This window comes from Quercus suber, unplaced genomic scaffold, assembly GCF_002906115.3.
Source record: "Quercus suber isolate HL8 unplaced genomic scaffold, Cork oak 2.0 scaffold_94, whole genome shotgun sequence".
NCBI classification, from domain to species: Eukaryota; Viridiplantae; Streptophyta; class Magnoliopsida; order Fagales; family Fagaceae; genus Quercus; species Quercus suber.
In genome coordinates, this window is record NW_027069559.1 from 1,472,886 (window position 1) to 1,541,744 (window position 68,859).

A 68,859-nucleotide genomic window follows, 5' to 3' on the forward strand; every position below is an offset into this window, starting at 1 on the left:
AATAGAAAAATGAAATAAGAAAAAGCCCAAATACATCTACCTACTACGATATTTTATTAATTTATTACAAGCGAATCAGACAAACTTTGACTCTGAGAACTTGGGAAAGGGTGAGGTTAGTGATACATAAAATATGGCTTTTTTGGAGGAAGGGAACTTTCATTAAAAACTAGCAAACAGAAACAGAGGAAGAAGATACTTAAAATATGTTACTTTCAACTAATTTTAGTATCTAGATAAAGTTTTTTGCCATGGTAAAGGACACAGCCAAAACAATTATTATCTTAATCAGACAAATTTGAGGTCATTATAAAGAGTATAAAATCAATTTCAAATCGTCAAACTAAATACAGGGCTTAGAGTATAAAGAGTATAAAATAATTGGATTAACACCTGAGATATTACTCCCACAAGGCTTAGAGTAATTCTTGAGGATTTACTCCACAATCCTTGAGTTTATTTAATTAGAGACACCCTGAGCAAGGTAAAACAAGTTAGTTTGGTGATAATTCTGAACAAGAGAAGTAACAACATTGAAAATAGAAATTTTATTCGTATATGACCAACTGTAAAACCTTTTGGTGATAGCGATCAATTCATAAATGACCCAGACAACCATGAGATTCACACTCTTCTCTTCAATTTCAGTTAACTTTATTCCTCTTTGGGCAGGTTCCTCGTGTTCCCTTCTGCTCTATCTCAATACATTTATCTTTAATTACCCAAAAGAACAAAATAGAAAATTTATTTTATGCATATAATTTACAGCACAGCAGGCCAGTTGGGCTTAACCAACAACTAACGGTGAACATCCTCTGCATCAGAAATGCTCACATATATCCACTTTTTCCAATGAAAGATACTGTCTTGACTGTAACAACTCCTCAAGCCTATCCTTACCCCATATACAACAAGAATCCGTCTAAAAACAACAAAGTCAATTACATTGTGGAGTACCCATATTTTTTTGTTGACAAGAGTCCACTTTACTAGGCCCAATGCAACAGAGAAAACAGCAGTAATCACGCTGTACTCTCGCCTCATATGATAATGTAAATTATTCGCCGAGGAATTATTATTCTCTGGTCTTCCGCATCGATGGCTGCCTATTGGCAGTCAAAAAAAGCATGGCTGCCTATTGGCAGTCAAAGAAAGCAGACGAGGAAATCAATTTCTTCATTTATATAAATTTCCATTAAACTCTCTCAATACCAAAACTTTTGTTTATGATTTCTGTAGCATTTCAGGCTATGTAGTCGTCTCATTCAAAACTAAGACTTCAGCTATAGGATTTTGTTTTTTTCTCCTTCCCGTTTCCTTTTTTAATTTGCTCAAGTTGTATATAGTTGACCCTCTCCCTTATAAAGCATTTACAATTTGGCCAAGATTTCACATCAATTTTAAGGAAAAGATGAGTGCTAATTCTTCAGCAACTCCCATCACCAACAGGTACGTATTACTATAACAAATTAAACTTTTATAAACTTTGTGTTCTCTAATTCAGTCTTTCTATCATTTATATTATATTAAAAACTAGCTAAGAGTTTAGACTAATAAATTTTAGTTTCCTTATCTCTTTCTCCTTGCAGATTAGAAAGTAAGGCAGCGTTAATAACCGGTGGTGCGAGTGGCATAGGTGAGGCCACTGCAAGGCTTTTTGTTCGACATGGTGCAAAGGTCCTTATAGCAGATGTCCAAGACGAGCTTGGCCACTCAGTCTGCAAAGACATTAGCTCTGAATCCATCTCTTATATCCATTGTGATGTAACAAATGAATCTGATGTCGAAAAGGCCGTGGACATGGCTATATCCAAGTATGGAAAGCTTGATATCATGTTCAACAACGCTGGCATTACAGGCAACATTGAATCAGGAATTTTAGAATCAGAAAATGAAAATTTCAGAAGGGTTTTAGACGTGAATGTTTTCGGTGCTTTCTTGGGTGCCAAGCATGCTGCTAGGGTTATGATTCCAGCTAAAAAAGGAAGCATTCTCTTCACCTCAAGCATTGCTTCAGTAATGGCTGATGATGTTCCACATTCATACATGGCATCAAAGCATGCTGTGGTGGGAATGGCTAAGAACTTGAGCGTGGAGTTGGGACAGTATGGAATAAGGGTTAATTGTGTGTCTCCTTTTGCAACTGCAACTCCTATGCTAAGAAAAGTTATGGGGATGATGGAGAAGAAAAAGGTGGAGGATGTGGTTTCATCGTGTGCAAACTTGAAGGGAGCGGTATTGGAGCCTGAAGATATTGCTGAGGCAGCGCTGTATTTGGGGAGTGATGAGTCTAAGTATGTGAGTGGGATGAACTTGGTTGTTGATGGGGGTTATAGTCTTACTAATCCAGTATTCTCAAATGCACTAAAAAGCCTTTTTTCTTAATACGTATCAATGTATATGTTGCAAGTTGTATCTATCACCTCCATTTCTCTATTTTGTATGTTTGTTTTAGTGTTATCTTAAGAGTGATGTTAATAAAAGTCAAGTACCTTGATTTAGTGGCATTTTTATTGACTATTCTCCTTTATAAAAAGAATTAGGATTCGAAATTCCCTTCATCTTTGTTGTATCTATCAAAAATAAAAGATTAGTATTAAAGATAGGTAAAAGTTAATAGAGGCCTTGATGGCTGTGGTTTATGAAACATTTTAAGAAACTTTTTACAGGAAAAGAAAAAAGTAACTAATTTTTTTTACAACTTTTTATATTTCTCGTAAAAGTTATATCAAAATATTCCTAAAATGGTCCATTAACAAGTGATTAATTTGGTTCAAGATTCAAGTTAAGAGAATGAAAAGTGGTAGACAAAGATTAAAAAAAAGAAAAAAAAAGAAAAAAAAAGAAAAAAGAGAGAAAAAAAAAACCCCTAACAAAAGTAATATAAAATGATTTTGGATATCATAAATTTTTGAAAAAAAAAAAGAAAACATGTGAATGACTTGATCCATAATTGACCCATAATTTTGGAATTAAAGATTTGTTTGTTTGTTTGTTTTTTCTTTTTTCTTTTTTGTACCTTTTGACGAATGTTTTGTTTTTTGTTTTTTAAATATAAGTGAGAAAGGGGCATTCAATTGAAAAGAACTGGTGATATGACTAATATCACTAGAGAGGTTGAATGTCAAAGTAAAACTAATAGGATAAATTATAGTTAACTACCTTGAGATTTGGGTTAATGTGCCAAATACATCTAAGAAAATTAAAAAACAACCAAATTGGTCCTTAAACACAAATGGTGTGTAATGCTCTTAGGGCCCTCTACCTAAAACAAATTTATAAATAGGTCAAAATGCAAATTTCACCCTCTAACACAAATGGTGTGTAATGCTCTTTGTGTCCCCTACCTAAAACAAATTTATACTTTATTTTTTCATTACCAAGACTGCAACTTTACATCATTTCTTGCTTTTCTCAATGCCAATAAGTGCTCTATAAGCCAAAAGAAACTACAGTATAAATAAGCCAAAATGCAAAACTCACTCTTTAAGTTTTACCACTTTTCATTTCAGTACTGTAAGTTTGCATTCTGTGATTTTAGTCCTCCAAGTTTCAATCCTCTTCAATTTAGTCTTCCGTTAACATTCCATCCATCTGCTGTTAATCATATTTAATTTTTATTTAATTATTTTAAAACCAATGTGTTAGGACATATGTGTTTTCACTTGTTAAGAACATATGTCACTAATTTATGTAAATTGGCTAATCCTTTGACAAAACACACTCTACTTGTAATTAGATAGTTCTAGGTGTTTTTAATACTTCAAGAAATAAGGTTTCAAGGTCAAGTGTTGAAGTCATCAAGTCTGTCCAAGAAAAAGTAAGCTGAAGTGCAATTTCATTAAAGTTTGACACCTGCTCGATAGCTACCTCGACACCTGCTATCTGTCGAAATTTAAAATTTAAAATTTTCTAATATGATTTTCTTGGGATCCGTGAATATGCTTTTGGGCATTCTTTTCTCCAAACTCTAAACATATAAAAGGATTGTTTTAAGAGCCGTCAAGTGTGACACAAGTTGCAAAAGCATTGAGCAATCTCTGTTCAAGCAAATTGTGATCAAAGACGAAGTTCTTGACCTAGTTCATCTTCTTTGAAGAAGTTGCTGTATATTTGCACCATAGGGTTTTGTGACCAAGCATCTTCCTGATCTGCATTGTGTAGGATGAACTGAAGAACTTTGCAGCCAACCTTTCTTCCTCAAGTTGGTGTTTTGAAGTCGCGTACTAGGATCTGCGCATTGGTTAGTCACATATTTGGGAGCCGTGCATCAAAGGTGGGAACTGTTGCTACAAATCAAGTCCAATTGGTTATTGGAGTAAGGGTTCAACTGTAGGTTGGTAAGGTACTTGGGATTCCTTTACTTGTAACCACTTGATTTGATAACATTGTGTAGGATGAGCTAAAGAACTTTGCAGCCAACCTTTCTTCCTCAAGTTGGTGTTTTGAAGTCGTGTACTAAGATCTGCGCATTGGTTAGTCACGTATTTGGGAGCCGTGCATCAAAGGTGGGAACTGTTGCTACAGATCAAGTCCAATTGGGTATTGGGGTAAAGGTTCAATTGTAGGTTGGTAAGGTACTTGGGATTCCTTTACTTGTAACCGCTTGATTTGACAATAGTGGAGTTTCGGGAGTGGTGACCTGAAAATCACCCAGTGGGGTTTTTGCCGTGAGGTTTTTCCCCATTCGGAAACAAATCACCGTGTCATTTAATTTCTACTGCATATTTAGTTATTTGGTGATTTGTTTGTGCTTCCATATATTTGCATGCTAAATTGATTAATTAATAACTTGGCTAATTAATTAATTGGTTTAATCACAAGGGGTCATTCAGATTGTGGCTTATCAAGTGATATCAGAGCAGGCACACTCTGATTAGGTTTAATCTTTGCTGTGTTGATCCATTGACCCCTGTTGTCATGGCTATAACCGTTTTGAAGAGATTCTTGTTTTCAAATACATCTTGTTTTTCTAATCACTATTTGTTTGAGTGTTTCAGATAATACAAGTCTAAAAGTTATTTGAATTCTTTTATAATGACTATTGGAAAGGATCTCAGTTTGGCTAAGAAGAAACTAGACTGTCTCAAAATAAAAATGTGTAAAGGAGTTCATCTGAGAAGAGTAAAAGTTAAAGGCTTAGCTCATCAAAGGCAGTTGAGTGAAAGAACCATTCCCTCTGATTTGTCATCCAAGCATGAAGTGTGTTTCATGATGAAGTCTGCTTTCAAAGTAATGGATACATGTCTATGGTATCTTGACAGCGGTTGCTCAAGACACATGACCGGAGATCGATCTCTCTTCAAGATCTTTGAGCCTAAAAAGGGTGGTAATGTGACTTTCAGTAATGGAAGCAAGTCACAAATTAAAGGGAAAGGAATCATATCTCTACCAAGACTGCCAGACATTGCAAATGTTCTTTTTGTAGAAGGTCTAAGGGTGAACCTATTGAGCATAAGTCAGATATGTGATCAAGACTTCATGGTGCTATTCTCAAAGGGAAAGTGTCTTGTCATGGATAAGTCTGGAAAGAAGCTCATTAGTGGGGTTCGCACTCTGGACAACTGCTATGAATTGGTTCCTAATGCCGATATAGTGTGCAATAGCATTCGTTTGCCTAATGAAGATCTATGGCATCAACGAATGGGACATGCTAGTTACAAGCATCTATCCATTGTATCTAAGCATGAATCAGTCTTGGGGATACTAAAACTTAGCAGAATGAGCAATGTGGTGTGTGGACCATGTCAACTTGGGAAACAGACGAAAGCTAAGCATCCAAGCACTCAGACTTCAGCTACCTCCAGACCATTGGAGCTTTTGCATTTAGATCTTATGGGTCCAACCAGAACCGAGTCTCTTGGTGGTAAGAGATACATCATGGTTGTGGTAGACGACTTTACTAGATACAATTGGGTCATCTTACTCCGATCCAAGTTTAAGGCTCCTGAGCATATTAAGGCTTTGTACACAAGACTACAGAATGAAAAGAGCTTAAAGATTGATCGAATTCGAAATGACCATGGTAAAGAATTCGAGAACTCATACATGGAGTCTTTCTGCATAAGGTCAGGTATATCTCAAGAGTTCTCTGCTCCTATTAGGCCTCAGCAGAATGGTGTGGTAGAAAGAAAGAATAGGGTTATTCAAGAGATGGCCAGAGCCATGTTGCATAACAAAGATGTGGCTTGAAACTTATGGGGAGAAGCTGTAAACACTACTTGTCATATGGTTAATAGGGTGTACTTCAGACCCGGTACCAAAAAGACTCCCTATGAGTTATGGAAAGGAAGAAAGCTAAATGTGAAGTATTTCAGGATATTTGGAAGCACTTGCTTCATCCTTAAGGATAGAGAGAATGTGGGAAAGTTTGACTCTCAAAGCGATGAAGGCATATTTTTGGGATACTCGTCCACAAGCAAGGCATATCGGGTATATAACAAGAGAAGTCTGAAGGTAATGGAAATAGTAAATGTGGTCATTGATGAGTCTTCAGATTCCAGTTCTGAGAAAGGCATTGAGGAACTCTCCAAAGAAATTATTCCTCCTGAGCCTAAGGAAGTTCAAGATATTGCTGAACCAGAACCTGTGTCCCCAAGTACTCCTAGTATTGTGGAAGACTCTGTAGATGCTCCTACTTCACCAGATTCTGAGTCTTATGAAGAAAAAGGACCCTCCTCTAGAATCAAATTAAATCATCCTCTTGAAGTTATTGTGGGAAACATGAATGAACTTACATTAAGGAAACGTACAGTCAATAAATGTGTTGCTAACTTTGTGTCCTATTCTTGTTATTTGTCATAGGTTGAACCCAAGAAATTTGAGGAAGCACTACAAGATGAAAGTTGGGTCGAAGCAATGCATGATGAACTACTTCAGTTTCAGAGGAATGATGTTTGGACTCTAGTACCTAGACCAGAAGGTGAGCACATCATCGGTACAAAGTGGATATTCTACAACAAGATTGATGAAGAAGGCAATGTGATTCGTAACAAGGCTCGACTTGTGGCTCAAGGATATTCGCAAATGGAAGGAGTAGACTATGATAAAACATTTGCACCAATTGCCCGAATGGAGTCAATCAGAATTTTGCTCGCCCTGGCATGTCAGCTGAATTTCAAACTCTATCAGATGGATGTAAAGACTGCCTTCTTGAATGGGTTACTCAAAGAGGATGTCTATGTGGCTCAACCAAAAAGGTTCATTGATCCACATTTTCCGGATCATGTGCTGTACCTTAAAAAGGCACTTTATGGGTTGAAGTAAGCTCCTAGAGCCTGGTATGATAGACTCACACAATATCTGGTGTCACATGGGTTCACAAGAGGAAAGGCTGATCAAACTCTCTTCGTCAAAAAGGAAGATGGTGAGTTGATAGTTGTTCAAGTCTATGTTGATGATATCATCTTTGGGTTGACTAAGGATGAACTTGCTCATGGCTTCTCAAAACACATTCAAGTCGAGTTCGAGATGAGCACGATTGGAGAGCTGACTCACTTCCTAGGATTACAGATTCACCAACAAGATTCAGATATATTTCTTTCTCAATCTAAATATGCTAAGAATCTTGTGAAAAAGTTTGGTTTGGAATCTGCTAGTTTTGTTAGAACCCCTATGAGCCCAAATGTTAAACTCACTGTAGACTTGTTAGGTAAGAGTGTTGACCCCTCTCTTTATAGAAGCATGATAGGTAGTCTTCTTTACCTTACTGTTAGTAGACTTGACATTAGTTACAGTGTTGGAGTGTGTGCTAGATATCAGGCTAATCCTAAGGAATCCCACATGATTGCTTTAAAAAGAATTATAAAGTATGTCAAAACCACTGCTGAGTTTGGTATGTGGTATAGCAAAGACACTAATGGTGTCTTAGCTGGGTACTCTGATGCTGATTGGGCTGGTAATGCTGATGATAGAAAGAGTACTTCGGGGGGTTGTTTTTATGTGGGTAACAATTTTGTCTCTTGGATGAGCAAAAAGCAGAACTCCATCTCATTATCCACTACAGAAGCTGAATACATTGCTGTTGGTAGCTGCTGCACCCAACTCCTCTGGATGCAAAAACTCTTTCATGATTATGATATTTGTCAAGAGCATCTCACCATTTACTGTGACAATATCAGTGCCATAAATATCTCTAAAAACCCTGTTTAGCATTCTCGAACCAAACACATAGAGATTCGACATCACTTCATTAGGGAGCTTGTCGAAAATGGTACGCTCACTCTTGAGTTTATCCATACTAATGATCAAAAGGCTAACTTGTTCACCAAACCTCTTGACAGCAAACGTTTTGAATTCCTTCGTCAAAACATTGGTGTCATCTCCATGGATTGATCTCCTTCTCTTGTTCTTCTTCCTCATGCATTTGCATCTAGTTTTATGCTTTGTTTTGTTTAATATGTTTTTATGTGTTTACTTGCAATTTTGTTTACTTTTGTTTTTAATATAAAAAATAAAAAAAATTGAAAAATCAGAAAAATACAAAAATAGTGTGTGTTTTGTGTACTTTGGAACTTGTGTACCTTGGATGGCCATTGAAACAAAGTTTCTAAATTTTGTATCTTTTGTAGCTTAGATGAGCATCTCTATGCACAACTAAGCAAGTGAGCTTTGTGGCTCTTGTTTGTGATGAGTAAGATTAAGTTATCTCTTAAAACTTAACACTCATATCACTCTTTATGACATTAGTTACAGTGTTGGAGTGTGTGCTAGTTTTGTTAGAACCCCTATGAGCCCAAATGTTAAACTCACTGTAGACTTGTTAGGTAAGAGTGTTGACCCCTCTCTTTATAGAAGCATGATAGGTAGTCTTCTTTACCTTACTGTTAGTAGACTTGACATTAGTTACAGTGTTGGAGTGTGTGCTAGTTTTGTTAGAACCCCTATGAGCCCAAATGTTAAACTCACTGTAGACTTGTTAGGTAAGAGTGTTGACCCCTCTCTTTATAGAAGCATGATAGGTAGTCTTCTTTACCTTACTGTTAGTAGACTTGACATTAGTTACAGTGTTGGAGTGTGTGCTAGATATCAGGCTAATCCTAAGGAATCCCACATGATTGCTTTAAAAAGAATTATAAAGTATGTCAAAACCACTGCTGAGTTTGGTATGTGGTATAGCAAAGACACTAATGGTGTCTTAGCTGGGTACTCTGATGCTGATTGGGCTGGTAATGCTGATGATAGAAAGAGTACTTCGGGGGGTTGTTTTTATGTGGGTAACAATTTTGTCTCTTGGATGAGCAAAAAGCAGAACTCCATCTCATTATCCACTACAGAAGCTGAATACATTGCTGTTGGTAGCTGCTGCACCCAACTCCTCTGGATGCAAAAACTCTTTCATGATTATGATATTTGTCAAGAGCATCTCACCATTTACTGTGACAATATCAGTGCCATAAATATCTCTAAAAACCCTGTTTAGCATTCTCGAACCAAACACATAGAGATTCGACATCACTTCATTAGGGAGCTTGTCGAAAATGGTACGCTCACTCTTGAGTTTATCCATACTAATGATCAAAAGGCTAACTTGTTCACCAAACCTCTTGACAGCAAACGTTTTGAATTCCTTCGTCAAAACATTGGTGTCATCTCCATGGATTGATCTCCTTCTCTTGTTCTTCTTCCTCATGCATTTGCATCTAGTTTTATGCTTTGTTTTGTTTAATATGTTTTTATGTGTTTACTTGCAATTTTGTTTACTTTTGTTTTTAATATAAAAAATAAAAAAAATTGAAAAATCAGAAAAATACAAAAATAGTGTGTGTTTTGTGTACTTTGGAACTTGTGTACCTTGGATGGCCATTGAAACAAAGTTTCTAAATTTTGTATCTTTTGTAGCTTAGATGAGCATCTCTATGCACAACTAAGCAAGTGAGCTTTGTGGCTCTTGTTTGTGATGAGTAAGATTAAGTTATCTCTTAAAACTTAACACTCATATCACTCTTTTTGATGGGTAGGACTAGAAAATTCTAAGAGAAAGGCATAAATAATCATCTCACCACTGTTGCCCGCCAATCATAATAAGACACCTGTATGCTTCAGCATAGCAAAAGTGCAATGTCAAAGACATTCGTATGCTTCGGCATAGCAAAAGTGCGATGTCAAATGCTTAACATCTTGGGTATTTCTTTTCTCTCTTTTATATGCCCATGTATGGTATGCTAAAATAAAAGAAAATATGCAAAGAAAATAAAAAGAAAAAAGATAAAAAATGCTTTAGATATGGTTGCAAGCGTGTATTCTAGGAGATGTGGGAGTTATAGGATGTACCTCGAAGGTGATAGTCCCCATCAAACAGTTATGATTGTGTGTGAGTTAAAGTTATTTTCAGATCGTCATAACATGTATACACATATGCAATCTTGCGATGTTTTTCACATACAACACGCAATATTCTTTGCTACGTTTGATACATGTGCAAGTACAATGTGATTTGGCCATGACAAAGGTTTTACATGTGCTAATGTACTAAACTGTCTTAACTTGTTTTTGAAAAATAAAATTGGTTAGACTTGTTTAGTGTGTGTGTTTTTGAGGATCCATGAGCTTAAATTTTTGTTGAGAGATGATTTTGAGAGCTTCATATGTTGAGTGGATCTTTGGTTGAGGTGTATGATGGATTGCATTCATGTCTGTGTTTTTCTTTTCTCGAAAAACTGCTTTTCAACCTGTCTCGACACCTCCTCAATACCTGGTTATCTGTCGAGCATCTTAGGCCTTTTTCTTATCACAATCTCGACACTTCTTCGACACCTGATGGATCGATCGAGAAAGTTCCTGTCTCCTCGATACCTTCTCGATACCTGGTCGATCGATCGAGATTCTGTGCTTCGAAACTGTTCCTTATTCCTCGATACCTCTCGACACCTGAAGTTATTGAAGGCCAAATACTCGACACCTCCTCGACAGCTTCCTCGATACCTTTCGACACCTCAACTGTCGAGATTTACTGAGATGTCTATAAAAGGATTTTTCGCGATTTTTTCACTCATTCCTCGATCTTTCTCGATCTGTCCGAAGGCTATTAATCTCCAACCACTTTTCTCTCACTCATATCTTCAAATCCTCTTCATTTTCAGCCTTCCCTTGGTTTCAATCACTTGGTAAGTTCATTTTTCCCTTCCTTTTTCATGCATTGTATGTTTTGAAACCTAGTTTTTCTGATTTTTGAAAATTTTTGGAGTTTTTCAAAATTGATGAGTTTTTCTTGAAATTTTGGGTTGGGTTTTCATTTAAATGCTTTCAAAATGACATACATTGCATTCCATGTGCATTAGAATGATGTTTACATGCATTTAGATGTGTGCTTTATGTTGTGTGCTGGTAGGATTGGATTGGGCTGAGCCCATGATGCCTTTTACTTTGCATGTCACATGCTTATGCATTCCCATGCATACGTTATTTTTGTTCATTATATTTACTCTATTTGAACTATGTTGGGACTTTTCTGATTGTTTCCCTCTCTATCTTTTTCTCATTCTTTTACGTTAGTAGTGTCTATGGCACCCAAACGTAAATCCACTCCTGCTTGGAACCCTCTGTGTTCTGGAGCTTCCTCTTCTTTTGACTTGGCTCCTCTTAACCTTCGGTTCCGTGATGGAGATGCCCACAAGGCATTTACGGAGAACTTTTCTCGACGAGGTGTTCATTCGGAACGCCAAGTCATTCTGGTGGGCTTTGCCGATATTGACATTCCCTCTGTCATTCACAGTAGGGGATGGGAGTCACTGTGTGACGTCCCGGTCACTTGTTCTCTCGTGTTGATTCAGGATTTTTACTCCAACATGCATGGGATAGATCATTCAGTACCTCTCTTTTTCACTCGCGTTCGAGGTACGCGCATCCCTGTCATACTGCAGCTAGTTGCGAATGTGCTTAGGGTTCCTAGGATAGAGTTTCCTGACTATCCTTCTTGTGAGCGTTTGAGGACTGTGTCCAAAGATGAGCTCATATCTTCCTTTTGTCAGCGCCCTGCTGATTGGGGTGAGCATCAGTACACATCATGTAGACCTTTTGCTAAAGGTCCTAGATTCCTAAACATGGTGATGACGTTTGTACTCCATCCTCTCTCTCATTACAACTCTATCACAGAGTCTCGTGCTCGATTTTTGTTATCTCTTCTTGAGCATCTTACTATAGATTTTCCTTCTCACTTTATTCTTTCTATCATAGATGTTCATCTTAATTCGGCATCCCGTGATAAGCTCATATTTCCTTCTGCTATCACGAGGATCTTACGCCATTTTTCTATTCACTTTCTTGTGCTCGACCACTTTACACACATTTGTGCCATAGATGCCGCTACCGTAAAACGTAGTGAGGCGCAGTTTAGGTCGCGACAGTCGGATTCCACTCCTCCTCCCATTCGGCTTCATCCAGATCAGCTCCATCTACATCTGCTCATTCTTCCTCTATGGGCGATGTATCTCTAGGAGACATTATGGCGCAACTGCAGTGCATGGACACTCACCTTGATACACTCTCTTCTGAGTTGTATTAGGTGAATGTTTGTGTTGGTCGTATTGCATGACGGTAGGCGACCATGGGTGGTTTTGCTCCAGAGGCTACTCCTTCACCACCTACTCCAGCAGCTTCAGATTCTGAGGATGATGATGAGGATGATGATGATGATGATGGAGATGCTAGCTCTACTGATGGGATGTCTACATGACACTCTACCCTTTGTCACTCGTGACAAAAAGGGGGAGTAGTTTTGGGTTATGAGAGTAGTCATCTTAGGGGAAGAGTTAGTATAGGACATTTTGATAGGGGGAGTGTTGATATTCTTGAGGGATGTAGTGAGGTTTTTATGTATCTTTTCTTTTTTATTCTTTATAGATACATTGATCTTGTATATGAGGTCCTTTGACCATTTTTACATACATTGTACATATACTTCTTTATATATGTGGATGTATGTTTCTTTCACCTCTCTCTTCATGTGTTGTTTATTCTCTATCTTTATACACATGTTCATTATATTTGTATGCAATCTATTATTTCTATTTCACACAAGATGCCTTGATGAGTTTTGTTTAAAGTGTTTCAAAAATACAGGTTATCAAAGTCTACTTGCCATAAACTCTCTTCTTGCAAAGTTTTTCAAGAGTTTGTATTAGGATAAATTTTATTGTATTCAACAAGTGAATATGAGTTTAATGATTTATGACTTCTCTCATATGTTCATTTTCTTGTTGTGGTTTTGTCACGGATTGCCAAAAGGGGAGATTGTTAGGACATATGTGTTTTCACTTGTTAAGAACAAATGTCACTTATTTATGTAAATTAGCTAATCCTTTGACAAAACGCACTCTACTTGTAATTGGGTAGTTCTAGGTGTTTTTAATATTTCAAGAAACAAGGTTTCAAGATCATGTGTTGAAGTCATCAAGTCTGTCCAAGAAAAAGCAAGCTAAAGTGCAATTTCATTAAAGCTCGACACCTGCTCGATAGCTACCTCGACACCTGTTATCTGTCGATATTTAAAATTTCAGATTTTCAGATCTGATTTTCTTGGGATCCGTGAATATGCTTTTGGGCCTTCTTTTCTCCAAACCCTAAACATATAAAAGGATTGTTTTAAGAGCCATCAAGTGTGACATAAGTTGAAAACTCATTGAGCAATCTCTATTCAAGCAAATTATGATTAAAGACGAAGTTCTTGACCTAGTTCATCTTCTCTGAAGAAGTTGCTGTGTATTTGCACCATAGGGTTTTGTGACCAAGCATCTTCCTGATCTTCATCGTGTAGGATGAACTGAAGAACTTTGCAGCCAACCTTTCTTCCCCAAGTTGGTGTTTTGAAGTCGCGTACTGGGATCCGCGCATTGGTTAGTCATGTACTTGGGAGCCGTGCATCAAAGGTGGGAACTGTCGCTACAGATCAAGTCCAATTGAGTATTGGGGTAAGGGTTCAACTGTAGGTTGGTAAGGTACTTGAGATTCCTTTACTTGTAACCGCTTGATTTGATACTAGTGGAGTTTCGGGAGTGGTGACCTGAAAATCACCCGGTGGGGTTTTTGCCGCGAGGTTTTTCCCCATTCGTAAACAAATCACCGTGTTATTTAATTTCCGCTGCATATTTAGTTATTTGATGATTTGTTTGTCTTCCACATATTTGCATGCTAAATTGATTAATTAATAACTTGGCTAATTAATTAATTGGTTTAATCAGAAGGGGTCATTCAGATTGTGGCCTATCACAATGAAAGCTACTACGATAAATGTCGACACCAAATCTTTTAAAACCAATGAAAGCTTAATTTTAAGTTTTAAGAGAGCAATGAACCTATACAAACCAACCAGTATTGCTAAATATGTGGAAAACCAAGCAGTGTTCTCTATCATCCTCTTCCTTATTTGAAACCTAGGATACAAGCTCGTTGGCCAACACTGTGATCAAACCACAGCAGCTTGCCGACATTACCAACGAAAGTGAAGGCATGAAAGCCCTTGGAAATGTACCACTCCACGTATTTGTTGAGGTGCTTGGTCTTGGAATCGAGCCAACCCAACAACACCAATGTCACTACTTGCTCTTTGTCGTTAAAGTATGTTCTAACAATTGAAAAAAGTTGGGTTCTATTTTTTGTTCTTCAAGTGTGGGGATGGAGTGATGGATGATGTGGGTGGGGGTAAATTTTTGGGTTTTTTTAATGTTAAATTAATTTTTTTAATTTAAGAAATATATAATTAAAAAAAAATTATTTGGTTAATGGCAGACATGGATGGATGTTAACGGAAGATTGAATTGAGGAGAATTGAAATTTAGAGGACTGAAATGACAGAATTGAAACTTATAGGACTGAAATAAAAAGTTGTGAAATTGAGAGGGTGAATTTTGTATTTTAGCCAATTTTGTGCTCTACCTAAATCAAATGTCTGCCACATAACTACCACCTTTTTGTGAAGAGCGTCATACATAATGGCCTTTCATAAGAAAGTATATTTGATCAGTGCTCTAATCAACCAATATTTAGATAGCCAAAAGAAACTAGAACATATTAGAATTACCAACAAAAACTAAATCAGCTCCTTTTCAAGTAATTAATACGGCTTCAATCACTAGAAATTTTAGCTAAATTGTAATATCAAGAACTAATTTGTATCTATCATAGAAAAAAACTAGTAATTTGTACCTCTCCTTCAAAACTTTCATAGAAACCCTCTTTCTCTTTGCTTAGTGTTAGGGACATATTTATGTAATTGGCTAATCTTTTAACAAAACGCACTTTACTTGTAATTGGGTAGATCTATGATGGGTTTAGTACTTCAAGAAACAAGTGTTTAAGTTAAGTATTGAAGCCATGTAAGTCTGACCAAGAAACAAGTGAATGAAGTGTTGTTCTTTAAAACTCAACAGCAATCTCGACAGAAAGACTTCTATTGAGATTTAATGTTTAAACTCGACAGAAGCTGTATCTGTTAAGAATTACGAAATCAGATTTTCCAGATCTGATTACATGCATATTCCTATGTATTTGTGTAGGGTTTCTTTTCTCACAACCCTAGACATATTTAAGGATTATTTTAAGGGCTGTCACAAAGCGATGCAAGAACAATACATGCATTGTGTGACAAGAAGTAGAAATTCCTCTAGTTCATCATTCTCCCTGAAGAAGCTACTACGTCTTTACACCAAGAGTTTTGTAACCAAGGAGCTTCCTGATCTTCATTGTTGATGAACTGAAGAACTTTGTAGCCAACAATCTTCTTCAAGTTGGTGGAGTTAGTCATGTACTAGGATTCGTGCATTGAACTAAGCAGTTATAATTGTGTGTGAGTGTATTTGATTCTCTCAAGTCTCAAATCTTCATAATATGAGACACTTATGCATTCTTGCTATGCTTTCACACACAATATGCATACTCTTTGCTACTTTTGATACATGTGTAGGTACAATGTGATTTGACCATCACAAGGAATACATGTGTTAATATATGCTCACTAAATTGTCCTAACTTGTTTTTGAAATTTAAAATTGGTTAGACTTGTTTAGTTTGTGTGTTTTGGATCTATGTATGCTTTGCATATATGTTGAGAGATGTTTTGAGAGCTTAACATGTTGATTGGATCTTTGGTTGAGTTGCTTATTTGTTGCATTCATATCTATGTGTTTTTCCTCCCTTAAAAAACTCATTTTCTTCAAGCTTAATAGCTTCTCGACGGATCTCTGATAGATTCATTTCTATCGAGCTTTCTTTCTTCAGCCTAGATAGAAACCTTGACATATTCTCGATCCATCAAGAGTTTTGGGTTTCTTCTTGATACATTCTCGACATCTTCTTCGATCCATCGAGCCAAATTTTTGAGCACTTTTTTTCTTAATAGCTTTTCGAAAGATTCTCGATCCATTGAGGTGAGTTTTTTTGTCTATAGATTTTTAACAGCACCTCGACAGATTCATTTCTATCGAGATTTAGTGCTCGACAGATCCTCGACAGCATCTTCTATCCATTGAGCTACGTTTTATATTTAAGGTTAAGGTGTGATTTAGATCTTACTTTCTCACTTCTTTTTAACAGAAAACACTTCTCCCTCGCCCCAAACACTCTCGTCTCACTCAAATCACTCTACCCACTCCTTTTTTGGCATAGATCAAGCTTAAATCTCTTGGTATGTGTTCTAAATCCCTTCATTTTCATGCATTCATGCATTTTAGACCTAGGTTTTGGGTTTTTTAAAAATTTTAGGGTTTTTGAGATTTTTGTGAAATTTTTGGGTTGGGTTATGTTGATTTGGTAATGTATGCTCATGCATTGCATTCTCATTGCATTATAACAATGTTTCATGCATTTTAGATGTGTGATTGATTATTATTGTTTGAGTGATGGTAGGTTTGGATTGGGTTTTTAGCCATGATGCTTTTAAATTTTGCACGTTACATGTTCATGCATTTTTCATGCATACATTATATCTTTTCTTTCCTTTTCTGGTTTGTGATGTGTTTGTGAGAGACAGCGCCTCCAGCCTTTTTTTTTTGGATGTTAGGCCAAACCCACGTGAATGTGTGGAATCATGTTATTGTCTCTCAAAATGGAGGTTCGACTGATTATATTTTTCCCTTTAGATTAAGGGTTTTACAATGGAGTCGCCACTTATTTAATTATTAAAATAAATAAGAAAACCAAAATTGAAAAATTCCTTATTTTATTGATTTGCAATTGAATTTACATTGATCATAAGAAATTACATGTTTTTGGTCCTAGATACAATCTAAGATAAAGTTCATGGTTTTGTTTCCTAGTTACAATCTAGTGATTGAAAATTACATGGATAAGTACTTGATCTACTAACCCTTGATCTAAGTTTGGAGGCTATGTTACAAGGTGGGAAGGTGTTAGGCACCCACCTCGCCTGGTGAAATTGGTCTTTTAGACTATGGTGGTCAACATTCATATCATATCATCCAATATGTCAATCAATTTGCATGTTAAATTTAATATGTGTGTATGTGATAAACCATAATTCAATTTATTAAGTTTTGCATTTGGATTGAAAAATAAATTCTAGTGAATGTGTCTGGATGGTGATATCCTAGATTCAAGGATTTGAAAGAATTATGAAACAAACATGTTTTTCATATTTTTGATGTGGATTTAAGATCAAAACTAGTGTTATGCATGAACATGTGATGAACAACTAAGAACATGTTAAGAACACATAAGAACATTTTAAGAACATTCAAACATATTCAAGAGAATTTAAATAATTACTATCATGCTTTAATCTTAAATTCTCATCATGGCAACATAAAAAACCAATTAGGGAAAGGGATTATACCTTCACGCAAGGTCCATATGGTGTACCTCTCTTAGTTCTTCTTTTCCTCCATATGGTGGAGGAAGAGACTCTTGGTGGAGGTCTTAAGGGTGGAGGAAAAGAAGAACTAGGAGAGGGAGAGTGAGTCTCATTCAATACCTTGAGTCTCAAGAAGAACAAGATATGACAAGACTACTCTACTTTACTAGAACTCAAGAGAGGAGAAGAGAGGGGGGGTTTTTGTGTGTTTTGGAATGGAGAAGAGGGGGGGTTTAATAGTAATGATTGGAAGACCATTTAATAAAGGTTGACAAAGAAACATGAACCTAGACCTCATTTTAGCCTTTGTGAAAATATGGTGGATTAAATGTAGAGATTGGTGGGAGTGAGGTGTAAGCAAAATTCGGTTTTCCTGTAACTACTATAACAGTCTATAAAGCCAACTTCAAAAAATCATATTTTACTCAATTCTGATTGGAATTGTCTTGTTCTTGTGCTCAAATTGAATCCCCAGATGTCTAGTTTCTGGGAAAATTAATCTCATTTACAGATTCAAAATATTCTAAGAGATATCAATAAAATAGTGAGCAGAGGTCATTTGTTAGAAAACAATTTCGGCACAATTAGCATTAATAGGTCCCAAATTTGTTTCAAATTAATATTAATAGGCTCCAATCACTCCTATTTCAGACCTAATTAGTTCCAAATTTACTCTAATTAAAAGATAATTGAACAAATTACTTATTGAATAATTAATGTTTAACTATCTAATTAATTAGGTATATGCAACCCTACAATAAAATGTAGTCCTAACTAATCAAATTATGATACATTATTGATCTCAAATTGATTATACTTATAACCAATTGAAATCAATTATTCATAATCACATATAGTTAGACTCAATTTGTGATAGTGCATCTCAGCCATTAAAACTTGATTTGATAATAACTTTTAATCTGGCGGTCTGATTAGGGCTTATGACTAGTCGATTTGATCGTTACAACATCAAGATCATTTTGGTGAAATGAGATCAAGAATCTTATGACCAAAATCAAAATGCATATTTTTAAGGCAAAATTATCCTTTTACCCTCCAGGTGAGGTTAAATGCGGGTTGCAAAATGAGGTGTCAATAGTGTTTTACTCTCTCTCTCTCTCTCTCTCTCTCTCTCTCTCTCTCTCTCTCTTTCTCGGATAGACCACGTTATGGCACCTAAATAGCGCAAATCCAATTAGGCTCGGAACCCTTTTCGTGGTTCCGGGTCATCTTTTTCTGATCCTCATATTCCATCTCATATCTAGTTCCGTGATGAGAAGTCCAAGATGGACTTTTCTGAGAACTTTCAAGACTGTGGTGTTCATCTGGAACGTCAAGTCATCCTGCTGGATTTCTCCAACACTGCTCTACTTAAAGTCATTCAGACTTGGGGATGGGAGTCCCTCTGTGGGAAACCCAAGAGGTGTTCGGTCGTGTTTATTTAGGAGTTTTACTCCAACATGCACGACATTGTTACCTCTGTGCCTCGTTTTGTTACCACATTCTAAGGTACATGTATTGTAGTTACTCCGGATCTTATATCTGAGGTACTACACATTCTTAGGGTAGCGCATCCTAACTACCCTGGTTGTGATCGTCTACGGACTGCAGCCAGAGATGAGCTTATCTCTCACTTTTGTGAGACTCCTTCTATATGGGTGGTAAGCTAAACACCCCATGCTTGGGCTTTGCCAAAGGCCTAAGATTTCTTAACATAGTGATGACATTCACTCTCACTCCTTTGTCTCATTATAACTCCATCATTGAGCCTTATGCTTGTTTTCTTCTTTCCTTGATGGAGGATCTTTCCATTGACTTTCCCTCTCACCTCATCACATCTATCATAGATGTGTATCAGGATACTGCTACTCATGATAAGCTCATATTTCCTTCGACTATCACACGGATCCTTTGGCACTTCTCCGTTCATATTCCTCTCTCTCTTCTTTTCACCATCATGGGCACCATCAACGCGGGTTTTGTTCGGTGGAGCAAGGCCCAACTTCGATCGAAGTGGCCACGAGTGGAGATGGATGATCCCGTAGCTTCTGCTATTCCGCGTTCTTCTTTGGCTCCTTCCACCTCGGCTCCTTCTTCCTTAGTAGCTGGTATGACTCTTGATGCTATCATGGCACAGCTTCAGAGGATGGATGCTCATCTCGACTATCTTGCAGATAAGATGTGTCAGATGAACACTCGAGTTGGTCGCATTGCCCATAGACAGGCTCACATGGCTGGATTTGCACCTTCTCCCTTTCCTTCTCCAGAGGCCTCGGATAATGAGGATGATGATGCTGGTGCTGATGAGGATGATGTTAGCTCTTCCAATAATGACGACCTTTCAGTGACTTGTCCTTTGTCATTCGTGACAAAAAGGGGGAGTAGTTTTAGTTTTGAGAGTAGTCTTGTACTAAGGGGGAGAGTTAGTATAGGACATTTTTGATAGGGGGAGCGTATGTAGATTTTGAGGGATATAGTGTATTTTATTTTCTTTCTTTTTAGTTACAACCTCTTGTACACTGGTCTTGTGACTATTTATTGACATATATTGTACTTTATTTTCATATATATGATGATGTATGTTTTTTTCTTTATCTACCTCTACATGTGTTTTTTCTTTTCTTTCTTTATACACATGTTTCTTTATGTATGCAATCCTTATTTCTGTTTCACACATGATGCCTTGATGAGTTTTTGTTTAAGTGTTTCAGAAAGACAAGTTGTGAAAGTCTTCCATGCCATGAACTCTCTTCTTGCAAATATTTTCAAGAGTTTATGTTAGGGTTAGATTTATTTTGTAATTCAACAAGTGGTTATGAGTTTATTGATTTAAGACTTCTCTCATGATTCATTTGTTGTGGTTTTGTCATGGATTACCAAAGGGGGAGATTGTTAGGGACATATTTATGTAATTGGCTAATCCTTTGACAAAATGCACTTTACTTGTAATTGGGTAGATCTAGGATGAGTTTAGTACTTCAAGAAATAGGTGTTCAAGTTAAGTATTGAAGCTATGCAAGTCTGACCAAGAAACAAATGAAGGAAGTGTTGTTCTTTAAAACTCGACAACAATTTCGACAAAAAGACTTCTATCAAGATTTAATGTTGAAACTCGACACAAGCTGTATCTATTGAGAATTACAAAATCATGATGGCCTCTCATAAGAAAGTATGAATGATCAGTGCTCTAATCAACCAATATTTGGATAGCCAAAAGAAACTAGAACATGTTAGAATTACCAACAAAAACTAAATTAGCTCCTTTTTAAGTAATTAATACGGCTTCAATCACTAGAAATTTTAGCTAAATTGTAATATCAAGAACTAATTTGTATCTATCATAGAAAAAAACTAGTAATTTGTACCTCTCCTTCAAAACTTTCACAGAAACCCTCTCTCTCTTTGCTTAGTGTTAGGGATTATGTAATTGGCTAATCTTTTAACAAAACGCACTTTACTTGTAATTGGGTAAATTTATGATGTGTTTAGTACTTCAAGAAACAAGTGTTTAAGTTAAGTATTGAAGCCATGTAAGTCTGACCAAGAAACAAGTGAATGAAGTGTTGTTTTTTAAAACTCAACAGCAATCTCGACAGAAAGACTTCTATTGAGATTTAATGTTGAAGCTCGACAGAAGCTATATCTGTTAAGAATTACGAAATCAGATTTTCCAGATCTGATTACATGCATATTCCTATGTATTTGTGTAGAGTTTCTTTTCTCACAACCCTAAACATATATAAAGATCATTTTAAGGGCCGTCACAAAGTGATTCAAGAACAATACATGCATTGTGTGACCGAAAGTAGAGATTCCTCTAGTTCATCATTTTCTCTAAATAAGCTACTGCGTCTTTACGCCAATGGTTTTTTGACCAAGGAGCTTCCTGATTTTCATTGTTGATGAATTGAAAACTTTGTAGCTAACAATCTTCTTCAAATTGGTGGAGTTAGTCATGTACTGGGATCCGTGCATTATTGGTTAGTCATGTACTGAGATTCGTGCATTGAACGGAGAGATTGCCGTTACAATATAAGTCCAATTGGGTATTGGGGTATGGGTTTAACTGTAAGTTGATATTTTGGGATAGGCCAAAGAGTTTGGTAAGATTCCTTATACTTGTAACCACTTGTGATTGATAATAGTGGATTCTTGGGAATAGTGACCTTAAATTCACCCGATGAGGTTTTGCTTGTGGTTTTCCCCATTTGTAAACAAATCACCTGTGTCTAATTTATTTTTTGCTGCATTTAGTTATTTGGTGATTTGTTTGTGCCACCACGTCATTGCATGCAATTTGACTAATTAATTAATTTACAAGGGGTCAATTCATTTTAACCCAACACTTAGTCCAATTTTTTTTTTTTTTTTTTTTTTTAATGAGTAAATTTTGAGTCTCTTTGCTAAGACTGAAATTGAGTTAACATTTCTTTTTGTTTGTAGAGCACTTATTGGCACTAGGGAAAGCAAGAAATGTTATAAAACTGCAGTTTTGGAAATGAAAAACTACGGTATAAATTTATTTTAGGTAGAGGGCAATTGAAAAACTACCGTTTGTGTTTAAAGACCAATTATTTGGTTATTTTTCTATTGTCTTGAATCAGCTGAATGTGTTTGGCATTAGTCTAAATCTTAGAGTAGTGACTGGAATTTACCCAAACTAATAAAAGGCGCATTCGGTGCTTGTGCTCTCATAGCCTTTGATAAGCAAAAGGAAAGGAATTGATGGCAGCTACGCAAATGTTCTCCATTGGGTTAAGATAGAGAAGAAAAACCAGATAGATCATATAGATGTTCAAAAAAAAATTAACAAACCAATTGTTAAAAAAAAATCCATATACACTGAACTTACCACAATAGGTTATGAAATAAGAAAAATCCCAAATACATCAACCTACTACGATATTTTATTAATTTATTCACAAGCGAATCAGACAAACTTTGACTTTGAGACACGTTACTTTCAACTAATTTTGGTATCTAGATAAAGTTTTTTGCCAACAGCCAGAACAATTATTGTCTTAATCAGACAAATTTAAGGTCATTATAAAGAGTATAAAATCAATTTCAAATCTTCAGACTAAATACAGTAAGTCTCAACGAGCAGGTGGATAACAAATAGTTTGGAGTATGAATAACTGAATGGAGCTCATCAAGTTTGTTTTTGATTAACAGTCTTATATACATAACTTTGCATCACTATCTTTTTAGCTTACGCTCTGTTTGTTTTGGCAATAATGTTTTCAACAAAATGAGTTATTTTTCAATTTTTTTTTATAAAATTATTTTATTTTCCTATTTTTGGTAGTAACCTTAAATGAATTGAAAAACAATATTTTAATTTTCCTTATTTAGCTTACTGTGAGATAGAGTTCTTTTCTAAAAAAAAAAAAAAAATAGTGGAAAACAATCTTTACACAATGTTTCCCTTTGAGATAAGCCATACTTTTTTATATTAATCAAAGATAGTTCTCCTTTGACTCATTTTTTTTAATGCTACCAAACACTAAAAAACACGGAAAACTATCTTTATACAATCGATTTCATATTAAGACTAAAGTTATCTTTCACTCATTAATTTGTCATCATTCTATTATGTTCTTGATGGTTCGCACAAAAGTTTGTGCACAAATACAAAAATGTAATCCTTCTAGCTAAAAGCTTTGACATGTAAATGTAAAGTGCATATGTGCCAATTTGCCATGCATATACACAATGACACAATATTGAATTAAAATAAAGAATGAATTGAAATTACTTTCAATTTTATTATAAAAATTTTAGCAATTGACATATCATATACATCACCTCAATAATATCATAAATGAATTTTTAATTATATTTTATTTATATTTAAGAATTGATAAATCTAATTATAAGATATGTAATATCTTAAATATTAATTAGTCTTTTATTTTTAAGAGTTACAACAATGATGTAGGGCCTTTCTAGTCCTGATTCTCTTTATAAAGGAGAACAGTCAATGCTAATGCCACTAAATTAGAAGCTTTATTGACTTTAACATCATTCTTTAAGATAACACTAAAATGAACCAATATAATTTAGAAATGGGGGCTTCAGTTGCAACACATGCTAATCAAGAAAAAAGGCTTTTTAGAGTGTTTGAGAAACTTGGATTGGTAAGACTATAGCCCCCATCAACAACCAGGTTCATCCCACTCACATACTTAGACTCATCACTCCCCAAATACAACGCTGCCTCTGCAATATCTTCAGGTTCCAATACTACTCCCTTCAAGTTTGCACGCGATGAAACCACTTCCTCCACCTTATTTTTCTCCATCCCCATAGCTTTTATTACCATAGGAGTTCCAACTGTAAAGGGAGACACACAATTAACTCTTATTCCATACTGTCCCAACTCCACGCTTAAGTTCTTAGCCATTCCCACCACAGCATGCTTTGATGCCTTGTATGCATGTGAAGTATTACTGGCCATTAATGAAACTATACTTGAGGTGAAGAGAATGCTTCCTTTTTTAGTTGGAATCATAACCCTAGCAGCATGCTTGGCACCCAAGAAAGCACCGAAAACGTTGACATTCAAAACCCTTTTGAAATTTTCATTTTCTGATTCTAAAATTCCCGATTCAATGTTGCCTGTAATGCCAGCGTTGTTGAACATGATATCAAGCTTTCCATACTTGGTTACAGCCATGTCCACGGCCTTTTCAACATCAGATTCATTTGTTACATCACAATGGATGTAAGAGATGGAATCAGAGCCAATGTCTTTGCAGACTGAGTGGCCAAGCTTGTCTTGGACATCTGCTATTAGGACCTTTGCACCATGTCGAACAAAAAGCCTTGCAGTGCTTTCACCTATGCCACTTGCACCACCAGTTATTAATGCTGCCTTACCTTCTAATCTGCAAGGACAAAGAAATAAGGAAACTAAAATTCATTTGTCTAAACTCCTAGCTAGTTTTTAATATATTATAAATGATAGAAAGAATGTGAATTAGAGAACACAGAGTTTGTGAAAGGTTTGTTGCAATAATACCTTTTGGTGATGGGAGTTGCTGAAGAATTAGCACTCATCTTTTCCTTAAAATTTATGGGAGATCTCTGCCAAGCTGAAGATGTGAGTTACGTTTGTGAATGTCACCTTTATTGTTTGTAGATACTTTATAGTGGAGAGGTTCAAGTATATGCAGCTTAAACAAATTATAAAAAAAAAAATTAATAAGTAAACAGGAAGGAGAAAACAACAAAATCCTTACTTCTATGAAATTTCTTGCTATGTATTAAGATTCTAATTAGCAGGTAGCAGCCATTAGGCAAAGTCTTAGTTTTGGCTACATAAGTCATACACAAATGTAACTGTCTCGAAAGAGAGTTTACTAGAAACTTAACCCTTTTACTTTTTGACTTCCAAGGCAGCCATCAATGTTGAGGATGTAAACTTACGTGCACGCTATTATTATGTGTGGAAAGTTATATCCTCCTCTGCGTGAACAGTAGCTTTCACTGTGAATAAAGTGTTGGAAAAGTTATTCCAAAGTTGATTTATTGGGTGGATGTTGAGTGATGGCCGATGGGTGGGTATTGTCAACTAGTTTTGGCTACATAAGTCATACACAAATGTAACTGTCTTGAAAGAGAGTTTACTAGAAACTTAACCCTTTTACTTTTTGACTTCCAAGGCAGCCATCAATGTTGAGGATGTAAACTTACGTGCACGCTATTATTATGTGTGGAAAGTTATATCCTCCTCTGCGTGAACAGTAGCTTTCACTGTGAATAAAGTGTTGGAAAAGTTATTCCAAAGTTGATTTATTGGGTGGATGTTGAGTGATGGCCGATGGGTGGGTATTGTCAACAACTTTATCGTACTGCAAGTACCGTGACTGGAGGGTTAAGGTGTCATTTTACTTTTGTTGTTTCATTATCTTAATCTTAATTATAAGGGTCCTTATAAGGGGTGACTTTAGTGCAATTTTCATACTTCATTTTCATAAAATAAGAAAAAGTCTATACTGCATTATGCAAATTTTGGAATTATAATGTGTATCACTTTCCGTACTTTTCAAATGATAATAAATTTTTTTTGAACTATTTCCAAAGTCACAATCTAGCAAAGAAAAATAAGAAAAAAGTTTCTTTAAAAAAAATAATAAGTAATATCTACCACATAAGTGAGTTTCTCCAAAAAAAAAAAAAAAAAAAAAAGGAATGTGAATATTTACTTTTTTGTCTATAAAAATGAAGAAGATGATAATGATTTTGTTGTTTGAGATTTGTTTGTTTTGATTGAAAACATTATATAAAGATAGTTTTCGTATTTTTCAATGTTGGTCGCATAAATAAAAGAGTTGTTATTGCATACTCCAGGAGTATGCTCCCTCTCTCTCACAGAGAGGTGGGCCCCGTAGTGGGTGGAACCCATTCATCTGTGAGAGGAAGCAGGGACTATACAATTATTTTCCTCAAAAAAATAATAATAAATAAATAAAGGAAAACTATTTTTGGTTAACAGAAAAAGTATGGTTTACTTTAAAAGATTGTTTTCTAGCAATTTTTTTTTGGAAATAGACTCTTTCTCATAGCAAGCTAAAAATGGGAAGTTAGGAAAAGAAAGAGGATAGAAAAAATTTTAATTTCTCTCTTTTTTGTTTGGTTGGGAGTGAAAAAGTGAAGGGATAGAAAGAGTGAGTTTATATAAATTTACTCATATATTCTTGTTAAAAAACTAATGCCTAATTAAAACAGAAAAGTGACAAACAACCCAAAAAAAAAAAAAATACAGTCACCCAAATTTATTAAAAAAAATGTCTAGAAAAAAAAAATCATGTCTAAACAAAAAAAAAAAAAAAGAAGAAGAAGAAAAATAAAACAAACATTGTCATGCCCACGACCCTAAGAAATCAAAAGAAAAAAGGAAAAAATAAAAATAAAAAGAGAAAAAGGCAACGTCTAGGAAAGCAAAAGAAAAAAAAAAAAGAATGAGAAAAAAAAACTTATTAAAATTAGGATTGGAAAAAGAAAAAGAAAAAAAAAAGTAATGTACTGAAACTCATGTGCAACTTGCACATGGGCATTTTTGTCACTCACCCATCAGAATTCCCCCTCACCCAGTTTTCTCCCCATTTTAAGGAGAAAAAGTTTTGGTAGGCCTAGGAAGAAAATACCCAGGGCCTACCATCATTTTTCCCTATCCCCCTCCCAACCAAACACTTTTCAAAAAGTTTTCCCTTCTCATTCTCTCTCTCTCTCTTATTCTTTTTTTTTTTTTTTTTTTTTTTTTTTTTTTTTTTTCCATCCTCCCTAAAATCCACTCTAACAAGCATAGGAAAATGATATAGTTTTATAGAAAATATTTTTTGAAAAAATGACTTATTTTCTAGAAAATATTGTTGTTGAAATAAACAAAATAGTAAAAACAAAATGTACGTTTTTAGACTCCTTAAAATATAACCAGATTAACCTAGTTAATTAGTCAAGTGATTACTTAGTCAAAATATCAGATCTAGGTTAACTCAAATATATCATATCATTGTAAAGAGCAAAAAATAAAGAACATAATAATATGATAACCCAGAAAAACCAAATTGGTAAAAAACCTAGTGAGGATTTAACTTGGCTATCCTTAAGGTAAAACAAATCCACTATGAAAGAATTGAAGTTTACACAATAGCAACTTAGACCACTAACATCCTATTGCTACCTTGAGTAGGAAACTTACTATCACGACCACGTGACAGCTCCGAGTTCATGAACTACTTCTTTCTTGGATTCCTAACAAGCACAAGCACTCACGCTTGTATATCTTTAAGCTCTTGAACCTACAACTGAATTGATCACCAAGCTCTCGACATCAATCTTAAGATTGGAAACTCTAAGTGTATGTGAAGGCAAACATCTTTAGATCTCATAAGGGATTCACACACACAGCATAAAGAGCAACCTCAAAATTATGGCTAGGGTTTTCCCTTTTATACTTAAGGCAAAACATAAAACTTTACACATTAAACAAACTTGGGCTGAGTTGGAAATTTCTATAGAAAAACAATCTGCACAAGCTTCAATTAATTGAGTCTAATTCTTCATTGATTGAGTCAGGCAGATTTACATAGTAAATCCTACATTACACTTGATTCCAACTTTACACTTTAAACATACTTTGAGCAAGTCTAAAACAAGACTAAATGTTTTGATCATAGTTTGTCAACATTAAATGAAGTTCTAATACATTTAAACCTAAAATCTTAGAACCCAACAAACTCCCCCTTTGGCAATCCGTGACAAAACACAAACCAAACAAAGTGCTCAAAGTTTACAAAATGCAACCCATTACAAAAACATTGCCCAACACAACAAATTCAACCTAACTACTATCTATTAGTTGTAAGTGTAGACAGTAGCACGACTGAATCAATTTGTATATTCCTATAACACTTAACAAACACATATATGCATGTGTGGAAAATACAAGTAAAACAAAATAAATTCTTGATTTCACATAACATAAACTACAAGACATATATCATGAATAACCTCATAAATATAAATCAATAATCAATGTAGCTCAATGTGAAACAAGAAACAACACATCATAGTATCTCCCCCTATCATAGACAACTCAACTAAAACAAAATACATCATGAGCCAAAAAAAATAAATATATGATGAAGCACTTAGATACAATCTAAAACTCTACAGCTCCAAAACAACAAAAATCTCCCCCTATCAACAAAATCTCCTATCTATATGTACTCTCCCTTTTTGTGACGAATTGCCTAAGGGCAATCACTCATCATCAAAAGGGGGTGGTGGAGGTGACCGACTAAAACTCGCCAAATCTGCTTTCAAAGCCTGAAGCTCGATAAGCACGTCTACCAACAGCTGACCATGAGCCACCTGAACGGTCATGATAGTGTCCAAATCACGACAAATGCTGGAAACATCCGAAGTAGAAGGTGGAGGAGCAGTAGCAGCAGCAGTTAGATCGACATACGCATCAGTAACCGGATCACCTGAAGAAGAAGGAGGAGGAGGTGCACCAGAAGAGGAAGAATCGACTCTAGGGCGCTTAGAGCTAGCTCGCATCTAAGCAGCCCTCTACCTGAGAAAGGTGGGACCTATAGGAGCTATGATATGAATGGGCTTAGACGCCAGAAACTGCTTTAATTTTAAATGTAACAAAATCCTATGAATGAAAACAAGAAAGAAAAAAGCATGAGTAGTAGAACTACTTTTATGAACCTTAATCAAAGAATGAATGAAAAGATGAGGAAAACTCATAAGAGCATCTATGACAAGGGCATACAAAAATGCACATCTCTCCAAAGGAATAGTGTGCAAATGAGAGATAGGCCAAATGGAATGGCAAGAAATCTAGAAAAAGAGATAATGAATCTCGGTCAACTCGTGAGAGAAGATTTGAGGATTAGAACCCCACTGGATAGAAGTACTAGTAATAAATGACATAATATCATTAAGGGGTGGAGACTCATCGTAAGGATAAACAGCATGCTGGACTAGTGGCACACTAAGAGCATCAGCCACTACTGAAAAAGTAATGGTGTACTCTTCACCCCGTATCCAACTCTTCACTTGAGTGTTGGAATCATAGGAGTGGACTGAGAGGTTTAAGTAGAACTCTCTAATCAAGGCAGCCGGTGGGGGATGTGAAATGTCCAACAAAGGAAGCCAACCCCTACGCTCAAAGTTTCTTTGAATCTCACAATCTAACTCATCTAACAAAACCTTCCTCTCAACCCATACACTGAGAATGATGATGATGATGGCGATGACGATGATGCTTTTGATAATGATGATGGAGATGCTAACTCTACCGATGAGATGTTTACTTGACACTCTTACCCTTTGTCACTCGTGACAAAAAGGGGAAGTAGTTTTGGGATATGAAAGTAGTCATTCTTAAGGAGAGAGTTAGTATAGGACCATTTTGTTAGGGGGAGTGTTGGTATGAGGGATGTAGTGAGGATATTATGTATCTTTTCTTTTCTTTCTTTTTTAGATACATTGTTCTTGTACATTGGGTCTTGCGACCATTTTTACACATATATTGTATTTATCTTCTTTATGTGTTGATGTATGTTTTTTTCACCTACCTTTACATGTGTTATTTCTTTTCTTTCTTTATGCACGTGCTTCTTATACTTGTATGCAATCTATTATTTTTGTTTCATACAAAGATACCTTGATGAGTTTTACTTAAAGTGTTTCAGAAATACAGGTTGTCAAAGTCTACTTGCCATAAACTCTCTTCTTGCAAAATTTTTCAAGAGTTTGTGTTAGAATAGATTTTATTGTATGTAAAAAGTGACTATGAGTTGAGTGATTTATGACTTCTCTCATATGTTCATTTGTTTGTTGTGGTTTTATTACGGATTGTTAAAAGGAGAGATTATTAGGACATATGTGGTTCACTTGTTAAGAACATATGTCATTCTTTTATGTAATTGGCTAATCTTTTGACAAAACGCACTTTACTTGTAATTGGGTAGATCTAGGTGTTTTTATTACTTCAAGAAATTGTGTTTCAAGATTAAGTGTTAAAGTCATCAAGTCTGTCTAAGAAACAAGCTGAGAAGTGCAAGTTCATTAAAACTCGACAGCTAGCATGTGTCGAGATATAAGAAGCTGTTCAACCCGTGTGCTTGACACCTGCTCGACACCTCCTATCTATCAAGGTTTAAGAATTTTAGAATTAAGATCTGATTTTCTTGGAATCCGTGTTTATGTGTTTGAGCCTTCTTCTCTCCTAACCCTAGATATATAAAATGATTGTTTTAAGGGTTGTCGAAGTGTTCACAAGTTGCATAAGTATTGAGCAAAGTCTGTTCAAGCAAATTATGACCAGAGACAAAGTTTGCCCTAGTTCATCATTCTTGAAGAAGTTGTTGTATATGTGTACCATAGGGTTTTGTGACCAAGCATCTTCTTGATCTTCATCATGGGGATGAACTGAAGAACTTTGCAGCCAACAACCTTCTCTAGTTGGTGATTGAATTCGCGTACTGGGATCCGCGCATTGGTTAGTCACGTACTTGGGAGTCGTGGAGAAATTGTTACTACAGAACAAGTCCAATTGGATATTGGGATAAGGGTTCAACTGTAAGTTAGTGTAAGGTACTGGGATTCCTTTACTTGTAATCGCTTGTTGTGATAATAGTAGAATTTCGGGAGTGATGACCTTAAAATCACCCAGTGTGGTTTTTGCCGTGTAGGTTTTCCACATTCGTAAATAAATCACCATGTCAAATTTATTTTCTGTTGCACTTAGTTTAATTTGTAATTTGTTTGTGCTATAACGCACTTTGTATGATAATTTGATTAATTAATAACTTGACTAATTAATCAATTAATCTAAATCACAAGGGGTCAATATGTTTTTGGCCTATCAAGAAGTATTTTTTTTTTTTTAATTAGACTTGAACATCACTCTTAAGATAACACAAAAATGAACCAACAAAGGCTTTTTAGAGCGTTTGAAAAAATTGGATTGGTAAGACTATAGCCCCCATCAACAACCAGGTTCATCCCACTCACATACTTTGACTCATCACTCCCCAAATATAACGCTGCCTCTGCAATATCTTCAGGTTCCAATACTACTCCCTTTAAGTTTGCACACGATGAAACCACTTCCTCCACCTTAGTTTTCTCCATCCCTATACCTTTTAATACCATAGGAGTTCCAACTGCAAAGGGAGACACACAATTTACTCTTATTCCATACTGTCCCAACTCCACGCCCAAGTTCTTAGCCATTCCCACCACAGCATGCTTTGATGCCACATATGCATGTGAAACATCATTGGCCATTACTGAAACTATACTTGAGGTGAAGAGAATGCTTCCTTTTTTAGTTGGAATCATAACCCTAGCAGCATGTTTGGCACCCAAGAAAGCGCCGAAAACGTTGACATTCAAAACCCTTTTGAAATCTTCATTTTCTGATTCTAAAATTTGTGTTTCAATGTTGCCTGAAATGCCAGCATTGTTGAACATGATATCAAGCTTTCCATACTTGGTTACAGCCATGTCCACGGCCTTTTCGACATCAGATTCATTTGTTACATCACAATGGATGTATGAGATGGAATCAGAGCCGATGTCTTTGCAGACTGAGTGGCCAAGCTCGTCTTGGACATCTGCTATTAGGACCTTTGCACCATGTCGAACAAAAAGCCTTGCAGTGCTCTCACCTATACCACTTGCACCACCGGTTATTAATGCTACCTTACCTTCTAATCTGCAAGGACAAAGAAATAAGGAAACTAAAATTTATTAGTCTCCTATCTAGTTTTTAATATATTATAAAAGATAGATAGAATGTGAATTAGAGAACACAGAGTTTGTGAAAGGTTTGTTGTAATAATACCTTTTGGTGATGGGAGTTGCTGAAGAATTAGCACTCATCTTTTCCTTAAAATTTATGGGAGATCTCTACCAAATTGAAGATGTGAGTTACGTTAGTGAATGTCCCCTTTATTGTTCGTAGATAATTTATAGGGGAGAGGTTCAAGTATATGAAGTTTCTTGCTATGTATTAAGATTCTACTTAGCAGGTAGCAGCCATTAGGAAAGTCTTAGTTTTGACTACATAAATCATACCTAAAAGTTAGAAATTTGACCCTTGTAATTTTTGACTTCCAAGGCAGCCATCAAAGTTGACGATGTAAAACTAACGTGCTATTATTGTGTGGAAAGTTACGCCCTTCTCTGCGTGCTTCAACGTAGGGGCTTGTCCATATTTCCCGCACATGTTTTCCTCCTACAAAGGAGGGTTAGGAGTGCCATTTTCACTAATTAACAAGATGATATGCTGATTTAGGACTACAGCCTTTTCGCGAGTTTTGCCGCATTCTTTCATCAGTGAGAACACAAAATCTTTGGTCCATAGGGATGGCTTTCATACCTGTAAGAGATTTATTGGAATAAAGGATACATGACTCACATTAACCATTTCCCAAAACCATCAAATCCTAGAAGTCTGAACTTATTCCAAATAGACTAATCTCCTCTCAAGTGCACACCCCAGGCGACTCCCCAAATGTAGCTATTTTTCTTGATCTGTAACAAAAGGAAGAAACTAGCAGGGGGCGAGTTTGACATTTCAGTATGTAATCAAATCCTTTACTAAGAAAAAAATATAAATAAAATTTCCAATTATTGTAAAGTCTTATATATAGGCCTTGAAATTTTCATTTCAGTAAAATCAACAATTTTTCAGTGAAGTCATAAAAACAATTTTTCAGTGAGAAGACAATTTATTATTATTATTATTTTTTAATTCAGAAGAATATACATATATACTAAGTTCATATACTATCAATGCATCTATGATCATGCTCTATCTTGGGACTATGGCCGAAATCAAGCATCAGTATCAATTTGTGCTTGTGAGTTGCATGTGTATTGTATTAGGGTAAAAATACTATTTTGGTCTATACATTTTGGAGTTACAGTTAATTTGATATTTGTTTATTATCAGAAAATGCTTATGTGGCAAACGGATGCCAAGTTGACACACTTGAAGCTTACATGGCAAGTAAAATAATAATAATAATTTAATTAACATTAAAAAAATTGCCACTTGGAAAACAAAAATAAAAAACACAAAAATTAATTTCTTTCCAAACAAACACTTAAAAAAGCTTGGTATTTTCTTTCTTTCCCCTTGATGGAAAATCCAAGAGACCGATAATACCCATCTGCAAGATTGTCAGAATTGGGATCTTATGTAGGATCGTAGATCGTAGAATTAGATTATGGATCATAAGATCCTACATTATTTGAGAAAAAAACAAAAAATACACATTGGTATGTTAAAAAATCACATAAATTATACATTCGTTCATAAAAAATCAAAAATTTGCATTCATTTAATGTAATTACCATACATCACTATATCCATTTGTAAGTATTATTTAAAGAGGCCAAAATCTCAAAACGTGACACTCTGTTGAGATGTTATTTTTATTTGAGTCCAACTGAGCCTTCTGTAAAGTTAAAGAAGATTACAAAAAATTAGGATCAATTGAGATCGTCAGAATTGTACGATCCTACCAATCCTAAACGATCACAAAGATCCTTAAAAGATTCGATCGTTTTGGGCAAGTGGGATCGCAAAATCGTAGAATCGTAGGATCCAGATTAGGATTTTGACAACCATGCCCATCTGCATTTTTATCTTCTTTATCATCATTTTAGTCTTCGTTAACACCCTTTCTCACATATTGGCAAATGTAAAACACAACCACTTCCACACCATTACACCCAATCTCCACAGAAGCAAGATAACATGCAAACCATCAAATATCACATACTCTTCAAATTTTCAATAAGACCCAAAGAAAATTCAAACCCAAATCCAAACCCATGTACCCACATATTTTGACCAACAAAGGAGATTGTTTGTTTGTTTAGACCCTTGAACACTCAAATTGTTTAACCTAATTAATTAACTAAGTTAACACTTAGGTTTATTGTTCAGCAGGGGTGGCGTTATGTGCTGGCTAGTCGGTTCAAATGAACCCCCTGACCTGGCAATTATTTATTTATTTATTTATAAATTTTCTTACAAAAATTGTTTTGAATCCCCTAAAATAAATATTTGAACACCTTGACCATAAATTTTGTTAAATTTAGCTAAAATAAACTTGAATATGATCATTTTAATGCTATTTTTTTAATAGAGGGTAAGTGACAAGTTGTAACTAGTTTTTATTTTGACCCACAATTGACATCACTTTTTTACCTTTTTTGCTAATAGATCACTTTTTTTTACGTACCTTTAACAACTTGCCACCTATATTTTGTTGTGAAATTTTTGTGCAAGTGTTGTGTCAACAACACTACTCTTAAAATATTTAATTTTATAATAAAGAAAAAAATGTTTCAAATTTTTGTTCATTTGTTAAAAAGTAATAAACCTTCTATCTGGGACTCTGGCTTACTTTTTTGTTGACAACAAAATGAAGTTTTTTTTTCTCTGCACTTTTCTTTTTCATCAGGAAAAAATTACACTATTGTTCCAACCAATTGATTTATATTTATATTTGTGATTTCTTTCTTCATTCTCTCTATCTCTCTTTCTCCAATCTATGTTTTCTTAGCTTTTATCTTTGTTTGATCAAGTAGTTTTCTTAGCTTTATCTTTGTTTGCTCCAATTCTAAGAGAGTGACCATGTGTATTATTAAAAAACTGTACACTTCAAAAGCAAAAATTTATATCAGTTAATTTTTTTTCTTAGTTCACATTTACTCCAAGTCCCACTCCTAGGTTTTTCATTATTCTTCTTTATCATATATTTTTATTTAATTAATATTACATATAAATATAATAAGTTATTATGCATTCAATGGTTGCTGTCTTACTGATCTTTAAATTATAAATAAATTTTTTAGACTATTACACAAAATGGTTGTATTGTATACTAAATTGTATATAATATGGAAGCTGTATATACCAAAAAAATAAAAATAAAAAAATAATCATTTTATTTTTTAATTGCCTCCATGACAATTGACAAATTCCTAGCTTCGCCACTACCGACCCCCCTAGAAAAAAAAAATCTTGGAGTCGCCACTGTTGTTCAAATCTAGGTTAAATAGAAATAAATCATATCATATAGTGTGGAAAAATAAATAAGACAACGATATGATTACTCAGGAAAACCAATAAAACTATCCAGTTTCAAGGTAAAAAACCTGGGGAGGATTTGACCTAGCTATCCTCAAGGTAAACAAATCCACTAATAGAGAATTGAAGTTTTTACAAAATATTTAACCCTAAATCTATTACTATCTCCAGTAGTAACTTACTGACACGACCACGTGCAAGCTCCGAATCCATGGACTCTTCTCTTTTGGATTTGCAGCCCACAAGCTCCCACACTTATAACTTTGAGATCTCAATCAAAGATTTTAGATCACCATTTGTTGATCTTGCAATAGCAACTAAATTCTACTAGCACTTGACTATAGATCTTGTTCCGATAGATACTTGTGGAGTTAGAAGGTACAAAAACCTCTCAAATCTCATAGGAGTAACTCATAAGTCTTCCAAGAGTCTTCAAAACATAGTTAGGGTTTTCCTTTTACACTTAGGAGTGTTGGATTGAAATATTTCATGGGCTTGGGCCTGATTTAAAATTTTACAGAAACTGCTTTACTGTGATTTTCGATTGTTCGAGCCTATTCTTTAATCAGTCAAACTTCACTGAATTTCAATTTTTTTTCCAGCAACTTGAATGTTCTTGAGACTTGACTTGAATCACCTCGAGCAATATCTAACACCTATTCTATACATGTTTTTATTCTTGGTTTAACATAAACAAATTAGGACTCTAAACATTTAATCCTAAATCTTTAGAACCTAACAAAGATAGGAAGCCAAATGAAACTCAAAATCCTATCAGAAAATTTTGGCTTGGACAAGTATAGAAAAACGAAAATCACTCCTTTATTCTAGTTTTGGTTAACCCAAGAACAAGAATAAAGAAAAAAGTTTCAAGACCCAATCTTCATCTATTGATTCACGGATAAGAGTAGAAAGATAAAAATTTAGTATTTGTTTGGAAATAAATTGATTTTTGTGTTTTTTATTTTTGTTTTCCATTTAGACGCTTATGTGGAAATTTTTAAAATGTTAATTAAAAATTATTATTATCAGTAAGCTTTAAGTGTGCCAACTTGTCATCTATTTGCCATGTTAGCATTTTCCATAAGTGAGTTAATGGTAGAGACTAAATTGATTGTAACTTGAAAATAGTAGAGACCAAATTGACTTTAAACCCAAAATGTAGGGACCAAAATGGTATTTTTGCCTTATATTAAATTGGGTTTATTTTACTAAATGGGTCGACCCTAACCTGATCCATTTAATAATAATGTCCAAACCCTTTAACTCTAACACGGTATGTTTATTAAGTAAGTTGACACGACAAAACTCACGTAGCACATTTAATAAACATGTTGAATCAGTAATTCAAAAGGATGCTAAGGTTGAAGAGAATGTGAATTATAAGATAAGAGAATGTGGGCAAGTGCATAGGGAGTAATATGTGATAGTTACCGAATAAATTAAAGGAAGAGTTTTAGAAGACTATTATAAGACCAACTTTACTATATAGTATTGCATGTTGGACTAGTAAGAAACAAATATCATCATAAAATGAGTGTAATTGAAATGCAAATATTAAGATAGATAAGTGAAAATTTACAAAAATGAAAAAAAAAAAAAAAAAGATTAAAGATAAGGGGTGCAGGGACAGAGCCATTGTTGGGCTAGCCCTAATTTTTTTTTTAAAAAAATTATTATATATGTCTATACTAGTTTTAGTAATTTTATTTTATAAAATTACATTTTACTCCCCTTAAACAATATCATTGATTTTTTTAAGAGTAATGCTATACTCACAAACTTTTTTATAAACTATTTTAGTAGCAAATTCTTATTGGTTCACATATGGGCCTACTATTTACATCATTTTTTAACCTACTAATAACCACTTATTGCCTCAATGATTTATAAAAAAATTTGTAACTCTAGCATTTTCCTCATTTTAGTGACCATAAAAAAAAAATATAGATCTAAAATCTAAAACAAAATATACAAGCCAAAAAAAAAAAAAAAAAAGCTCAACAACAAAAATTACCAATAGTAAAACTAAAACAAATTAAGTCCAATCAACTAGTTTTATTCAAAATAAACAACCATACCCTTAAAAAAATTCTAAAAAAAATAATTTTGTTCTTACCCACCCAAAAAAAAAAAAAAAACTCAGCGGTTAAGTAGTAGTAGAGTCAGGGGTTAAAACTACTGTACACAGCCAATAGTAAAACTGCTCCCCCTAACTCAAATTTCTGATTCCGTCCCTGAAGGGTGGATGTTATTGACGAAAAGATGAGAGAGAGTCACTTGAATGGTTGCTCATGTGCCAAGGAGATTGATTAACGTACTAGTGAGAAAAATGATAAATTGGTTCAAGATTCAAGTCAAGAGAACGAAAATTGGTAGAGAAAGACAAAAATTAAGAAAAAAAATTCCTAACATAAGTTAAAAAAAAAAAAATGACGTGTTAATTAAGTAAGGTGGTAATAAAAAATGATTTTGGATAATATAGAATTTTGAAGAAAAATACATGTGAATGACCTGATTACGTACAATCTGCCTACGATATGATTTTTATTAATTTATTACAAGCGAATTAGATAAATCTTGAGACAAATTCTGTGATCGTGGGAAGGTAGGGTCGGTGATGGAGAGGTGGCGGAGTTGGTGAATGGTGATACCAAAAAAAAAAAAAAAAAAAAAGGAAAAAAAGAAAAAAAAAAAGACATTTCTTTCAACTAGTTTTGGCACATGAATAAAGTTTTTGCCATGGTAAAGGACACAGCCAAAACAATTACTGTCTTAATCAATTATTGTTTAAAAATGATTTAAATGATTTCTTAACAAAATTTTGTTTGAATAATTTAATAAGTTATGTTATATATATATTCTGGTTATATATTTTTTTTTTTTAGCAATGATAGTTTATTAACTTATGTGGTAAGAATTTCCTTTTGGCAATTCACTAAATGATTCTTAACAAATTATTATTATAAAATTTTACTTTAAAATAAGTACCATTTTATGATCATTGATAATATTCCCATACATCGTGTGAGTCTACAACTAGTTATATTTAAAATTGATATATCAAATTATAAGATTTGTAATATCTTTAATGGTTTGGTTAAGGGGTTCTCTTAAGAGATTTGTTAATAGACCATTTTAAGAATATTTTAATACCACTTTTATGATTGATACATCAAATTATAAGATTTGTAATATCTTTATTGGTATGGGTAGGGGTTTCCCTTAGGAGATTTGTTAATAGCTAGACCAATTTAGAAATGTTTTGATATTATTTTTATGAGAAATATAAAAAGCTGTAAAAAAAGGTTGTTTTTTTTTTTCCTTATAAAATTATAACTAAAATTTCTTATAAACCAATACACTTAAAACATTCGTTAACTTTTCCCCATCTTTAATATTAGTATTTTTTGACAGCTACAACAAAGATGGGGGGGGGGGGGGGGGTTTCAAATCCAGATTTTCATTAAAAATGAGAACAATCACTCCACTAAATTAGAAGGCACTTGACTTTAACATCACTCTTAAGACAACACTAAAATAAACAAACAAAATGGAGAAATGGAGGTGATAGTTACAATTTACAACACATGTATTGATACATATAAAGGAAAAAAAAAACACATTTTAGTGCATCTAAGAAAGCTGGATTGGTAAGATTATAACCCTCTTTAACAACCAGGTTCATCCCACTCACATAATTAGACACATCACTATAGCTTTTCTTAGCATAGGAGTTGCAGTTGCAAAAGGAGACACACAATTAACTCTTATTCCATATTATCCTAACTTCGTGCTCAAGTTCTTAGCCATCCCCACCATAGCATGCTTTGATGCAACATATGAATGTTGAATATCATCAGCCAGTACTAAAGCCATGCTTGAGGTGAAGAGAATGCTTCCTTTCTTTGTTGGAGCCATGCTTGAGGCGAAGAGAAGGTATTTAGTGTTTAAAATTTTAAAGTATAACTACTATTATTTTGTTACTCAAAATGACTTCTTTATGAACTTATTAGATACTCTTAATTTGTATTGAGGGTGGTTTCAATTTAGATCATCAATCTCTAACTCTTCATAGATTGCAGGCTTCATCCCATCAAGAAACTAACTTATCACGGTAAATGCAATGTTTTAAGGACTTCATGGGCTATTATATAGTTGTTTTGAATAGCCACATTTATTTTGGAAGTATTGTAGTTTGTTTATAATATTGTCATAGCTTGGGTGTTTTTTTTTTTTTTTAGTATGGGCTATCACATAGTTGTTTTGAACAACCATATTTATTTTGGAAGTATTGTACTATGTTTATGATATTTTCATAGTTTGGGTGGGTTTTTGTGTGTGTGTGTGTGAAGGTAGACAAGTGTTTTGTTAAATTCAAGATAATACTTTAGACATATGTTATGTATGTATTGGTATTATATATATATATATATTTTTTTTTTTTTGAATCTGTGCAATGGTGTTAGTGTGTTAGTTTGGACATTTGTTATTATGGAATATTGATGATCGACAGGTATATTTGGTCTATTACAAGCTCATGATAGATATTGTTGAATTTTGAGCAATTTATATAGCATTTTTAATATATAAAAAAACCTAATAATCAGTCCTATAGTGACCTTTTAAAAACGTCGCTAAAAAGCAAGAGGACAAATGCGTTTGCTATGTTTTTGAAACGTCGCTATAGGATTGATTATTTGCAACATTTGAAAAATGTCGGTAAATGTATTTTCCTACATTATATACAAAAAATGTTATATTATTTAGCGACGTTTTAGAAAACGTCACTAAAAGTTTTTGAATGCCATTAAAGAGTCACATATGGTGACATTTTTAGAAACGTTGCAATAGCCCTATAGTGACCAAGAAAGCACCGAAAACATTGAAGTCTAAAATCCTTTTGAAAGCTTCATTATCTAATTCTATGATAGGCCAAAAATGTATTGACCCTTTTGGCAAATTAATTAATTAATTATCCAAGTTAATTAATTAAGTCAATTTAACATGCAATAGTGTGGTAGCACAAACAAATCACCAACTAAGTTAAATGCAACAGAAAACAAGTTTGACACAGGTGATTTTTTTACGAATAGTGAAAACCATCGAGGTAAAACCCCACCGGGTAAATTTAAGGTCACCACTCCCGAGAATCCACTATTTTCTGTTAGGTTCTAAAGATTTAAGAATTTATGTATTAGAACTCTAATGTGTAATGTTGGAAAACCATGATCAAAATAATATGTTTAAGTCTTGTTTAGGCTTGCTCAAAGTTGAGTCTTTCATGTAAAGTTGGAATCGAGAGGCTGCAGATGCATTGGTACATTTCGACCTGGCTCGATCGATCGAAAGAAAGACTCGATCGATTGAATCTCGGGCAGAATGTTTTTCTGTAGAATATTCCAACTCAGCCCTAACCCATTAAACGTTTTGGGTTTTCTGTTTTTACCCTAGGTATATAAAGAAAAACTCTAGCCACGTTTTTAGAGTTGCTCTTGTTGTATTGTTGCTCATACTTTTCTGTTTTGTGTAAATTTCTTGTGAGATCTAGAGGAGTTTTCCTTTACATAAAACTTAGGGTTTTCTAGGTAGAGATTACTTTAAAACCTTGATGATCAACTCGGTTGCTACCATTGGAGCTTAAAAAATAACAAGCGTGGGTGTTTGTAGCTGATTGGAGAATCCAAGAAAGAAGGAGTCTGTGGATTCGGAGCTTGCACGTGGTCGTATCAGTAAGTTCTACTGGTGAGTAGCATTAGGAAGTCAAGCGGGGAGCTTGTAAGTCCTTTTGTATGAACTTTAATTCTTTCATAGTGGATTCAAGTTTACCTTGAGAATAGCTAGGTCAAATCCTCCCCAGGTTTTTTACCGGTTTGGTTTTCCTAGGTGATCATATCTTGTGTTATTTTTTATTCCGTTGCTTTATACTTTTGATATGATTGTATGTTTATGATAACCTAGAATTGCATAATTTGACTAAGTAACAACTTGGCTAATTAACTAGGTTAATCTAGTTGATTTAAGGGGTCTAAAACCGTTCAAGTGGTATCAGAGCAGGTTGGCTCTATTTTTCTTGGACTTTGAAAACAAGGTTGCTCAATTTATTTACACATAACATGTCTTATGTATCTTGTTTAGCTTTGATGAGCTTATTTATTGCACTTTACTAGTTGAAACTTTGTAGTGCATGTTGTGTGGGAAAGATGTTTATGGTATTTATCACTTTGTCTTGATCTTGAAGTCACATGTTATTTGACTGTCGGACTTGATCCTTTTGAGAAAGGCATAAATAACCATCTCACCACTGTTCACTAGTCAATCATGAACACCTTAGTGCATATCATAAGATTTTGTGCTCGAGAAAATGTAGTACATGCACAAAAAGAACATAAGGTGTAGCCTTGATTAATTGCTTAATGCTTAAAATTGGTGTGTATTATTAGGCTTGATGCCATTTCACATAGTTAAAATTGGTGTGTACTATTAGGCTTGATGCCAATCCACAAAAAAAATAAAATAAAATAATAAGGCAAAATTCAAGAAACTTACATGATTGCAAGCTTATGTTCTAGGAGATGTGGGAGTTATATGATGTAACTCTTTAGGTGATAGTCTCTTTTAAAATTCTGTGTGATGAATTTTGTAGACTTTGTGATTGATTTCTATTCACATATCACCTCACATGTATCTCAAGTTTTTGCTAGTTTGCACATACTACACATACATAAGTTACTCTTTGCTAAACACTGTACATGTAATTATGTGTGCTTTTGGCCTGACCAACCACGTTTGAAAATACCTTGAGTATTATGCAAAACATTTTGTTTGCTTGAGAACTTAAAGGGAGAATGGCTAAAACTTTCTTTGGAGAAACTAGGATTTAAAATTTGGGTTTTTGAAAACGCATTTCATTCCATCTCATACTCATGTATTTTGTTTAATGTTTTGAGGAGTTATTTTCAAAAACTGGTTTGAGTTTTTCAAAACTATAATTTTTCTCAAAATACTGTGAGCCGCTGTCTGTTTCGATCGATCCAAGCTGTTTTTCGATCGATCGAAAATATTTAAAATTCTTTTAAAAATCTCGGATTGATTCGATCGATCGAATTTAATTTTTGATCAATTGAAAGTCGTGAATCAGGTTTTTTAAAACACTGTTCTTGACTGATTCAAACGTTTTTTCAAAAAGTTTTTTTAAAACTTTTCTTCTCTCTCCGACTAGGCAAGGCTCTACAGTCAATTTTTTGTCGTTTCCTCCAAATTTTTTGCAAATATTCTCTTTCCTCAAGCCAGTAACTCTCTTTTGCCCTTCCTTTTTGAGTTTATTTACATTTTCATGCATTTTTCATGCATTTACACTCAAATTTTTGGACCTTTTTCTTTTTGGGATTTTTGTTGATTTAAGCCCAAATTTGTGCAATTGATCAATGGGTTTTTATGGGGACATGATATAAACATAATCTTACTAGTTTAATTTGATCAATTTTGGGGTTTGTGAAAAATTGAAATTTTTAGGGTTTGTATTAATTCTGAATTAGGGATTTTGTTCAATTAGGTTGAAATTGATGAAATTGGCTTGTTGTTTTGATGTAATTAAGCATTATAATCTGTGTTTTATGTTATGTAATGCTCAATTCATCAATATGTTTCAAAATTCTCAAGTGGTTTTTCAAATTTTTGGGGTTTTTGTTAGAAACTCTATGCTCAAGCCAATTTTGTGCAAATTGAACTTAATTTGAACTTTGCTTACTGCATTAGTACATGCATCACGGCATTGTGGTTGTTCATGCAACATATAGATTTTTGTTCTATCTCTTTTTGTGCTAACTTGCAGTCTGCCCTTGGTCTTTGTTTTTGTTTTTTTTTTTTTTTTTTTGGTTTTCTCTTTGTATCTCTGTCCTTTCCTTAGCACTATGCCTAGGAAGACTAGGGTTCGTAGGTCTGCCCCCTCACCTACTCCTTCCCCTCCTTCCTTTGACCATTTCCGAGTGAGAAAAAACAAGAAATTTATGAGAAGTTGAACCTTAAGAGAAAGATTTGGTCTGAGCGTTCTGTCATCTTAGATGAGCTTGATCCTGCCATTAGGGCAAACTTTGAGCATCGGGGCTGGTTACCACTGTTGGATGTTTTTGATCCTCCTCCTCCAGCTACCCTGATTAGAGAGTTCTTTTCGAACATCTCTATTCGCGTCTATGATTCCAACACTTTGGTAAAGAGTTGGATATAAGGCGTAGAGTACTCTATTACTTCTTCGGTAGTGACTGATGCTCTTGAGGTACCCTTGGTCCAGCACCCAGTCTATCCTTATGATGAGTCTCCTGTTTTGAGTGATGTCATGTCTTTCATCACTGGGTCCTCTATTCAGTGGGGTTCTGATCCTAGGATCACCTCTGCTGAGCTTTCTAAGTTGCACTATATCTTCTTTAGGATAGCGTGTCACTCTATCTGGCCAATTTCTCATCTTCACACCATTCCTCTCGAGTGGTGTGTATTTTTGTACGCTCTTGTCACTGATGCTCCTATCAGTTTTCCTCATTTGTTTCTTCGTTCTTTAAACGAAGTTTATAGGAGTTCATCTTCTTCACATGTTCTTGTTCATCCTATTTTCATTCATAGGATTTTACTTTATCTTGATCTTAGTGGTTTCCCTTCCTCTGAGCTTGTTCATGTGATTGCTCCTATAGGTGCGTCTTTTCTTAAGCAAAGGGCTACTCACTTTCGAGCTGGCTCTAAACACCCTAGGTCTGAGCTTTTTGGTTCCGCATCTCCTCCCTCTTCTTCTACAGGTCCTGCTAGTGAGGCTGTTCCTAATCCTGATGTTGCCATTGCTGCTGATGTTCCTCCACCTCCATCGGGTGACTTTGATATCTGTCGTACTTTGGAGATTGTCATGACCGTTCAGGCGGCTCATGGTCAAATTTTGGTGGACTTACTTGACGAGATTCGTGTGTTGTGAGCTGATCTGGCACATCTTCGTTCACCTTCACCACCTCCTTTTGATGATGGATTGTGATTGCCTTTTGCCATTCCGTCACAAAAAGGGGGAGTAGACTTTGTAGAGAAGTGCTTCACTGTGTATATCATTTTTTTGGGGATATTCATGTTAGGGGGAGTTACATTATTTTTTGATATACATGATATATTCATGATTCTTGTGTCTTTGGATTCACTGTTTATTGTTTTATATTTATGAGATTATTCATTGATATACGTTTCTGTGTGAATCATACAAGAATGTTATACCTGTTTATTTACTATTTTCTGCCATACATGCATTCATGCGTTTGTTGAGTGTTTCAGGAATATATAGGTTGATTCAATTGAGCTGTTGTCTACACTTGCAACTGATGGATAGTGGTTAGAATTGAATTTTAGTTTTTATGAGCATTATTTATGTAAATGGCTTTCTCTTGTAAACTTTGAGCTTTAGTTTGTGTTTTGTCACGGATTGCCAAAGGGGGAGTTTGTTAGGTTCTAAAGATTTAGGAATTAATGTATTTAGAACTCTAATGTGTAATGTTGGCAAACAATGATCAAAACAATATGTTTAAGTCTTATTTAGGCTTGCTCAAAGTTGGGTCTTTCATGTAAAGTTAGAATCGAGAGGCTGCAGATGCATTGGTACATTTCGGCTTGGCTCGATTGATCGAAAGAAAGACTCAATCGATTGAATCTCGGGCAGAATGTTTTTCTGCAGAATATTCCAGCTCAGCCCTAACTCATTAAACGTTTTGGGTTTTTTGTTTTTACCCTAGGTATGTAAAGAAAAACCCTAGCCACGTTTTTAGAGTTACTCCTGTTGTATTGTTGCTCATACTTTTCTGTTTTGTATAAATCTCTTGTGAGATCTAGAGGAGTTTTCCTTTACATAAAGCTTAGGGTTTTCTAGTTAGAGATTACTTCAAAACCTTGATGATCAACTCAGTTGTTGCCATTGGAGCTTAAAGAATAATAAGTGTGGGTGCTTGTAGCTGATTGGAGAATCCAAGAAAGAAGGAGTTCGTGGATTCGGAGCTTGCACGTGGTCGTGTCAGTAAATTCTATTGGTGGGTAGCATTAGGAAGTCAAGCGGGGAGCTTGTAAGTCCTTTTGTATGAACTTCAATTCTTTCATAATGGATTCAGGTTTACCTTGAGGATAGCTAGGTCAAATCCTCCCCAGATTTTTTACCGGTTTGGTTTTCCTGAGTGATCATATCTTGTGTTATTTTTTATTCCGCTGCTTTATACTTTTGATATGATTGTATTTTTATGATAACCTAGAATTGCATAATTTGACTAAGTAACAACTTGACTAATTAACTAGATTAATCTGGTTGGTTTAAAGGGTCTAAAACCGTTCATTTTCAATCACAAGTGGTTATAAGTAAAAGGAATCCTAGTACCTAATACCAACCTACAGTTGAACCCTTACCCCAATACCCAATTGAACTTGTATTGTAGCGGCAATCTCTCCGTTCAATGCACAAATCTCAGTACGTGGCTAACCAATGATGCACGGATCCTAGTACGTAACTAACACACCAACTTGAGGAAGATGTTGGCTGCAAAGTTCTTTAGTTCATCCAACAATGAAGATCAAGAAGCTCCTTGGTCACAAAACCCTTGTTGTAAAAACGTAGTAACTTCTACAAAGAATATGATGAACTAGAGCAATTTCTGCTTCCGGTCACAATATGCATGGATTATTCTTTTGCAACACATTGCATCATTGTGATGGCTCTTAAAATAATCCTTATATATGTCTAGGATTATGAGAAAAGAAACTCTACACAAATACTCATGGATATACGTGTAATCAGATTTGAAATTTCTGATTTCATAATTCATGACAGATACAGCTTGTGTCGAGTTTCAGCAGTAATTTTTGATAGAAAAGATTCTGTTGAGACTTCTATTGAGCTTTAATGAGCAGCGCATTCTTCACTTGTCTCTTGGTCAGATTTTCATGGCTTCAATACTAAACTTGAACACTTGTTTCTAGAAGTATTAAACCTATCCAAGATCTAGCTAATTACAAGTAAAGTGCATTTTGTCAAATGATTAGCCAATTACATCAAATATGTCCCTAAAATGCTAATATTGTTGAACATGATGTCCAACTTTCCATATTTTGATACATCTGTGCCCACGACCTTTTTGACATCATATTCATTTGTCACATCACAATGGATGTAAGAGATGAATTCAGAGCCAATGTCTTTGTAAACTGAGAGGCCAAGCTAGTCTTGGACATTTGCTATAAGGACCTTAGCACCTTGTCGAACAAAAAGCCTTGTAGTGGTCTCACCTATGCCACTGGCACCCTTGGTTATTAACGCTACCTTACCTTCTTATTCTCAAAGACAAAGAAATAAGGAAACTAAAATCTATTAGTCTAAACTCTTGGCCTATTTAATATAACATAAGTGATAGAAAGAATGTGAATTAGAGAATTTAGACTTTATAAAATGTTGTTATATTAGTACCTTCTGGTGATGGGAGTTGCCGAAGAATTAGCATTAATATTTTCCTTAAAATTGATGGAAAATCTCTGCCAAATTAAAGATGTGAGTTACATTTGTGAATGTCCCCTTTATTGTTCGTAGATACATTATAAAGGAGAGGGTCAAGTGTACACAGCTTGAATAAATTATAAATGTTAGATATATTTTATGTAAATTGGCTAATCCTTTGACAAAACACACTTTACTTGTAATTTGGTAGATTTAGGATGGGTTTAGTACTTCAAGAAACAAGTGTTCAACTTAAGTATTGAAGCCATGCAAATCTAACCAAGAAACAAGTGAAGAAAAAGCTGTTCACTAAAGCTCGACTGAAGTCTTGACAGAATCCTTTCTATCGAGAATTAATGTTGAAGCTCGACAGATTCTCGACATAAGCTGTATCTGTCGAGAATTACGAAATCAAACTTTTCAGATCTGATTACACGCATATTCCTATGTATTTGTGCAAGGTTTCTTTTCTCACAACCCCAGACATATATAAAGATTATTTTAAAGGTCGTCGCTTATGAAATTGAGTGACCTAGTGCCTCATTCTCTCTGAAAAAAGTTACTGCGTTTTTACGCCAAAAGGCTTTGTAACCAAGGAGCTTCCTGATCTTCATTGTGCATGAAGTAAAGAATTTTGCAGCTAACATCTTCTTTAAGTTGGTGGAGTTAGTCATGTACTGGGATCCGTGCATCATTGATTAGTCACGTACTGGGATTCATGCACTAAACGAAAAGAGTGCCACTACAAGATCAAGTCCAATTGGGTATTAGGGTGAAGATTCAATTGTAGGTTTGTAATTTGGGATAGGCCAAGGGTAGCTGGTAAGATTCATTTTACTTATAATCGTTTGATTATTGATTAGTGGATTCTTGAGAGTGGTGACTTTAAAATTACTCAGTAGGGTTTTTGCCTTGGTGGTTTTCCCTATTCATAAACAAATCACCGTGTCAAATTTAATTTTCATTGCATTTAGTTTAGTTGGTGATTTGTTTGTGCTACCAAGCCATTGCATGTCATTTAATCTAATTAATTAATTTGTAAGGGGCCAATACATTTTTGCTCTGTCAAGTGGTATCAGAGTAGACACACTCTGATTAGGCTTTAATCATTACTGTGTGATCCATTGACCCCTGTTGTCATGGATAAAGGCAGTGGCGGCTCCAGGATTTTTTTTTAGGGGGGTCAATAGTGTCTTGAGCTAGGATTTTGTTGTGGGGAGTAAAAGATAAAATGATTTTTTTTTTTGGTATATACAATTGTAATATTACATATAATAATCTAACATAGTATTCCAAATAGTACACAATACAACTATATTGTAAAATAGTCTAAAAAATTATTAATAGTTTAAAGACCGGTAAGAAAATAACGATAGAATGCATATAAATAAATAACTAATCATAATATTTGTCAAATAAATAATAATTTATTATAATCATATGTAATATCAGTTAAATAAAAATATATGATAAAGAAAAATAGTAACACACCTAAGAGTTGGTATGAGATTAAACGTTAAATTAAGGAAAATAAATAGTAATTTATATAAGATTTTGCTTTTGAAGTGTATGGATTTTTAATCACACATGTGGTCATTCTCTTGAAATTGGAGCAAACACTAAAAGACTTTTTGGACTAAAAAAATTGTAGAACACTTACCAAACTACTTGATTAGATAGAAAGAGATATAGAAGGGAGAAAGAGAGTATGAGAAAAGAATCATAGATGTAAATACAAATTAGTTGGTTGTACAAGTGGTGTAATTTTTTGTTGATGAAGAAGAAAAGTGTAGGAAAAAACCGTTTCATTCTACCATCAATAGTAAAGTAAGACAGAGTACAGAGAGAATGTTTATTTATTTTTTAACAAATGAGTAATTTTAAGAGTAGTGCTATTGACAAAACACGCAATCAAATTTAGATGGCAAGTTGTTAAAGGTATGTAAAAAAGTGATGTTAGTTAAGGATTTAGATAAAAAGTCAATTACAACTTGTCACTTAACCTTTATTGTAAAAATATTGTGAAAGTAGCACTAATATGATCATATTTCAAGTTTATTTCAATTGGGTTTAAACAAAATTTAGGATTAAGGTGTTCAAAATTTTATTTTAAGGGTAAAAAAAAAAAATTATATATAATTTATTTTTTGGGGGCCAAGCCAGGGGGTTCATTTGAACCCTTTAGCCTGGCTGTAGAACCGCCCCTGGATAAAGGACAGTCTCTAATTATTCCACTTTTATTTGATGGCATTAACTATGTATACTGGAAAGTACGTATGAGAGCTTTTTTGCAGTCTTTAGATGAGAAAGTGTGGCAAGCTGTGGAGATTGGCTGGACTAAGCCAAAGGAAGCGCCAACTGATTGGGATGATGCAAAGATCAAAACGGCAAACTTCAATAGTAGAGAATTGAATGCTATTTTCAGTGCGGTCACGAATGAGGAGTTTAAGAAAATATCCTCGACTAAAACTGCAAAGGAAGCATGGACCATTCTCCAGATGACTTATGAAGGAACTAAGGTTGTTAAATATTCCAAGCTTCAAAGGCTTACTACAAGCTTTGAGGAGATTGAGATGGAGGAGAATGAATCATTCTATGAGTTCTATGCTAAACTCAAGGACATAATCAACTCGGCCTTTAATCTTAGGGAAACTATTCCTGAACCCAAGGTTGTAAGAAAGGTGCTAAGGTCTTTGCCTGAAAGATTACATGTCAAGATCACTGTTATTGAAGAATCAAAGGATATTGACTCTATTCCTTTGACAGAGTTGATTGGAAACTTGCAAACCTGTGAACTAGGGTTGACAAGACTCGGGAAAGCAAGCAAAGGAAAGAATGTGGCACTAAAGGCCAAAAGTAATGAGAAGGATGAATCCTCAGAAGATGAGGATTCAAAGATGAAATCCTACATCACTAGGAAATTCAAGAAGTTCATCAAGAATGCCAATGTGAAAGGATTAGATAAGGATCGATGGCAAGGAAATAAGTCTCAGTCCAAGGGTCAGAACAAAGGGAAGAAAGACTCTAAAGATGGTGGCCAATACACCGTTCCCTTTGGTCCTAAGTGTTTTGGCTATAATGGTTTTGGGCATATGAAATAGGAATGGCCAATATATCTCAAGGCTATTGGAAAAAGTAAGGCACTTATTGCAACCTTGAGTGACACTGAAGCTGAAATTGAGTCCAATGACAGTGATGATGAGGGAATTCTAAATGACTTTACTACTATAGTCGATCCTCCTGAAGGGATTATGGAAGTTGCTGATGAAGAAGAAGACTTGTTGGAGTCAAAATTTGAAAAGATGGATGAGCAAGATGACATCTATATAGCCTATGCAAAATTATACAAGGTTTTGGAAAAGCATGAGAAACTGTATAGGCTGGCCACCAAGAAGCTGAGCGATGTGGAACTTGATCGAGAAGAGCTCTCCACAAAGTTTGATGAAGCAAATCAGACCATTAGAGTTTTGCAGTTCGAGAACAACTTCCTTGTTGAAAGGACAAAGAAGCTTGAAGCGAAGCTGTTCCAAGTCAGAGCTCAACTAGAGAGGACTTCTAGTGCAAAGTTAGATGAGATGCTGAGCTTTCATAAATCTGTTTTTGACAAGATTGGATTGGGGTATGAATTCTCTATATCTCCTAATATTGCCTCTTCTAGTAAAACTGTGTTTGTCTCACTTGATATTTCTGAGAATGTTGACACTAAAACTGAAATAGCTAGTGAGAACATAGACAAAGGCAAATCTATTATAGGAGCACCACCTAAGGTTGAAAAGAAAAAGACTAGGAACCCTAGGACTAAGAAAGACAATAATAAAAAGTCTTAGCAAAAGAAGTCGCATTTCTGTTATCATTGTGGAGTTTCAGGGCACACTCATCCAAATTCGTATAAGTGGCTAGCCACTTAAGAAAGCAATAGTATGCTCTCGTCTGGAAACCAAAATCAGTTTCCATCCTCTTTTGCTCCATTGGGAGATCTTCTTAAGGCCATTATGTTCCTTTCGAACCTTAATGGATTCAATTCTTCCCCCTCACCTCAGGATCAAAGGATCACAAAAAGGGGAAGGTCCTCTCTGATAGCAATTAAGACCAAAACCCTAACTGAGTATGGTAAAAAAATTGACTTTTTGATCCGACCGTCCAATTGAGTTGAATTTTAAACCATCTTGTAGATCATATTTTTCCATTTGAAACAATAATTCACGAGCCAAAATCAGATTTAAAATAGTGAGATATTAACAAAATACCTAAACCCTAATTAAACAGGTTGTTTTTGGACCAACTTCGCACAAAAAACTATACCAAATGGGTGAGAATTGGAGTGATTCAGCAGAAATATCTTGAAGTGTGAGGTTTCAACCACCTCTCATAAAAAGGGCTCGATGATATCTACCACGGATTGAAAGGAATTAATTTTTTAATGAAAAACATCTCAAAATTTCCTACAGTGTATTACCTCCCTTCCGGACACGATATCTTGATGACCGTAACTTCAAATCTTTCAAAGTCAGAACCAATGGAAACTAGATATCCATAGCTTTCTAGGGATATAAATTTTGAAGAAAATGGAGCTCAAAAAGGCCTCCAAACAGCTACACGAATATCAGACTAGAATCGAGAAAAAGATGAAATAACTTGATGAGGTGACAAAAATGGTAGGCTATGTGATGGTGTTTTGGTACACCATCACATAGCCTTGCATTTTTTGGCTATCTCTATAAATATCCCCCTTAAAAAAACAAGAAGTTTTTGGGAGAAAAAATATTGGAAAAATCTGGGATAGGGTTTTCGAAAACGCCAGGACCTATACCTGCACTTTTAAAAGTGTTGGTGTAAATTAGGCAGACCTATTGCCACACTCGTTGCATAGCACTACAAAGTGCCAGGAAAAAAGGTGCCGGGATAGGCCTTTTTGGCCTATACCAGCTTTTTTTCGAGCTATCCCAGCGGTTTAAAAAGGCTGGGATAGCCCCCCCTTTTTTTTTTGTAGTGGAACCCTGTTCTTTTTTATTCTTGCTTAGATGCTTTTACCCATTTATTTTAATGCTCTTCCCCCCATCCCCTTTACTGTAATGTCATTTCATTTATGTTAATTCTTCCCTCCATTCCCTTTACTTTATTGTCATCCCATTTAATTTTTGCTAATCCCCACTCCCCTTTTATTTATGGCACTTTTTACTTGTCTTGTTCTCTATATATATTACTATCTACTTACCTAAGAAAAAGCTTTTCTATCCTTCCCTTTTAAATGGGTTTTAAACCTTAAGTAAAACACAATATGGGTATGTCATCTTAAGGATGGTTGATGGCTTAGAACTCTTGTATCTTTTTGATGAAGGACCCATAAGGCTTGAAAGAGATTAAAACTTATTTAAGGGATCTCTTAAAAAAAAAAAAAAAAAAAAAAAAAAAACCTCTATTGAATCTTTACTATTATTATCATTTAATTCAAGTTCTTTACTTTTGTTGTCATTCAAATTTCAGCACTTTACTTTTCCTTGTCATTTATTTCCCTAGCAATTTTATTTACTTGCTTTAACTTCCTTGCACTTATTTACTTGTCTTTGAATTCATAACACTCATATACTATTGTTGTTCTTTACTTTTCTTATTAACAATGTTGCCATAAATTGATTTCTTGGTAAACAAATTCCCTTAGTGTGTTTTTCCAAGGAAATGGTTTTCGAAAAGAGTTTTATTCCCTTTTTCAAAAGTTGTTTTCAAAAAAATAAACCCTTTTTTTAAAAATCCCCCTTTAAACCCTAAAAATGTGTGTTCTTTCAAAAAAATCCTTTCTTTTTCTTTCAAAAAGTTCTTTCTTAAAAAATATATCTTTCTCTCTTTAAAAATAAAATCCAAAAAATGAAGTATTTTTCTAAAAAAATCTTTCAAAAAAAAAAAGTTTTCTTTTACCACGTTGGAATTTCATTCAAAAAATGATAAAAGAAAAATTTTGAATGAGCAAAGTTTCTAAAAAGAATATTTCTTTTCTTAAAAATCATGGGATTTTTGGAACCCAAAAAGAAATATATATATATATATATAACCCATGGACCTTTTCTTTCAAAATCCTTTTTCTTACCAAAAATAATTTTAACATAAATATTTTCTGAAAATCATGAGATTATTTTTTGGTTCAAATCTTTTCAAAATAAAAACCCATGAAATTGAAAAAAAAAAAAAAAAAAGCTTTTCTTCCTTTTAAGGATTTCTCTTTTTTTTATTTTTTATTTATTTTATATATATATATAAAATAAATGTTTTTTCAAAATAAAGCTCATTTCTTCAAATGGTTTTCTCAAATAAAATCATGGGACTTAAAAAAAAAAAAAAAAAAAAATCCCAAACCTCTTTTGCTAATCTTTTCCTTAAAACTTTTTCTTACATCTTAAAACTAATGTTTTTGCTAAAATGATTTTTTTTGAAACTACAAATCCCTCCCCCCCCCCCCCCAAAAAAAATTTCAGGTTCCTCTAAATAATTATATATAACCTTTTCAAAAAATCTTTTTTTTTTTTTTCAAAAAAGTTGAAAACTTATTTCTCATTACAAACTTGGCTTGTTCAAAAGAATTGATGTAGCCTAAGTTTTAGAAGCCGAATCTATAACACATAATTACTACAACTTTTCCATGAAACTTAAGTTCTACAAGAACATTAGGCTAGTAGACAAAATAATAGAGAAAACCACTCTAGCAAACTTTTATTAATAGACACATAACATTAAACCACCACCCTATAAAGAGTTTATATATATAGGAATAGAAGTTGTCCTACTCCCTTTAGGAAAAGAATTAATAAACCTACTTCTACTTGATAGAGGGAAAAAAAAAATTAAATAGGAAAAGAAAAAAAATTAAAATCTCAATTCAACTAGGAAAAGGATTTGATTCAACATGATAGAGTAAATAAATCCTAATTCAAATAGAAAAAGGAAACCAATAAAAAACTCTTTGTTCTTCATAACATGATTTGTATCAAGAATTCTTTTCTTTCAAAAATGGTGATAGTGGTTTTCCCTAATAAAATAAAAAAATAAAAAAAAAATCTTCTTCTTCACCAAAAAAAAAAAAAAAAAAAAAAAAGAAATTCTTCTTTAAAAAAAAATGTGTCTTTTCTAGAACTTTCCTTTCAAAAATAAAGTTAATATTTGCCCATGTGTTGTGTAGGGACTCAGTTTGGATTGACCCTGAGTATGAATGGGTTTTCAGCCCAACAAGCCCAAACAATAAATTTATAGAGAGTGGGTTAAAGGTTTAGGCGCTGGCCGTCGTTCATCAAGCATGAACTCTCATTTATAAAAAGATACTTAGAGTTTCTATACAACTGGGAGGATGCTCCTCGGCCATGGGCCGAGGAGGCCTTTTGCTTCTCTTTTTTCCTCCTCCTTTTTTTACTTGACTTGCTTTCCTTATATAGTCTTCATCTTCCTATCTCCTTATTCCATCTGTTGATCATTCATTTGCCTCTCTTCTGGCCGTCCGTCCCATCAGAGGCCTTATCAGTACTCAAGTGGTTCACTCTGATCAACGTTGCCCTGCTAAGGGGTTATATCCCCATTAATGCGGCCGGGGGGGTTAGGTGAATGCATTAAATGCGAGGGTGACAGCTTACTTTGGGCCTGGTCTTTCCCGAAAATCACCCTTGTCAGGCCGAGGATGAGAAGGTCCTCGGCGTGGATTGGAAAAAGAGGCTTTCCCCAATTTAGCCTTGAATAGTTAGTGTTCCTCGGCATGGGTTTTGGGTCTGCTACCTGATGGGCCGAGGTTATCAGGCCCACGGGCCCCACATGTTGTTATTTTAAACTTTTCCTTCGAGCTACACCTTTAGGAATTTGTGCCTATGGCTCAATTCCATTGGGACCATAGCATAGGCACCAATCAAGTTTACGTATTCTCTTCTTTCTTTGTTGGCACTAATATATTTCCATTGTCATATTTTTTTGCATGGTAAAAATGAGAAAAATTGAGGATAACAACAAGGTGCTACCCCTCCAACTATCTCTCTTTTTATTTTCACATAATAATTTATTAGTGTAATAGTTAGTATTCACATGCTAATTATCTAATAAATAAATATTTACATGCTATTGTATCTATTATTTCTATCAACGTGGTAAATATTCTCTCACATGCTATTTATGTATATATCTCACATATCTTGATTGTAAATATTCTTTGACATAAATACTTACATGGAATATTATAAGTAAATAAATACTCGTGTGTGTGTGTGTGTGTGTGTGTGTGTGTGTGTGTGTGTGTTGGTTGCGTAAAATCTTTTTCCAAAAATCAAAATGCCAAGTATCTTATTGCTTCACTAAAAAGATAATATTTGGATTAAATTAAAATAGAGTATTATCCTTTGGATAGGTGTTGTGGGGTGCTTAACACCTTCCCCACACGTAACCAAGTTATCGAGTCCAAGATTTTTGATTTACCTTAATTAATAAACCCTTAAAATTGATTTAGTTAATTAGGTAATTTAAAATGAATTAGACCCATAGGTAATCAATCACACTTAATACAAAACTAATGGTTGGTGGCGACTCCTAAAATAAAAATAAGAAAAATGAATCCACACACACGCACATCATCCTAGAAACACAAGCACACAAAGAGTCCCATCGCCAAAGACCCAATGTGTGATCAACCCCATGAAAAATATGATTCATTCGATTTATATTTGGGGGGGGGGGGGGGGGAGGGGGCACATTTATTACAAAAATAATATCATAAATAAAATTTTAATTATATTTAAAATTTGATGTATCAAATTATAAGATTTATAATATCTTTAAGAATCTAGTTAATGGATGCTCTCATTATATTTGTTAATGGACTATTTTAGAAATGTTTTAATATCACTTTTATTAGAAATATAAAAAAGTTGTAAAAAAAAATCAGTTACATTTTAATTTTTCTCTAAAATGTTTCTAAAATGGTTCATAAACCAAAGCCTTTATGGCATCTACTATCTTTTCCCTATCTTTAATATTAATCTTTTATATGTGATAGATACAACAAAGATGAGGGGAGTATAGAATCCTTTTTATAAAGGAGAATAGTATGTGGCAATGCCACTAAATTATTTTAACATCACTTTAAAGATAACACAAAAACAAACAAACAAGAAATGGAGGTGATAGTTGCAGCATGCAACACATATATTGATACACATCAAGAAGAAAGGCTTTTTAGTGCATTTGAGAAAGCTGGATTGGTAAGACTATAACCCCCATCGACAACCAAGTTCATCCGACTCACATACTTAGACTCATCACTCCCTAAATAAAGCACTGCCTCAGCAATATCTTCAGGCTCCAATACCACTCCCTTCAAGTTTGCAATCAATGAAACCATATCCACCATCTTATTCATCTCCATCGTCGGCATAGATTCCATTAGCATACGAGTCGGAGTTGCAAAAGGGGACACACAATTAACTCTTATTCCATACTGTCCAACTCTACACTCAGTTTCTTAACCATTCCCACTACAACATGCTTTGATGCCACGTATGCATGTGAAACATCATCGGCCATTACTGAAGCAATGCTTGAGGTGAAGAGAATGCTTCCTTTCTTAGCTGGAATCATAACCCTAGCAGCATGCTTGGCACCCAAGAAAGCACCGAAAATGTTAATGTCTAAAACCCTTTTGAAATCTTCATTTTTTTAGTTCTAAAATTTGTGCTTTCTCGTTGCCTGAAATGCCAACATTGTTGAACATGATGTCTAGCTTTCCATACTTGGATACAACCATGTCTATGGCCTTTTCAACATCATATTCATTTGTTACATCACAGTGGATGTAAAAGATGGATTCAGAGCCAATGTCTTTGCAGACTGAGTGACCTAGCTCGTCTTGGACATCTACTATAAGGACCTTAGCACCATGTCGAACAAAAAGCCTTGCAGTGGCCTCACCTATGCCATTGGCACCACCGGTTATTAACGCTACCTTACCTTCTAATCTTCATGGACCAAAAAAAAAGAAAAAGAAAAAGAAAGGAGTCTAAAATTTATTAGTCAAACTATTAGCTAGTTTTTAATATGACATAAATGATAGAAACAATGTGAATTAGAGAATACAGAGTTTATAAAATGTTGTTCTAATAATACCTTTTGGTGATGGGAGTTGCTAAAGAATTAGCATTCATCCTTTCCTTAAAATTGATGGTAGGCTGGGTTTGGTGATGGAGAGGTGGCGGGGGTAGTGATACAATATATAAGTTACTTTCAACTAATTTTAGCATCTAAAGTTTTATGCCATCGTAAAAGCCAGCAGAAATAGCTAATATCTTATTCAGATTAATTTAAGATCATTCTAAAGTGTATAAATCAATTTTCTATTGTTTGACTAAAGTACAGGAGAAATGCTATGTTCACAACATTTTCACAAAAAATCTTTAAGTGTTTTTTTGTTATTGGCCAATACTAGTGGGCAAAAAGTAATTCTAGTTGTGGATTCAAGTCAAAACCAATAATAATTTATCAACTAAGATTTGTTATAAAAATATTGTAGAAGTAGAACTTCTCAAATAATAAAGACCTAAACATAGGCATATGAAAAGAAATTTTCTGGCTTTAAATAAAACTTTGCATCTAATGAGTCAGAAATCTTATAGATAATCAAATTGACTATTTGACAGACATGATTTAAGAAAAATGATAACAAAAGCTATCTACATGTTTAAGATGACGTTTATCCAAAAAGACATGTTGAAGATGACAAGCTTAATCCTAATAAAGGCACCAGACCATCCTTAGTTTGCAGTATTTTACTTGTACCACAAATTTATTAACAAAGTATTTTACTTGTACAACAAATTTGTTAACCATTTATTATGTATAGTTAGTTTAGTATTTAGTATCCTATAAATATCTCATATTGAGTTCATTATAAAATTGTAAACAGTATTGTAAAGATGTAACTATTAAGGACTTTCTTATGCGAACGTAGGCTGAACCACATAATCCATGCCTTCCCTCTATAAACAATCTTATGATCTTCTTAAGATGATCAAGATCAAGTGATTTGATTACAAACTTTCGTACATATATCTATTTTCAGGCCATATTACAAGAGAAACAAAGCTAGTTTCCACAAGTGGAGAACAGATGGTTGAAGTACGAATTACTAAACGGAGGTCATCAAGTTTATTTTGATTAATAGTCTTATTAATATACATAACATTGCATCACAATCTTTTTTCTCAATCTCTTTTTAACTTATTTTCATATTGAGGGGAAAATCATCTTTCACTCGTCAATTTGTCATCATTTTATTAAGTTCTAAAGGGTAGGCACAAATGTCTATGCAAAAATGTAAACCTTATAGCTAAAATGCATACGTGCCAATGTGCCATACATACACACAATGACACAAAATTGAATTAATATTAAAATTACTTTCAATTTTATTAAAAAAATAATATTATAGATGAATTTTTAATTATATTTAAAAATTGATATATCAAATTATAAGATTTGTAATATCTTTAAAGATTTAGTTAATAGATGTTCTCATTGTTAATGAATTATTTTATGAATGTTTTGATATCATTTTTATGAGAAATATAAAAAGTTGTAAAAAAAAAAAATCAGTTACTTTTTTTCTTTTTCTATAAAAGTTTTTTAAAAGTGTTTCACAAATCAAAGCCCTTAAAGCATCTGTTAATTTTTTCCTATCTTTAATATTAGTCTTTTATTTTTTATAGATACAACAAAAATAAGGAGAATTTTGATTTTTTTTTTTAGAATACTAAGTATTTTAATACATACACAAGGAGAGATGAGAAAATATTTTAAAGAAACTAATAGTGGTATATATACAAAAGGATCTAACTTTTGGATACATAGCACATGCTTTAAATCTCTATAGCTTAGACTCATTTTTCAATATGAGATTAACTCACTATTTTTTCTTTTGAGAATACTAAGTATTTTAACACACACACAATGGGAGAGTGAATAAGGTTTTAAAAAAAAATTAACAGTGGTGTATATACAAAATGGTCTAACTCTTGAATACACAGCATAAACAACTTTAAATTTAGAATTTTGAATCCTCATTCTTTTTATAAATGATAATAGTCAATGTCAATGCCATTACTTGACTTTAACATCACTCTTAAGATAACACTAAAATAAACATACAAAATAGAGAAATGGAGGTGATAGTTGCAACTTGCAACACATACATTGATAAATATCAAGAAAAAAGGTTTTTTAGTGCATTTGAGAAAGCTGGATTGGTAAGACTATAACCTCCATCAACAACCAAGTTCATCCCACTCACATACTTAGACTCATCACTGACCAAATACAGCGCTGCCTCAGCAATATCTTCAGGCTCCAATACCGCTCCCTTCAAGTTTGCACATGATGAAACCACATCCTCTACCTTATTCTTCTCCATCTCCCCCATAGCTTTTCTTAGCATAGGAGTTGCAGCTGCAAAAGGAGACACACAATTAACTCTTATTCCATATTGTCCCAACTCCACGCTCAAGTTCTTAGCCATTCCCACCACAGCATGCTTTGATGCCGCATATGAATGTGGAATATCACCAGCCAGTACTGAAGCCATGCTTGAGGTGAAGAGAATAGTTCCTTTCTTTGCTGGAATCATAACCCTAGCAGCATGCTTGGCACCCAAGAAAGCACCGAAAACGTTGACGTCTAAAACCCTTTTGAAATCTTCGTTTTCTGATTCTAAAATTTGTGATACCATGTTGCCTGAAATGCCAGCATTATTGAACATGATGTCCAGCTTTCCATACTTGGATACAGCCAAGTCCACAGCCTTTTCAACATCAGATTCATTTCTTACATCACAATGGATGTAAGAGATGGATTCAAAGCCAACGTCTTTGCAGACTGAGTGGCCAAGCTCATCTTGGACATCTGCTATAAGGACCTTAGCCCCATGTCGAACAAAAAGTCTTGCAGTGGTCTCACCGATGCCACTTGCACCACCGGTTATTAACGCTACCTTACCTGCTAATCTGCAAGGAGAAAGTGATAAGGAAACTAAAATTTCCTAGTCTAAACGCTTAGCTAGTTTTAATTATAATATAAATGATAGAAAGACTGTGAATTAGAGAACACAGAGTTTATAAAAGGTTAATTTGTTATAGCAATACGTACCTGTTGGTGATGGGAGTTGCTGAATTAGCACTCATCTTTTCCTTAAAATTGACGTGAAATCTTTGCCAAATTGTAGATGCAAGTTATGTTTGCGAATGTCCCCTTCATTGTTTGTAGCTACTTTATAGGGGAGAGGGTCAACTATATGCAACTTGGGCAAATTAAAAAGGGACACAGGAAGGAGAAAAAAACAAAGTCCTTACATCTTCTATGATGCTTCTTCTTATGTATTAAGATTCTACATAGCAGCCAATAGGTGAAGTCTTTGTTTTTAATGAGACGACTAGCCTGAAATGCTACAGAAAGCATAAACAAAAGTTTTGGTATTGAGGGAGTTTAATGGAAATTTTTGTAAAGGAAGAAATTGATTTCCTCAGCTACTTTTTTTGACTGCCAATAGGCAGCCATCGAAGTGGAAGACTGGAGAATAATAATTCCTCAGCGAATACATTGTCAAATGAGACAAGGAAGCAAAGGATATTTTCATTATTTTCTTAATCTCTTTTTCCGGGTATAATCCACCATGTATATACAGGCTAGCTCAATAGGTGATGCAATTAATATAATTGTTTAGTACCTCTAAATAAAAGAAGGTCTTCACTTGTTAAAAAAAATTATATATATAATATATTTATTTATATATTTTAATTTTAAAAAAATTTTAAGCACATTTATTGATCAATAAAATACATTAAAAATGTCTTATCATATCCTAAAATACAAAAAATTAAAAAGAAAAGAAACAAAAATAGTCAAAAGCTAACAAAATTACATAAATTTTAAGAGGTAAATTTATTAACTCATTCTTGAAATATGCTAAAATCAAAATTAATACCAGACAAATTCATTAATAATATAACATAATTGTCTCAAATATGCTAAAATAGAGATTATAAATTTCAAAAGAAAAATTTCTCATCTCTTTATCTCTATGCCTCTCCATCTATATTCTGACTTTCCTTTGTTTCATCTTCATTTTTATCTTGATTCTTGATCTTAAAATTTTTCTTTGTTGATTCCTTCAATTCACAGCTACCAGAGAATCTTTTTACCCTCTCTGCTTTTCCGAAAATGTTGACTCTTCTATTTATTTATTTATTTATTTTTTTTGGAGAAACTTCTATTTATTTAACTTTAAGTTATATATTTTTTCAGTTTATTTTACTGCACAAGAGTCCATCATGGGACACGTTTTCTGTCATAGGACCCTTTTCTGCCCCTCTCTTAATTGGACATTTTTCTGCAATGATAGGACACTATTTTTGCTTTAAAACTTAGCCATAGGATGATAGAGTACAGGCTGGACGCTGGACATCTCACATCTGCTGACTGCTGATCTGCACTACTGCACAGGGGCACAGCATCTCAGGCTGCACAGTGCGCAACTATGCGGTGCAGCCCATAGTTACACAACCTGGTTTCTCACTTTTTTTTTTTTTAAATCTGAACACGGTTTTTCATTTTATCAATAATTATACTAATTATTAATTTGATGTATATGTTATTAACTTATATTTGTATTATAGTAACACTAATTTATTAAATTATATATTAAATTAATTTTATTTGTACAAGTTTAGACTTTAAAATCGTTACGGTTTTAAAAATTTTTTACAATAATCAAGTTCTATCATTCTATACTTTAAATTTTATTTTTAGTTAAATTATCATTTTAATTATAAATTGTGTTTTATTTATTTATAAATATTTTCTCATTATATATATTACAAATGTCACGTCACTTTTTCGTTAGCCACATAAGTAATATTTTTAACAGAAGTTAGCCGAATGACTAGTACCACTCATTTTTTAAACTTTAGAGACAAATAGTGCTCACTTGAAACTTAAGGAACTAATTGTGCTCATAAAGTAAACTTCATAAAACAATAGTGTAGTTTTGCCAAATAATTTCATTCTATTTCCTCTATGTTGCTCTCAAACAAAATTATTTACATTCAATTCATTTTCATTCATTTCTATTTATTTATTTTAAAACATTCCATCAAACTTACTTAATTCAATTTTATTCTATTTTTTTACATTCATTTTCCTTACTTAAATACATTACATTCCATTTCATTCTCTTATGATTATTTCATTCCATTAACTCCCAAACAAAGCCTCAGTGTCATAGTTATGTAGAGAATGATACATTCAGTACGTATCTGGTTTCTAAGATAAGAAAAATAGGTAATTAAAATTAGCCAGAGGAGATAAACATAACTTAGAAGGAATTTCTGGGAGAAATCAGAGAAATAGTTAAGCAACCAGAACAGCCCAAATTGTTGGCCATTCTATATTTTAGCATTAGTCTAACCTGTGACAAGGCTGACTCGTGTAAAAGATTGAGTCTAGGTCTCAATAAATGTTTTTCTCGTGCTACCTTCAAATGAAGAATGATACGTAAACTATTTGGTTTGTAAACGCTAGGCAGAGGAGATAAACTTAACTTTGAAGAAATTTCTGAGGAAATAGAAAAAGAATTTAGTGGAATATATAGTTGAGCAGCCAGTAGAGCCCAAAATTGACCATTCAATATTGTAGGGGAAAATGGCTAAATGGCCTTTATTTTTAAAGTACGTAGCAACTAGCAAAACACTATTTGTTTCACCAAAGTATCTAGTAAAATGCTCCCATTTAATTTTTTATTTTAAGAGAGCTCCCATCCGCTCCTAATAATAGTTCTTTATCATCAAACCAAGACACCAATAAGTTTTTTGTGTAAGCGGATATTGAATTTCAGATCTCTTATACAATCATCAGAGACTTTACCAGTTGAGCTAACTAGAACCCACCTCTCATTTTAAAATTTGATCTATCAAATTTGAGTTTTACGTAAAATTCGATACCCTCACAATCAAGTTATATGTGTATTTTAAAGTAGAAATATGTATAGAACTCGACATTACTAATGTCAAGTTTCACATTAAATTACAAAAATAGAGGCATTTTACTAAATACTTTAAAAAGAGGGGTGTTTTGTTGCATACTAAAAAAAAAAAGAAGAAAAAAAGAAAAAAAGGCATTTTCGCCAATAATTTTATTATTTAGACTAACCTGTGACAAGGCTATGTGTTTGAGGCAGTTTTTGGACAACAGTTCAACAAAGGCCCAGGAGCCATCCAAGCCCACAGCCCACAATTACAACTCATATAGCCACCCAAAATTAATTCAAGTTGGGTCTCTACAGATTCGGCCCAGGAAGCCCATTAATTTGGCCGTTACAGCTGGCTTAATAATAACCACCAAGAACATCTGGTATGCTAGTAAATAAAAAGATCACAGCTGGATCAAGGCTTATATTAACCGAAACAACTCCTTTCATCTCGTGGACCAAGCCCATAGAAGGAGGAGACAGCTACCCATCAAACGGGAAAAGAAAGGAGCATTGTATTGGAGGGCAAAATGGTTATTCCACATCAACTTGGATCCAACTAAAGTCTGAGCATTCACAATGGAAAATTGTATCCTATCTTATTTTATCATCTTAAAAAGTTACTTTATCAACTATACTATATCATTTTACAACACACCCAACATCCTAATTTTTATTTTCCTATTCTACTCATTAAAATAATATATATTACCTACTAAAATAATAATATATATTCCAATACAACTCTCTCTCTTTCTTCTCCCCCATCTCTCTTCCACTTTATCAATTAAAATATATTATAATTTTTACAATTGTGCTATAGTGCTATTCTACATTTAGGATGATATTGTAGCACAATTGCAAAAAAATTCGCAATTCTGGCATTTTACAAGTCCAATTGTCAACACCTTTTTGTGCCTTGATTGCACTTTTCTCAACATTTTTCATTTGCAATTGCCAATGGGAATGCTAATAAGCTTTAATTTGAACACTTGTTAGATCATTGGACCCATGTTTGATGTCATGACTCATGAGTAAGTAAGATAACCCATAAAAATCCCATCAAACATTAAGAAAAAAAAAAAAAAAACAATGATATACCTTCTGTGCAATGAGGCTCCACCCATCACCATAATTTCTTTCATAAATCAATGGTCAAAATAGCACTAATGAGGGATTATTGGAGCCTTTGGCTCCAACAAATTCAAATGAGGGTTTTTTTTTTCCATTGTTGTGAAGCTTAGATAGGATCGGGCAGTTTGACTAGGTTAACCAGGGAACCAATCCAAAGGCTGGTTTTTTGGGCTGGTTTAGCTTACATTTTGTTTTAAAAAAAAATGCTGAAAGTAGTTAGCACTAGGATTCAAACTTGATATCTTTAGGCTAATATGCATATCTAGTATGTCAACCATTAAGCCACAAATCTCGTGTTGGTTAGACATGAAAAATTATTATATATAAGCACAATTTATGAATTATATTTATTAAAAAATCAAATGACATATCACAATTCAACCTTAATTGAACTCTGATATGACCTTAAAAACTTTGAACCTTTCTCTCTTTTGGTTTTTTGAACGGTTTGAGTTTCAAACCAGGGTTTTTTTCTCTTGTGGAGGTGGTTTACAAGTTTTTCATCCAGTCATACTATTGACTTTCAAATAGAGTAGTAATGATGCCTCATTTTAAGAAGGAACACTGCTTAATAATGAGCCAAGCTTATTCCAAGTGGATGTTTCTAACTTTCCCCCCATTTAGTAGGTTTTTTAGTGACTCCAACATCATTATAAATAAGGGAGAAACCCAAGCGTGGGGGAAGAAGATTAGATTTAACTTTAGACTATTAAACACAATATACACACATACTTGAAACACTTGAACACTTATGCATCTTGAGACCTTAGGGTCCATTTGGTTGGGGGGATGGAAAAATGGGAAGATAGAAGAGATTTTAGTTTCTCTCATTTGTGTTTGTTTGGAGGGTGGAAAAATAGAGAAATAGAAAATAGAATTTGTATAAGTTTACTCTCATGCTCCTATTACATAATTTTTTTATTACTTAATTATTATATGAAGGAAAACAAAAAGGTATTATTTTGGAATAAAATAAGCAAGCTAAACGTTGAATAAAGAACCCATAAAAGAAAAGACAAAAAAAGAAAAAAAAAGAAAAAGAAAAAGAAAAAAGGCAACGTTGATTTTAGTTTTGGGGAGGAGAAGGGGTAGATGAGTAATTTTCATCCAACCTTTTCTCTTTCTCATTTTCTCTCCAATTTTTTTTGGGTAAGGAGGGGGGGGGATTCTTGTTGCTTTATGATTCACTGCGTATCGATTTATATTTATGACTTGTTCATTCTTATATGTCTTTATTTTGTGTTCTGTGGATCTTACAAGAATGTTATACCTGTTGTTTTACTCTTTACTGTCACACATGCGTTTATGCGTTTGTTGAGTATTTCAGGATTATACAGGTTGATTCAACTAAGCTGCTGTCTACACTTGCAACTATGGATAGTAGTTAGGCTGAATGGAATTTTATGAGCATTATCGTTGTAAAGGGCTTTTTATTTGTAAAACTTTGAGCTGTTAATTAGGGTTTTGTCACGGATTGCCAAAGGGGGAGTTTGTTAGGTTCTAAGGTCTTAGGATTTTATGTATTTAGAACTCTAATTTGTAATGTTGGCAAACCATGATCAAAACATTGTATTTAGTTTTATTTAGACTTGCTCAAAGTTGGTTTAAATATTGTACAGTTGGAATCGAGTGGCTGCAGAAGTACTTGGGACTCTCGGCCTGGCTCGATCGATCGAAGAATAGACTCGATCGATCGAAAATCGCACAGGTTGAATTTTCTGCAGAATTTCCAACTCAGCCCTACTTCATTAAACGTTTAGGGTTTTATGTTTTTACCCTAGGTATATAAATAAAACCCTAGCCACGTTTTTGAGGGTTGTCCATATTGTATTGTTGCTCATACATTGCTGTTTTGTGTGAATCTCGTGTGAGATCTTTGAGGAGCTTTCCTTTACACAAAACTTAGGGTTTTCATGGTGGAGATTATTTCAACATCTTGAAGATCATTACTGTTGCAACCATTGGAACTTAAAAGAAAAGCAAGCGGGGAGCTTGTAGCTGATTGAAGAATTCAAGAAAGAAGTAGTCCGTGGATTCGGAGCCTGCGCGTGGTCGTGTCAGGAAGTTCTACTGGTGGGTAGCATTAGGAAGTCGAGCGGGGAGCTTGTAGTCCTTTTGTACGAACTTCAATTCTTTCATAGTGAATTCAGGTTAGCCTTGAGGATCGGTGGGTCAAATCCTCCCCAGGTTTTTACCGTGTGGTTTCCTGGGTGATCATATCTTGTGTTATTTATTTTCCGCTGCATTATATCTTGATATGATTGTTTGGATTGTTTTAACCTAGAATTGCTTAATTTGACTAAGTAACAACTTGGCTAATTAATCTAGGCTACGCAATCTGTGTGTTTTAAGGGTCTTAAACCGTTCAAACTCCATGAAAGCTCCACCAATTTATCTTCCTTGTGTGTACCTGAGTAGAGAAAAATGTCTCCTTTTTCTTTTTCACTCTCTCACACTCTCACTGTGTTTCTCTCTATTTTCAGACTGCACCTCTTAGTTGAAGCTCTCTCTTTTCTGTGTTTTGCTTTCTCTAGAACTCACACACAAAATGGTCGAATTGCTCTCTGTTTTAGCTCTCTGTTTCTGCTTAATCTCACCACAAGGCCAAATGGCCTTTTCTTCTAATTTCTTTTCTTTTTCTTTTCCTTCAACGTGTCCAACACGCTTAAGCCACTGCCCAAGGAATGGCAGTCTGGCCTTCCTATGCATGCTCAGCTTTGCATTAAACCAAAAAACTGATTTTGTGGGCTTAAGAGGACAAGCTCATTAATGAGCTTTGACAAGCCATGTGGGCTGGACCCACACGTTGCTTTGCATCCAACAACTCCCAAACAAGATTACTTATATTCTATTCATTTTCATTAATTTCCATTCATTTATTTTAAAATATCTAATGAAGGTTACTTACACTACAAAAAAAAGGTCTTATGGCCACGTTTTTAAAACACGGCTATAGGACAGAAAATGTGGTTATAAGACGATTTGGCCTATAGCCGCGTTTTTTTAGGCCGTGTTTTCAAATGTGGCCAAAACCCCGTTACTATAGGCTTGAGGGGGTCTATGGTCACATTTTTCAAACGCGGCCTAAGACCAAGTCCTATGGCCGCGTTTAAAACGTGGCCTAAGATCGGGTCCTATGGCCACGTTTAAAACGTGGCCTAAGACCAGGTACTATAGCCACATTTAAAATGTGGCTATAGGCCCTCAGTCTACAGCCACATTTAAAAAACGTGGCTATATACCCTTAAATTAAAAAAAAAAAAAAAAAAAAACTTTGATTACCAAAAATTAATTTTCGGTAACCAATTTTTTTTTTAAATTAAAATTTTAATTTTTAAAATTAATACTTTCAAACTTTAAAATTTCAATTTTAATTAATTAAGAAATTCAAAACCCAGCAAATTCAAATTCAAACAAAACCCAGAAAATTTCAAAATTAATCAAACACAACATGCTCACAATACAAACACAACATGCTCTAAAATACAAGAAAATAGTACAAGAACATAAACAGAACATCTCCTTCAATGAAATCAATCCAAACTGAACACACAAACTATTCAAGGAAAACAAAAGCACTAGCTAAAAAAATACAAAAATCCCCATAACAAAACACAACAAAAAGAGTCCATATGCTCAAACCAAAAATTAATCAAAACACAATCAAACAAAAGGAAATTTTTTTTTGCCATGGGTTAGAGAAAAATAAAGCAAAGAGAGATAATTTTTTGAGGAACTTTAGTTTCATTGATTCAAAATCTTCAAATCTAAAGCAAAGAGAGACTCAATCTTCAGATTTACTGCAAAGAGAGACAGAAAGTTAAAGGGAAAAAAAATGAACAAAACTCAAACAACAATGAACAAAACCCCATATTTTCACAAACTCATTCATATAGCATCAGCAAGAAAGAGAGAGATTGAGAGAGTTTTGAGATTAATATGAGTGGTGAGAGAGCTTTTTTTGAAAGAGAGAGACTGTGATAGAGTTCAAAGAGAGAGACTGTGAACGAGCTTTTTTTTTTTTTTCCTACAAGTGCGTGGTTAAGTCTAAGATTTCATATTTTGAAATCTCAGATTTTTTTTTTCATTTTTTATGGAATATTTTGGAATACTTTATGTAAGTATATAGCCACGTTTTAAACGTGGCTATAGACTAAAATATATTAAAAAAAAAATTGTGTTTCGGTGGGTGTATTTTTTCTTTTTTAGGAAGACCTATAGCCATGTTTAAAACGTGGCTATAGGTTAAGTCTATAGCCATGTTTCAAACGTGGCTATATACTTACAAAAAAAAAAAAAAAAAAAAAACCCCACCGAAACACAATTTTTTTTTTAAAAGGAGGACCTATAACCACAATTAAAACGCGGCTATAGGTTAAGTCTATAGCTGCGTTTTAAACATGGCTATAGGTCCTTCTTTTAAAAAAAAAAAATTGTATTTCGATGGGTGTATTTTTTTTTTAATGTAAGTCTATAGCCACATTTAAAATGCGGCTATAGACTTAACTTATAGCCGCGTTTTAAACGTGGCTATAGGTCCTCCTTTAAAAGAAAAAAAAATTGTTTCCGTAGGTGTTTTTTTTTTTTTTTTTTTTTTTTTTTTTTTTAATGTAGGTCTATATCTGCATTTTAAACACGGCTATAGACTTAACCTATGGCCGCGTTTTAAATGTGGCTATAGGCCTCCTTTTAAAAAAAATTATGTTTACAAGTATTGAACCTATTCGGTTGGTGTTTTTTTTTTTTTTTTTTTTTTTTTTTTT

At 34.1% G+C, this 68,859-nt stretch overlaps 5 protein-coding genes and 2 pseudogenes across 5 annotated transcripts; 2 read left to right on the plus strand and 5 right to left on the minus strand.

Moving 5' to 3' along the window:
- Window positions 1-181: 181 nt before the first annotated feature.
- Window positions 182-2,507, plus strand: LOC112019292 (short chain aldehyde dehydrogenase 1). Its single transcript, XM_024051830.2, has 2 exons — window positions 182-1,449; window positions 1,590-2,507. Exons 1-2 carry the CDS (start codon window positions 1,412-1,414, stop codon window positions 2,383-2,385), a joined length of 834 nt encoding a protein of 277 aa, XP_023907598.1. The 5' UTR covers window positions 182-1,411; the 3' UTR covers window positions 2,386-2,507.
- Window positions 2,508-8,797: 6,290 nt separating this feature from the next.
- Window positions 8,798-9,421, plus strand: LOC136067978 (secreted RxLR effector protein 161-like). Its single transcript, XM_065774511.1, has one exon. The coding sequence runs from the start codon at window positions 8,798-8,800 to the stop codon at window positions 9,419-9,421; it is 624 nt and encodes a 207-aa protein (XP_065630583.1).
- A 14,270-nt stretch (window positions 9,422-23,691) lies between these two features.
- LOC112019335 (short chain aldehyde dehydrogenase 1) lies at window positions 23,692-25,007 on the minus strand. Its single transcript, XM_024051864.2, has 2 exons — window positions 24,828-25,007; window positions 23,692-24,693 (listed from the first exon to the last, which is right to left on the minus strand). Exons 1-2 carry the CDS (start codon window positions 24,863-24,865, stop codon window positions 23,901-23,903), a joined length of 831 nt encoding a protein of 276 aa, XP_023907632.1. The 5' UTR covers window positions 24,866-25,007; the 3' UTR covers window positions 23,692-23,900.
- A 6,045-nt stretch (window positions 25,008-31,052) lies between these two features.
- Window positions 31,053-32,289, minus strand: LOC112019339 (short chain aldehyde dehydrogenase 1-like). The gene is made up of 2 exons (XM_024051868.2): window positions 32,178-32,289; window positions 31,053-32,048 (listed from the first exon to the last, which is right to left on the minus strand). Exons 1-2 carry the CDS (start codon window positions 32,213-32,215, stop codon window positions 31,238-31,240), a joined length of 849 nt encoding a protein of 282 aa, XP_023907636.1. The 5' UTR covers window positions 32,216-32,289; the 3' UTR covers window positions 31,053-31,237.
- Window positions 32,290-39,015: 6,726 nt separating this feature from the next.
- Window positions 39,016-46,942, minus strand: LOC112019323 (short chain aldehyde dehydrogenase 1-like; annotated as a pseudogene).
- Window positions 46,943-56,113: 9,171 nt separating this feature from the next.
- LOC112019293 (short chain aldehyde dehydrogenase 1-like) lies at window positions 56,114-57,095 on the minus strand (annotated as a pseudogene).
- A 1,888-nt stretch (window positions 57,096-58,983) lies between these two features.
- LOC112019313 (short chain aldehyde dehydrogenase 1) lies at window positions 58,984-60,222 on the minus strand. The gene is made up of 2 exons (XM_024051851.2): window positions 60,088-60,222; window positions 58,984-59,945 (listed from the first exon to the last, which is right to left on the minus strand). The coding sequence occupies exons 1-2, from the start codon at window positions 60,120-60,122 to the stop codon at window positions 59,150-59,152; spliced, it is 831 nt and encodes a 276-aa protein (XP_023907619.1). The 5' UTR covers window positions 60,123-60,222; the 3' UTR covers window positions 58,984-59,149.
- Between the last annotated feature and the right edge of the window lie 8,637 nt (window positions 60,223-68,859).

Excerpts from the sequence above, each read along its gene's own strand:
- LOC112019292 (XM_024051830.2), top strand. The coding sequence starts at position 1,412 with ATGAGTGCTAATTCTTCAGCAACTCCCATCACCAACAG. Across the intron at positions 1,450-1,589 it reads GCAACTCCCATCACCAACAG|ATTAGAAAGTAAGGCAGCGT; the intron begins GTACGTATTACT and ends TTCTCCTTGCAG.
- LOC136067978 (XM_065774511.1), top strand. The coding sequence starts at position 8,798 with ATGATAGGTAGTCTTCTTTACCTTACTGTTAGTAGACTTGACATTAGT.
- LOC112019335 (XM_024051864.2), bottom strand. The coding sequence starts at position 24,865 with ATGAGTGCTAATTCTTCAGCAACTCCCATCACCAAAAG. Across the intron at positions 24,694-24,827 it reads GCAACTCCCATCACCAAAAG|ATTAGAAGGTAAGGCAGCAT; the intron begins GTATTATTGCAA and ends TTGTCCTTGCAG.
- LOC112019339 (XM_024051868.2), bottom strand. The coding sequence starts at position 32,215 with ATGAGTGCTAATTCTTCAGCAACTCCCATCACCAAAAG. Across the intron at positions 32,049-32,177 it reads GCAACTCCCATCACCAAAAG|ATTAGAAGGTAAGGTAGCAT; the intron begins GTATTATTACAA and ends TTGTCCTTGCAG.
- LOC112019313 (XM_024051851.2), bottom strand. The coding sequence starts at position 60,122 with ATGAGTGCTAATTCAGCAACTCCCATCACCAACAG. Across the intron at positions 59,946-60,087 it reads GCAACTCCCATCACCAACAG|ATTAGCAGGTAAGGTAGCGT; the intron begins GTACGTATTGCT and ends TTCTCCTTGCAG.